General features: G+C 35.0%; 1 protein-coding gene and 1 pseudogene across 1 annotated transcript; one reads left to right on the top strand and one right to left on the bottom strand.

Annotated features, from left to right (window-relative positions):
* Positions 1 to 32,568: 32,568 nt before the first annotated feature.
* LOC143591306 (uncharacterized) lies at positions 32,569 to 35,629 on the top strand. The gene is made up of 4 exons (XM_077071550.1): positions 32,569 to 32,903; positions 33,664 to 33,768; positions 33,845 to 33,892; positions 35,123 to 35,629. The coding sequence occupies exons 1-4, from the start codon at positions 32,640 to 32,642 to the stop codon at positions 35,360 to 35,362; spliced, it is 657 nt and encodes a 218-aa protein (XP_076927665.1). The 5' UTR covers positions 32,569 to 32,639; the 3' UTR covers positions 35,363 to 35,629.
* Positions 35,630 to 57,032: 21,403 nt separating this feature from the next.
* LOC143591307 (receptor-like protein EIX2) lies at positions 57,033 to 63,586 on the bottom strand (annotated as a pseudogene).
* Between the last annotated feature and the right edge of the window lie 8,503 nt (positions 63,587 to 72,089).

Here is a 72,089-nt window from a genome sequence, read left to right as displayed (position 1 = left end):
TTTCAAATGGTTTGTATAATAAGTAGAATAGTTGTATTTCTTTTACTAGAAAAACATATTAGGATATATTTTGTAAAATAAGATGCAACTACAATACCACTTTGGTTGGAGTCCAAATGGAAGCCCAGATAAGAAGAAAGGATCACAACAAGAGGTGGACACTTGAAGCACATGGATGCGGAGTCAAGTGGGAGTTCACCATCACATACATTGTGTCATGCTAGTCCCTTAGGAGAGACCTTATGACACACTTGTTTCGGTCAACAAGTGTTGTCAATTTAGATGGCTATGATTATGGACTTGTGATTATTTTTTATGCGTGTATGGTTGATGTATGTTTTGTTTTAACATATTTGGATATGTATGTTAACAATTAAAATCAACAACTTGCATAAAATTGATTCCTTTGAAATTATTAAGTAATAAATTGGTTTTATTAACAATTAATGATTTCATAATAAAATGGGTTTTATTAAAATGAATTGTGAAAACTGATTTTCAACAAAGTACCATACATTTTAATGCATGCAAATGGTAGGTACATAAATATTTTTCAAATCTAGAATTTTGAAAACTTAAATCCCTTTTAAAACAAGTTGAACACCATCCTTTTATACGACACTCGAATCACTTGTGAACTTGATGTGGGATAAAGGTCACCTAACCGCATTAAGAGAACTTGTGAGTTTGAGGTGGTTTTACAATATTTGTGGGATAAAGGTCACCTAACCACTTATATTTGTAAACTCACACGTGTGTGTAAGTAGGACGACTTCATTTGGAAACCATGTGAGTAGTGTCACCGAAGCATGGCGTACAAAGGTGTTAATGGGATTAAACATGCCAACTAAACATATGATGTTAAACCGATCCCATAAAACTAGAAGTTGCAAAGGGTTGCAATTGTCAAACGTTTACTAACTTGTTAATTTGGATAGTATGATAAAGGTAACCTAACTACTATTTGAGTGAAACATTGGGTTCTAGATTTTAATCTTTAATTGTCTTGGAAACACAAAAGGGTATTAACGACTAAAATTTATTAATGATATCGAGAATACTGAATTGAACTTTGTTAAATTTATAGATGGCCGCAAACAACCCATCAAACGCAATTATCCCAGCTGTGCATAATCTATCACTGAGATCCATTCTAGACAAGGATCGTCTGAATTATAACAATTTCATGGATTGGTATCGAAACTTGATAATTGTTCTCAAGAAAGAGAAGAAATCCTATATTTTGGATGATCCTATTCCCGATGAACTTGATGTTAATTACTTAGATGCCTACAATGATTGGTTAAAATACACCGAGGATTCGGTGCAAGTTTCTTGCCTCATGTTGGGAACAATGATTCCCGAAATCCAAAAGGATTTCGAGAAACATGGGGCATATGACATGATCACCCAGCTTAAGGAAATGTTCCTTACTCAAGCTAGGGTGTAACGCTTCGAAACGGTTCGAGCATTTCATGCATGTCGTATGGAAGAAACCCAATCTGTTTCATCTTATGTGCTTAAGATGAAAAGCCACATTGATCGGCTTGAACGGCTTAATTGTCCCTTCTCAAAAAAGTTAGCCACGGATATGATCCTAAATGGATTAACTAAAATGTTTGAGACATTCGTTATGAATTATAACATGAACGGATGGGACAAGAGCATTGGTGAGCTTCACACAATGCTTAAGACAGCCGAAGCCGGAATGTGTAAAAAGGTTTTACCCGTTCTTTCAATCAATGAGGGCGGCTTGAAGAAGAGGCATCATCCAGAACCCAAGGCAAAGGTTTCTAGTGGTAAGGGGAAAGTCAAAGGGAGGTTTAAAGGAAAGGCAAAGATGGAACCAAAACAGAAGAAGCTAAAGGTTAGCGCTGAGGATCCGTGCTTTGGTTGTGGTGAGATAGGCCATTGGATGAGAAATTTTCCAACCTATCTCAAGGAGTTGAAAGCTAAGAGGGATGCGGAGCAAACCTCAGGTACAGCCTTCATGATCCATATTGATCTTAATATTATTTCTTCTAACACATGGGTATTGGATACCGGATGTGGAACTCATATATGCAATTCATTGCAGGAGTTCAAAAGAAGTGATTACAAGAAAGGAGATATAAGTCTCTTCATGGGCAATGGATCAAAGGTTGACGTCCAAGCCCGAGGAGATTATGTTTTGAAGCTTCCAAATGGTTTGGAAGTTATTTTGAAAAACATTTTGTATTCTCCTAGTTTGACTAGGAATATTATCTCTGTTTCTTTGTTAAGACAATTTGGTTATGATTTAAAGTTTGTAAACGATGGTATTTATATATTCATGAATGATATCTTTTATTTTAAAGCGATGCCGTCTAATGGCATTTATGAATTAGTTCATGATAATACATCCATTGATAACTAGTTGTACCAATCTAGCACCAAAAGACTCAAATTGGATTTGAGTGAGACTTTTCTTTGGCATTGTCGCCTTGGTCACATAAACAAGGATCGCATTCATAAACTTCAAAAGAATGGTCTTTTGGAAACAAATGATGATTCATTTGATAAATGTGAGTCTTGTTTATTAGGGAAGATGACCAAGGAGCCCTTTAGTGGAACTAATGAAAGGGTGAAAGAGTTATTAGGCATCATACATTCGGATGTATGTGGTCATTTTAAGACAGTGACAAGGAATGGTGAAAGATACTTCATTACCTTTACCGACGACTATAGTCGTTATGGGTATGTGTTCTTGTTAAGACATAAAGATAAAGCCTTTGAAATGTTCAAAGTCTTCCAAAATGAAGTACAAAATCAACTCAATAAAACAATCAAAGTACTATGTTCCGATTGAGGAGGTGAATACCTCAATGATGTGTTCCTAGATCATCTTAGGAGTTGTGGGATCGTCTCACAACTTACTCCACCCGGAACACCGCAACATAATGGTGTTTCCGAAAGGAGAAATCGAACTCTATTGAATATGGTTCGATCTATGATGGCTAGAAGCACATTACCTCTGTCATTTTGGGGTTTCGCATTGATATCCGCAGCCCGTATTTTGAATATGGCACCGATCAAGAAATTGGATAGGACACCTTTTGAAATATGGCATGGAAGGGTTCCATCGTTATCATATTTAAAGGTATGGGGTTGTGAGGCTTATGTCAATAACAACACCCAAAACAAACTTGAAAGCCGATCCACTAAGTGTATCTTTGTAGAATATCCAAAAGATTCGATGGGATATTATTTCTACAATCCAAACGAGCATAAAGTGCTTATTGCTCGAAAGGCTGAGTTCTTGGAAAGAAGGTTCCTTATGGAAGGAACTAATAGAAATGTGGAACTCGAGGAGGATCGAGAACCACAAGCCGATACACGTTTGGTTGACACTAGCAATCAATAAGAGGTTGTTGAGAATGATCAAATGGTTGATCAAAATACACATAACGTTCGCAAATCTGATAGAATTAGAACCCCACCCGAAAGATATGGATTTTTCATGGATGGATGTTATGTGGTAGATTTGGATGAACCAACCACATACCATGATGCAATGTCACAATCTAATTGTGATAAATGGCATGAAGCCATGAACGTTGAGATGCAATCCATGCATGACAACCAAGTATGGGACTTGGTTACACCACCTCTTAATTCCAAACTGGTTGGAAGTAAGTGGGTTTTCAAGAAGAAAACTGACATGCATGGAAACTTGGATACTTATAAAGCTAGACTTGTAGCAAAATGTTTCACTCAAACTCAATGGGTTGATTATGATTAAACTTTTTCGCCTGTAGCGATGCTAAATATTAGGATATTTTTTGCCATAGCCGCATATTATGACTATGAAATATGGCAAATGGATGTCAAAAATGCTTTTCTAAATGGACACCTTGAGGAAGATGTCTATATGGTTCAGCCTGAAGGTTTTGTCGATCCACAACATCCTAATAAAGTATGCAAGTTAAAGAAGTCAATCTATGGATTGAAACAAGCATCTAGAAGTTGGAATCACTGTTTTGATGATGAAGTTAAGAAATTTGGATTTATCAAAAACGCTGATGAGGGTTGTGTGTATAAGAAAGCTAGTGGGAGCATCATTACCTTTCTGGTATTATATGTCGATGACATACTACTATTTGGAAATGACATTCCAACCATGGAGAGGGTAAAAGCCTGGCTTGGAAGTTTTTTTTTTCATCAAGGATCTTTGTGAAGCCGCCTATATTCTAGGAATAAGGATCTATAGGGATAGATCAAGACATTTGATAGGTTTAAATCAAAGTGCATGCATTGACAAAATCTTGAAAAGGTTCAAGATGGACAACTCTAAGAAAGGTTTGGTACCTATTCAAAGAGGAACAATATTAAGTGCATCTCAATGTCCAAGCTCAAAAGATGAGCAAGACAAAATGAATGGAATCCCATATGCATCTGCTATAGGATTCATCATGTATGCCATGATATGCACTTGACCGGATGTGTTATGCGCTTTGAGCATGACAAGTAGGTACCAACAAAATCCTGGGAACTAGCCATTGGATGGCAGTTAAGAGCATACTGAAATACCTTAGGAGGACTAAGGATATGTTTCTAATATATGGCTCTGGTGAGGAGGAACTCGTTGTAAAAGGTTACACGAATGCGAGTTTCCAAACTGATCGAGATGATTCTCGATCACAATCGGGATATGTTTTCGTTCTAAATGGTGGGGCAGTCTTTTGGAAGAGCGCAAAACAAGATGTGGTAGCATTGTCCACCACTGAATCTGAATACATCACCGCCTCATTGGCAGCTCAAGAAGCTGCATGGATTAGAAAGTTCGTGGCCGATCTAGGGGTAGTCTGTACCATTCAGGACCCTCTAGAAATCTTTTGTGACAACGAGGGTGCGATTACTCAAATCAAGGAACCCCGTGCACATCAAAAGACAAGGCACATTGAGCAGAGATTCAACTACATAAGGGATGAAGTTGAAAAGAGAAAGATATGAATTCCCAAAGTTCACACTGATCAAAACATTGCGGATCCACTCACGAAGCTCCTAGAAAGGCCAAAGCATGAAGGTCATACTTGTGCCTTAGGACTTCGATATTCTAGTGATTGGATTTGATCAAATTTTGTATTTGGATATCGGAACAATTGTTATTTTGACTCAATCATATGATTATGGTTTATGATTATGTTTTTGAGTTATGTTCCATTTTGGCATGTTTAAATCCGTGAATAAGATAATTATTCTAAATGTCCGTAGTCGATCACGTTTGTGGGAACAAATGTGAAGGTAAGACTATTATGAACTTGGATTGGTAGATATTCATGAGGTATGAATATAGCAAGGGTTTGCTGCCAAGGTTCATAGATTTTTATGGGATAGATATTGGACTGACCCGCCCTCAAATTTTACTGCATGGAATCCTTGTGATTTGTGATCACAAGTAAATTTGAGTAAAGGCGAACATCATAGTATCCTCCGACCTGAGATACATATTGGGTCTTGATATTCACCAAATATCATACTTTGACTTAGTTCTTCGAAGCTCTGAAATATGTCAGTACATAAGGCTAAGCTCAAGTATAGTACGAGGTGATAGTGAGAGACGTATGTAGTCAATAGCGGATTTGTCCTTCTTATTCGTTGAGAGTTAAATGTCTAAGGCCTGATGAGTTAAATCAACAGAGAATGATCACTCTGTGTCTTTGAATTTAACATGACATTTGTGGCAAAAGGATAAATGATAGTTTCACCTAAATCATTTCGAGTAAGGGACTTGAAGGGGGTGATGTTATTGAATGGCACTTCGTCATGCGTATTACGGGTAGTAAACCGTTGTTAGGCGGTATTTGCTACTTGCACCAATCTTCTATGTATCTTGTGCAAGTGGAAGATTGTTGGAATCGATCTGCCCAAGACACATATTTGAGTTGATGTGGCTAGTACGTTATGATCCAAGTCGGGCCATACCCAATAACAAGCTAGACAAACACCGAGATATTTATTATTAGATATTATCTAACTGATAATTATCAACACTTATAATATTTGGGAAAATGGTTTTCTAAATATTTTGCACTTGTGTGATAAATAAATTATGTGGATAATTTATATTTTGATGGATGTAATTTATTTGGATAAATAACAAATATGAATAAAAGGAAATAAAACAAAATGGTTTTGGGTTTTGGGGGGGAAAGCCCCATGGGGCCGGCTCCCTCCCACTCTCTCTCTTCTCTTTGTGTTTTCCAATAACATGCAAGAGGAATGGTTGGATGAAAGAACTTCTTGGAGAATTCACGATCTACCTTCTTTCACACACACAAGACTCTCTATTTTCTCTCTTCCCTTCTCGGCCGAAAGGAAGAACAAGGAGATTTGCAAGTGTACAAATCCTAGCAACTTGGTGTTTGTTGATTAGCTTGAACGGGTATACAAGCTTGAGGTCTTCTCATTTGAAGATTCGTCATTCATATTCATCCCTTTCAATATCTGAGAATTAAAGGTATGTAACCTAACACCCTATGGTTGTGTTGATAGTATGTATATCGTATATGGATCCTGGATTGGGTTTTATATAAAACGGGTTTTATATGTATTGGTAAACAAGATTTAAAAACTAATTATTTCCGCTGCGTTTTTCTATATAATGGGTTATATGGACCTTGATAATCTTGTAAAAACCCAACAATGGCATCAAGAGCCGCTTATACGATTACATGCTTCAAAAATGGGATCTAAAGTGTTCGGGTTTCATGGTATTTCTTACCATATTGGCCGAAAACTTTAGGCATATTGGTTACACCTTGGTTTCAAGTTGTACCATACATGCATGTGGTAAATTTGGAAAAATTAGTCATTTGGATGACAGAAATTTTGTTTGGACAAAAATGTGTTCTTTAGCTGTGGCCGAGAACCCCTTCGTTAGAAACCATGGTTCTCGGTCTGGCCGAAAACACGACGAGACCCGTTCTCGGTTGGCCGAGAAATCATGGTTGTGAACCATGGTTCTCTGTTGGCCGAAAACACGTTCTCGGTTGGACCTAGAACTCATGCTTGTGAACCATAGTTCTCGGTTGAACGAAAACCATAAGTTCTCGGTCTTGGCCGAGAACTCATTGTTTTCGGTTGACCGAAGTCTTCTGGCCAAAAACTCTGAAGCTTTGGTCTTCTGGGCGACAACTAGTATGAAAACGACTAATAGATACATCAATGAAAACAAGTAAATAAAAGAAATCATATGAAACAAAATTTGAAATCGAAATTGGAATTCCCATGAGACGTCATGAGTTTTCACATTTCAATAAACGAAAATCTCATAAATTATTGAATACCCATATGGAAAAAGTATTAAACTTAACAATAAATAGTGAAACCGAATTGAAAATCGAGTGTTCATGAACCATCATGACTTTTTAAATTTTCAATTCTAAACATAAGGGTAACTGAATATAGCAATAAGGTAATCGAATTGAAATTCGACCATTCATGTATCACCATGAACTTTCGAATTTTCAATTCTAAAACGTAGTAGTAAGTGGACAAAATAATATAATTATCGAATCGAAATTCAACCATTTATGTATCACCATAACTTTTTGAACTTTCAATTCTAAAATGTAATAGTGAAATAATAAAGTAATCGTATTGAAAATTCGGAAATGAGTCAAAAAAAAAGGAAAAGAGTCACAAATGTTTTCTAAAAAACATAACTATTCCCGTAGAAAAATGTGTAATTAAATCAAACCGAAAGCTGGGTATTGAAAAATGTGTAAAAAAAAAGGAAAAGAGTCACAAATGTTTTCTAAAAAACACGACTTGGCTTACTTTTAGTTAAAACACATTGTAAAATATAGAGAGTCGGACGTCACACGTCGCATACACCATGGAAAACTGAAAATCGAAAATCTGATTATTGAAAATCCTTGAAAGTCTTTACGTTAGACAAAAACCTTGGACTTGTGTGTGACGTTTGTGTACATAAGGCAAAGTATGACAGCATCTGTGTATATGAGGCATAGAAAAATCAATAATAACCAAATAATATGCATTGAACAATCAAATATGGCCCACAAAATTTCTAATCATGTAACCCAAAATAAATAAAAATAAGCTATAACCAACTAGAACACTACGTCTAATGTCATGTCTTATAGTCACGGCTCTAATACCAATCTGTAACACTCCGGCTAAAGCGGAATACGCCCAAGTGTGACGTACAAATTTCTCAAAACACATGTGACAATATTAAGTGACAATATTATCATTAATTTATTTAAACAAGTACACAAGTTTGGAAGTAAGCGAAATACAAGGAAATACACATTTAAGCAATTTGTCCATTTAAGTTGAATATCCTAAGTACTAATGTCTTTGTCGCGGAAACATCCTCTAAATAAAATACTTGTAGCATATATATAAAATAATGTCAACTAAATGAATAGTTGGTGAGTTCACACAAGTTTTGATATAAGTTTATAAAAATCTGCAATTCCATGAACAAGTGTAAATAAGCAAGTAAGATCCTTTCCAGTTGGGATTGTGCACCAGTGTACTCGGATAATAGCGCAAGTAAGTGTCCTTTCCGTTGGTAACAAGCAACGTACTCGGATCAGGGGTCCCTATTCCACTTATAACATCAAGGTCCTGAGTGCATATGGGGGCGTATGATCATACTTAATGAGGAAACCATGAGCACGCAATCTTTGAGCAAGTAAGCAAATAAACACACAAGTCCATGTAACGATTTGTAGTTAGTAAATAATGAATAAACGAAATTGTAATTTGGATAGGATATATATGCTACCCTCAAAAGTATTAAAAGGGGTAAAAAGGGGGTGTGAGAAACTCACCTTGAAGTTGAAGACAAACATGAAATAAAACTGAAAGCGCGTAAAAGAAACCGAAGCAATTGAACTTCACGAACTAGAATTAAAAGTACAAAATAAAATATTAACTAACAACTTATAAAAAGTAGATAACTAGGGTTGTCGTGATTTTGAAGTGTTGAGTGTACATTTTATTATGGAGTTGGATATTATAATATTATTTTATACGTTAACGAATTATTAATAAATTATTAATTTAATATTAGTTTAAATTTAAATTACGAGATTAATATCGAGTTTGATAATTATAACGTTTATGGGATTTTGATGTTAACGGTATATTTTAGTTTGAAGATAACTATGTTAGCGTGTTATAAAGTTTGACGAAAATATAATATTAATCAGGTTTCTAACGAAAACTTAACGGAAACGAAAGTCGGATTTGTAAAAGTTTGGTTTTTGAATGCAAATTCTAAAAATGCGTTGAAACAATTATTACTTAACTTAAAAAGATTTATATTTAATTTTTAACAATTTTTAATAAATTTTATTTGAATTTTATCATTATATAAAGCTTTAAAAAAATAAAGCAAACAACTGTCATGACCCGGGTTCAAACCCAAGTCTTTTGGACCACACACAGATGGTTTAACCACTTGAATAGTTCATTAGTTTGCTAAAAAAATTGAAATCAATTTATATATTTTAACACTCTTATACATCTTCTTTCCCATGCAAACCCTAGATCCAATTCTCCAAATTGAATCCATGTTTGCCCGAGATGTGTTAGGGGATTAATTGGCTTGAAATGCTTCAAATCCATATATTTTTTACCTCGATTGGTGCCGGAATGATAGTGAACGGAGGGTGGCTGGAATACTAACTTTGATGAACAAGACGAGATTACAGAGGGTATATTAGATGAAGATAAATATGTGAGCGAGTTAAGATGAACGAGTAGGTTCTATTTATAGTGTTAATCAGATCCGTTACCCGGATTTGAATTTGTGATTTAAGGTTGTAATAATTGGTAAATTATCTTGATTAGTGATATTAGTTAGTGGAGAAACGTTTTGGATCAAATATTTACTTAAAAAAACGCGGTAAAAAGGGAGAAATGGGGTCGCCGGAAAGTCGTCGGAGATTCGACCGGAAAATCAGGCAAGAAAGGGTGGGCTGGGTGGGATATTATTTTATTATTATAATACTATAATTTGAATAATTTACTCAAATGGTCCTCATGTTTCATATATTATTAAAACATAATTTAAAATATATTTACATAATAAACCTTAAACTTTTGAATGTTATAAAAATGATATAAAAGTTTATATACTTTGGTTTGTTTTCATATTATACCCGGATAGTTCAGACTAATTTAAGTATGCATGTCTGAACTTGGAGTTTTGTTAATGAAAAATACGAAATAGAAAAACCACGAATAACGACTACAACACGTCGTAAATATTATTAAATAAATAAACGATAATTATATATATATAATAAACGAATTATACGAATACATCAAAACATCAAAATGAGTCGGTTGACGAACATAAAAAATACATAAAACAAAACTTGAAATATATTTATTTTAATACATATATTTATAAATAAAGAAAAACCGAAAATTTAAAACTGGTCGGATTTTCGCGTTTGAAAAGTAACAAATGTTACACTTATGATATGGTGTAACATCCCCAAAATTTCGATCCAAATTTGACAACTTAGGAAAGTTGAGGGATCAAAAATAATATCAAGACAAGTCATGAGAAAATATTAAATAAGGAAATATAAGAAAAATAAAAATATTTCCTAAGTTAGGTTTACTTACATGAAAGAAATTCCATACCACATTGAAAGATGTAAGAAAGTGGAAGCATTCCACTAAGGTATAAATAAGAAAGATGAAATCCATTCCACATAGAAAGTGGTAAAGAAATGAAAGCTCTTTATAAGGAAGAGATTTTCCATAGTAATTTTCTTTTATGAATATCATGCACCAAGTTGTCCTAGCGGAGGGTGCATAGCACCCGACACGCACGCACACGCGCTCGCGCTCGGGTGAGGACGAGGACGAGGACGAGGGCGACGGCGAAGGGCGTTGGGCGCAATGTGGCGCTTTGATGGCGCACTTTGGACTTCGAACGCTCGCATCACCGCGAGCCTCTTTCAGAGCCGCCTTAGTATTTTTGGACAACGAGAGTTAGACCATATATGACAAGCTACTAAAGATAAATGACTAAAAGTGAAAAATATTATCCAGGGACACATCGTGCTACGCGATGAGTCCAAGGAAACGGCCATCGCGTACCACGATGGGCCGTGATGAGTCATCAACACGTGTCGCACTCCGGCGACACATGGCAGCGTACCAGGACACGTGGCAGAATGTGTCAGACCACGTGGCGACACGTGGCAGACGTGTCACGCCACGTGGCGAAATCTCAAAGAAAGGAGGCCGTCGCGATACGCGACGGCGTTGAAGAAGAATCCCATCGCGTACCGCGATGGGACCAGAAATTGGCTATAAATAGGAGGGGTTACGGATCATTTCTCACAACCCACAGCCACGCTCTCTCTAGAAATTCATTCTCTCTCTACCTCGATTTGCGTGCCGAGCATCGTTTTGCGTATCACCGACCCGAAAATATCACCTCGTAATCTGTGCCAAATACGCCGTTTCCTTGAAGTGTGTGCCACCCAAATAACCCGACATTCTGTCTCGAAGTACGTGCACGACCCGGCGGCATCTGAACATCGTCTCGATTTGTGTGCCGAGAAGGGTTGATCAAGAATTCCTCGATAAACGTGCATATAGAGCAGAAGTGTTGCCCGTATAAACTTAGAAATATCTAACTCCGAATACCCGTGCGAGGTAGGGGTTCTCCTAAGTTATTATTTTATTATTATAAATGGCTTAGACCATAGTCGGAAGTATAGCCGAACCTTGATTATGATTAAGAGTTATATAACTTTTCTTAAGCAAAGGTTATAGTTAAAATAATATTTCTTTATGATTAAGAAATATAATATTCATATAGAAATAATATAAAGTTAATGTTTCTACTTGAAGAAGAAACATGGTATGTAAATGATAAACAAACAAAGGGACTAAAGGTCCAAATGTTTTGAATAAACAAATGTTTTTATCAAGGTTAAAGCTATACGAAATAGACTAAAGTTCTAAAGCTAGATCGTTGATCTAGTTATTTATACAAAGGTTATTCTCGTACTATAGGTCTGAGGTAACAAAACAAGAAGAAGAAAACAGAAAACAGGAATCAGTATCAGAAACTGATTATAAACAGAAAAGGTGAATACGCCCCAAACCTTTTATAATGAGTCTGAATGTTTGCATAGGATTTACGAATCCTTAAAAACTTTGTATTACAAAAATAAGAAACGGACACTCTGATTAAGAGTATACATGTGTCTAGATCCAAACATACATGGTGACTCGGAGTTCCCCGAGGCCATGCATATCATCAACATGCCTCTGAAGGTTTACGGGGCTGTTCAGAGAAATGATATTGTGTATATAATTAATTGTACATGGTACTTAGGGTAATTTGATCCCAATTTAGTTGGGTGCCTAATGAGTAGTCACAAAGGTATTATTGTTGGTTTCACAAAGGTATTGTAAAGAAGATTTTTAGAGTCAGCGTTATTCACCAGCTTTGTGTTCACGTATTTTCCCACCCATGTTACAGGGAAACAAGAAAGGTTAGAACAGACAAGCAAGAAGAAATAAAAGATTGAAGTTATAGTCATTAGTGTAACGATTCCGACGAAACCAGGTATACCCTAACCGGTAGACGTTAGTTACGTCATATGTAATGTCGGGTACATGAGTTACCATGGTAATTATACGAGAATACATGGTTCATTGTATTGATTGTACGTGAATACATAATTCACTGTATTGAATATGCGATCAATCGATCGATAGTTATTGAAACCCGAATGAATCGAGGGTTCAATTATAGACGAAATATATAATATTTAGGCGATGTTTACAAAGTATTAAAGTTTCGGGATAAGTGAATTAAAGCATAGAAAAAGGATTTCGATTTAATGGTACGTTGGTACGTTAAACGAAACCTTTATTACCAAACCGAGCAAGAGACGATCGATCAAGCCGAAAAAGATGCACAATTATTAATACTATGATGTTTTAAGTTAACAAATGTCATGGTTTAAGTTTTTAAATCGGTTTTATATATATTTCGTTTTTAAGCCGAAAAACGACCGTTTTAACCTTGTTTTAAGCCAAATTTAACATTTAACCGAAAAACAAACTGAACCAGATTATCCAAAACATTATCCGGATATCCGATATCCAAATGAGTGGCCAAGAATGAAGAGGTGGGTCCCACCCCACCACCTCACTACTTCCGGTCGCAACCCCCTCACCCCATTTCATTTTATTTTTCTTTTTTACAAGCAATTCCATGTTCTCCCTTTCCTCTCCACAAGATCATGATCCAAAACCGAGCTTTTGTAGCAAGAAAACAAGGTAAAGAATCGAGTTAATCACGTTTCCATCTTCGTTTCTTGAGTTTATTTGCAAGAAAATGAGGTTTCAAAGATGAAAACCGATTCTTGCATGATCAAGTGATGTATACGGGTTATACAAGGGATCTTGGTCCAAGAAAGGAGTTAAACGAATCAAAAACGAATTTTTACGGTTAAATCTTTGTTTTAGTATCATAACCGTAACCATGAAAGAAATGGCTTGATCGTGAGTGTAACTTGCTTGGTATTGTGGTATGTTGTTTGTAGGCTCTGTGTTTAGTGGTAGATAAGGCGGAAAGACGAGTTTGTAGCTTGTAGTGGCGGAAAACGAAAGGTATATTCGGTTTATGTCGGTGTATGTGTTTTTGGACAGATTGTTGGTCGTTTAGAGTTAGGTCATAAAATTTTTCAGGGATTTTCTACACAAGAAAATAAGAGTTCTGTGAATTTTTGGTAATTTTTGGACAAAGGATGAATATTTGGTGAATTTAATGCTCGGTTTTGGCCAAAAATGGTGAAAAATAGTTAAATATCATGAAAAATTCTGGAAAATTGTAGATAAGCTTTTCATATCATGTATAAGTCACACACAAAATTTGAGGTCCGTTGGAGAAGTCTAAGTAGGCTTTTCGGTTAAACGGGTTCTAGGGATTTCTAGCTCGGTTTTAGTAAAAAGGGCATGTAAAAGAAGATTTTGGTTCTGGGAAAATTTCAGGGGACTATGTGGATGGCAGGGGACATCCAGGAAAAAAATTAGGGATTTTTCTAAGATCGTTTGGTATTTACGACATATTTAGTGTTTAAATGGTGTTTAAAAATAGATAAATAAATTTTAAATATAGAAATTAATTCTGGAAATATTTTTATAAATTTCCCCACGGTCAAAATGTTATTTGTACAAAATTTCAAGATCCGAGGTTAAACGGATAATTATTTGTGCTAATTATCAAACCTTTAAAGTTAAAACGCGTAAACCGGTGAAGTTCGCTTAAGCGAGCTGACTGGTGAATAAAAACCCTAAAAATGGACTATTTTCATATAATTGAGTTAAACAAGTAAAAATGAATCATCCGAAAATAATTCGGATGATTTGGGTATTTTTAACCGATTTAACAGTTTCCGGTACGCCAAAGACGGAAACGGGTCCCGCGGTCAATCGGGGCGTCTAAACCGAGTACTAATTTCACCACTTTAATTAAATTATCAGTCAACAACTATTTTCGGGTCGTGTGTGACCAAACTAATTTTGAAACATAAAATTGGATAACCGTGCTAGGCACGCAAAACGGGGAAAACAAGCTATTAGAAAATTTGACTGTTGAACTCTAAACGACATCACAATCTCAGTCCGGAAAAGTGTTTCTGGGTTAACCTTGCCCCCAGAACGGGTACAGTGTTGGGTTAACAGTGTCCCCAGATGTACCGGTTAACTTGGTTAAAGTTATATTAATAATGAGTGTATAGTAACGATCGTAGGGATCATATTACAGATTGGACGTGTTAACTGATAATGATTGTTGTTATCTGCTTGCATGTGCTAAGGTGAGTTTCATGAGCCCCTTTTTCTGAATTGTTTTCAAATATTTTCCCGGGGCGGAAAGCATGTTACTATTGAAATGTTTAAATACATACTGAACGCATGGATTTGCGTGTATTTATAAATATTTGATTGTACGGGAATCGTACGGAATTGGTACAGGACTGGGTTAACAGTGTCCCCAGATGTCTTTGGAAGTGTTTCCGGGTTAACATTGCCCCCGGAGTGAGTACAGTACTGGGTTAACAGTGTCCCCAGGGGTCCCTAGAAGTGTTTCCGGGTTAACATTGTCCCCGGAGTGTGTACAGTACTGGGTTAACAGTGTCCCCAGGGGTCCCTAGAAGTGTTTCCGGGTTAACATTGTCCCCGGAGTGAGTACAGTACTGGGTTAACAGTGTCCCCAGATAATATTATATTATGATATGGATTTATCATGGTTTACTAAAATTGTGAAACTCACCAACTATTCGTAGTTGACCCGTTTTCTCACATGCTTTTCAGGTACAATTAAGATGAAGTGATTGCTTACGTGCTAAGTGCCTGATGTGTGTAAGATTTGCGTGCAGGATGTTAGGATACATTATAACAAATAGAATTGTGTATCGTATTGTATGATGCGTGTATCACCTAGACGGTAATGGAATACAAGATAATGTAATTTGAAGTATATTAATGCATTCAGTTTTCTTTATAAACAATGTGGTTGATATCAGAGGTGTCTGTCGCATCCCGTTACGTTTCCGCTGCGGTTACGGGGTGTTACAATTAGATGCTATCTGATGGCTCATATATTTTATTTAAAAATATTATAAAAAGAGTTATGTTTTATAAAGAAATGTATTTGAAATATCAAGTGGGTATTTTAACCCGAGATTTTAATAAGTTTTCAATATAATAATATTTTAAAGACTTCCGCTATAAACAGCAACTCTGATATATTTACAAAACATGTAACAATTATTGACCACACGCCTAGGCCCTAAGATCGGGGTGTGACATGTGGTTTCTTGGCCGCCACCATGAGAACCCGTCTTGTAAAATATACCAGCAGGTTTGCCTGCAAGTTGTTGTGTTGTCCAAAGACGACCAGTTGGTTGTTAAATAAAAAAATGTTTTGAAGTGAGCGGCAATAAAACTGAATCATATTGGGTTTGGCGTACCTAGAAATTAAAGTTGAACAAGTTATTTCTGCATCATGCCACATATGGTGTTCAATATAAATAATGCAATTATGTACTTTCCGTATGCATATAAAAACATTTATAAACCTTAAATCTTGCTTTGACTCAAAACGAACCGAAATGACCTATTAAATCTTGCAATGGATCATATTGAAGTTGTAAAAAACTCCAATATTACTAAATACGCCCTTTAGTTTCAACTTGACTACAAATAACCTTTTTTTTATCTTTGTTCTCCTATGGGTTGATTTGAGGGAGAAGATCCTGTTGAGTTCTTAATAATTACAAGATTTTTTATGAGTTCATTGAATAAGTTCTATTTACTCAACAACTCCCCCCCCCCCCCCCCCCCGCCGCTTTATCAAACTGATCTCACACATGAAAACGTTATGTAACTTAAAAACAAATTTAAACTAAACTGAAAAACTGAACTTGCCCGTTTAGTTGTTGAATCGTAATATAATTAACACAATTCACTTTGTTGACCCATAACAGTTTTCTAGAAAAACAGTTGTATTCTTTTGACTCGAAATCGTGTTGGTTTTTAGTTTTTGTTTCGGTTTGATTTCGGTTTTTAGTCTTTGTTTCGTTTTGGTTTACTTTCAGTTGAAATAAATGACATGTTTGGTTCAGTCGGTTCATGTAGAAAGGGCACTCACCCTGTTTTCAGAATGAGCTTCGCGTGTTTATTTCAGTTGTTGCTTCATATACTTAGTGAAGCCAAAAATTAGTTTTAAAACGTAAAATCTCACCAACAAGTCACTTGGAGGCTTAGACTCGTTCTCATCAAATGAAGTTGAATCCCAATAAATGCTATGATCTTTTGCCACAGAATTCAGCACTTTAATTTTGTCAGCAATCAACAGTTTCAAGTGAGCCACAAGATTGTTGAACCTTAAACAAGTCAAATTAAAACATCAAGATAAAAGTAGAACATTTCAAATGTGTCAAAATTCACCTGGTGTAAATTAACTTATCAGGCAAGACTCTTTAAGCATTAAGATCATGATACAAAGCCCGCCATCTGCAATAGTCAAGTTCTTGTGCCAAATAGAAAGCCACAGTTAACCGCGGTGACTATTTCAAAAGTTGACTTTCCCTTTATATAACAACCAGGGTTTCTCGGATTAATATTTTTAGTAAATGCCCGACACACTCTTACGTTCGGGCTATTTATATCGCGTTTATCAAAAAGATTTAATTATTATATTATTATTTAATTTATTTATATAAAACATATTTATAACTTTCATAATTTGGCAAAAATTAACCTAAACTTATACTTTTACCCAATTATGTTTCCACCTTAAATCCTTAGGGTCCAAAATGCAAATATTATATATATTATTATTTTAACTTAATAACCCATGACCCATATTCGTTTACCCAGTGCAACCCATTAACCCAATTCGTAAACCCGTTTATAAATCAATAACTTGGACCTTAATTGACGGAATTGATTTTGGAAATCACTTATTATCATTGAAATCGGTCTTAACCGACACCAATTGTATCATCATTGATCCCTTTTACATTTTTAAACGAACCGACACTCGTTTAATCTTGTTGGACACGAAAACGTTGTTAATAATTCAATTAAACCTACTTATACAATCCTTATAACCTCGCCGACTAAACCCCTATAATTAATTTGAGTATTACGAGCTGCTGCAACATGTTCTTTAATCGCGACTAGCCGGCATTGTTCGTCCGTAATACCCTATTCTTGCGACGCGTTATTAGGTAATTGAAGTTATGGTCCTGCTCGTTTATGATCTGTGATCAAAAACCCTAACTTAATTTTGTTAAACATCAACGGATCTAATCAGATAAGATTGTTAGGGTTTGTTCTTGTTTCCGTTCAGGTTGCGTTTGTTTATAATTAATTGTTTCTAAGTTATAACGCATGAACTGGTTAGCCCAGTTGGTTGGAACCTTGGTTGTGGAGTGGCAGGTCGTGGGTTTGAGTCTCTGCCACCCCGTTTTGTAACTATTTTTAGCTGTTTTAATAAATAATATATATAACAACTAATAAATAAATTATCTTTTTATAAAACCGACAATAATACCTGTATTTTTTCCCGCATCTTTGTTTCGCCCATGTGTATATGTATATGTGTATATAAATATACATATATGTATATATAGGTATAAATAATACCACGTAATTTATATATTGGATTATAAATTTAATATATATTAAAAAGGTAAATTTTTATTCTTATATATTTGGCAAGTTAATTAATTATAAAAGATGTGTTTTACTTTTACACATATTTTTGCATAATAAAATACCATATTAAATATTATAATATAATTTTAAACGCATTTATAAACTAATAATATAATATAACTTAATAAGAATCATAACTATCGAACTCTCATATCGTATCTAGTTCATTAACTTAGCGTATCCGCATTCTATCTTCCTTTTTAGGCTTTGTCATCAACGCATGATTTCTGTGAATAATCATTCCTAATAATTCTCCTTTTACTTTTGTTCGTCTATCGAGGTGAGTACCACATTCCCCTATTTTACTTATTTTTCACGTTTTGGGGACATATGCGTAAATTTTATTTTACTTATACTCAAAACTGCAACTATTGTCTTATGTGTTAACAACTTATTCTTACTTGTTTATGTGCTTATTTGCTTTGTATTCTTCCGCATTCAGAGAGGTCTAACATAATCTCAGTCTAGTATGATCATACGCCAGTCGTTATAGCCTATGTGCCTCTCGACATCTCAGTTATACTTGCTCATTTGGTTAATTTGTTATTCTCATATGACTTGTTGCAGCTACATATTTTGTTATATATACTATATGTACAATTAAACTGGTGTGTTGCTCACCCAACCTTGTGTTGACAAAACTATTCTATTTTCAACGCATATGCAAGTTATCGTGTGACGTGATTATCAAGATTGTTTGAAGCAACTTAGGATGCATGTTAGATAAGAAGATACAAGAATTAGATTTGAATGCTTATTTTACTTGTTTACTTAGGAGTTTGATGTACTTGACTATTTAATAAAATTTAATAGATATTGACACTTTTAATATTGCATATAGTAACCTTTGAAAAGCTGTGAGCAATCATTTTCGCCCGGGCATTTCCGCCGTAGGTTGGGGTGTGACACTTTAAAAAGGTCAAATATTATAAGTTTGTCATCTAGATTTGCAATAAAAATCAATAACTGAATTACTCATAATGAAATAGAAAGTAAATCAGGCTCTCTCGCTTGAGAGAGCCTCATTAGAGTTCAACCCACATCAAGAGTACACACATTACAGCGGAAATCAACTGACAAATCAGAAAATAAAATTATCCAAGACAGGCCCGAACACTCGGAACAAGTGGCTGCAAATATTAATTTGACAAGTCAGCAGACAGACAAAGACAAAAAAACTACGATCAAAATTGATCTGAACAAATGTTTTACCTAAGATGCTCTAGTGTTCTGACCTTCTCTTCCCATTTCAATGTCTTCAAAGTTGATTCGTGGTATCACCTTTATGTTGGCTTACCAACCGGTTCCAAGCCATCATCCATGGCAGATGTGAATATCAGCAGACGTTGCAGCCATTAAATAACTTGAAGGCCTTCAAACAAAGAACCAACATACCAATATTACTCCATACCAGTAATGTCCAAAACACCATTGGCACAATTAAAAAAATCAAATGAGCATTTATTTTATTCATATGTTTACTAACCTTAACATGGATATCATGACATTAAATCACAAAATGTTGTCTCATTCAGTTGTTAACTTTAAAAATTAAAACCCTCCATTTTGTCTACGCAAAATGATAGCGGGTATTACAAACACATACCTAATATCACACATCTGACAAAGTTAATTCTTCCATGACTTAATTGTGAGAACTAAACGATATGGGAAAGAAAAAAGTCAAAGGTAAAATAGATTATAATGACAACAAAATTCACTATTGGAATGTGTCACTTACCTTTAGAAACCGTGGACAGAACTACACACCCATTCATGGAAATAACAACGAACCCTTCAGCATACTAAATTCCATAAACAAACAAACAAACAACCCTAACTACAAACCAAAAAAAAAATTAACGAATATACCTTGAGGTACAACATGAAGATAAATAAGACAACCCTGAAACCATGAGCAATCAATAACAATCATAAGTAAACTATATTACATAAATGAACAACACAAAAGGTGACAAACAAAAAAGGTTCAGAAAAGGAAAAAACGAACCATTTGGCTAGGAAATCGACTTGTAGCCGTCGATTTGTTACCATACACCACCTTCGTTGCCTCCGTTTAACAAATCCACTGCCTATTAACACATACAACCACCACTATAGTCGAACATCAACTAAGCCGCCACCTAAGATTCTCCGTCTTCACTTGCGTAGATTTAAGGTTTGTGAGAACGTGTGGTATGGAGTGATGTGGTGGCTGAAGTAGTTTGATGGGGAGAAATGTGAATGTTTAGGGTTCGAGAAGAACAATAAACCTAGTCTTGGTATGGTTTGAATTTTGAATCTGGTCATCTGAATTCCTTAACCTAATTGTTATACACAATGCATAAGGAGTTGTACAACTCTTAAAATTAAGAGTTTTTGGTAAATTACCATATCGTCCTTCCTATATGTATTATAATATAGTATAGATAGTATAGATTTAGACTAGGATATATCTCGTGTTACACACGGGTGGAAAACATATCAACAAACCATATAAATATAGACAGCATATTCAACCAACACAAATATGTTCCGAGCAAAATGATACTTTTCGGCTGGCAAAAGTAATAAACTAAAATATTTTTCCTTTTTTTTACCTTTTTTTTGGAATATGCTCATATTGAATAATTTCATAAGGAAACATTTCACAAACAAACAAATAATTAAATATGATTTATAAGGAAATATTTAGTAGTTTATGAACTTTATGGTTTAAAGTTTAAATTTTTGTTATTTTGAGAATCCAAAGTTGATATTCGGTTAGATATATATATTTTATTTTTGACATCTAGGAATAAATATATTAATGACTTTAGTTGAAAGTGACATTAAAATCATAATAACTTGAAATAAATGGTTATTAAAAATAATTTTTTTTATTTAAAGCTTGAATATTGAAAAATAATGAAATTGTCAAATTCATTAAAATTCGATTTTTGAATAACTGGTTAAAGTCAAATTATATAACATAGTTTTGTAAACTTCAAATAAATGACGAAAATCTGAATTTGAATGGTGAAATCGGCTTCTAAAATGTCATATTAAATGTGTATTATTTTAAAATATAAAGTACGATAATATTGGAAAGTATAATAATGTTTTAAGTTGTTGACATTGGTGATTTTATTTGCTATGATATTAAATTTCAAATGAATCAAATTTATTAAAATATATTAAATGGACTTTGACTAACAACAATATATGATTGATTATATAAAAATTAAATAAATTTCATGAATTGTGAATAATACATAAATATATGAATAATAACAAAAATATATATCAATATTAAACAAAAAAATAAGAAATTTTATCAACAAATCCTCAATCCATGAAATTAGCAATATCAAGTTGGGGACATAACCTGAAATGGGAAAATTAAATATTAATATTAATATTAATATTAATATTAATATCACATAATAAACAAATTACCAATTATGGAAGATTTGAATTATGTATACAAATATAATATTGATGTTCTAATTGATAACCGGAATATTTGAATCGTGTTACCGGAAAAATGAAATAGGGAAAATCTCCATTGTATCTTCGACTTTGATATGTAAATAAGGGATGAATAATAACTTACATTGTAGAAGTTTGAAAGGAATAAAATTTTATGTGAAATTGGAAAATTGGGAAATCAATTTATTATTTTTAATAATTAAAAACTTTTAAATTTTTAATAAAAAGTCAACATAATAATTGTGATCGAGGAAAATAAGGAAACCTAATTTGAAATTATGAATCAATTAATGAAAATAAATAAAATTTAAATATTAAATAAAGTAATGTGTTAAATATATTAAACTAATATTTTAATTATTATAATTAGTTAGGTTTTTATCCACATATAATAAGATTTTCAAATTTAAATTGATACGTAAACAAAATAAATTGTGTTTGAAAACTTAATATCAAATTGTTTGTATGTTAGAATTGGAAGATGTATATTATGTTTAAAAAATCTGTTAGTTATTACATAATTCAAATATAATACGTTTTTATTATACATTATTGTAAAAATAATGACATTAATATTTTGTGAAACTTAAATAACGATTTATAATAAATGAAATTTTATATAACTTTGAAAAGAGTAAAAAGGCTATTTTGACTTTGAAAATAATTAAAGGTTTAAAAAATATATATTAATGTTCAAATTTACGTAAAACTAAATTAGGTTTAAAGTTAAACGTAATTAATATATTTTTTTATTTTAAATAATTAATATATATATTTTTGAATTATGAAATTTTACTAACAAAATATTTTTAATAATTTTTTATTTTGAATTATTAAATTTTAACTTTAAATCCCGTATATTATTATGTTTAGGTTTTTGGAAAGTTGTTGAAAATTCAAAAACATGTTAAAATTGTATTTAAAACTCTTAAAGTGTGAAAATTTTGTTTAAAATAAAGGTTGTTTTCAAATAATACAAAGATGACATGAATTTGAATTCAAATTAAACAATATCATATCCATTGGTTTTTAATTTTAACAACTTTCCAAATAATAGTTTAGTGCATGTTATATTTTGCTTCATTTTTTTAATCATTTTTATTAACAAAATTTATATGCTACTAACATCATTTACAATATATAGTTTAATGAATAATTACAAATTGCCGTTGAACATCATCATCTTCACCATAAACTTCAACTTCAACATGAACATCCTTAACACCAAAATGCGGGTAAGTACTTGTATGCCTTAACTAAACAATCACAATATAATAAATATGTAAGGATGATATTGAAGTTATCATAAAATGATTATAAAACTATGAGGTTCATTTTATTGATCAAAAATAAGTTAATAACAAAGATAACAAAACTGAAAAGTAAACATATAAAAAGAGTAGAGAATCAATTGGTTAGGTTTTACAGTGACCGATTGCGTTTATAACGTACAACAAAGATTTTGATTAAACTTTCAAACGGTAAGGGTTTGATAACCTATGATTTCAATTAAACTTAAAAAAAACATCGATTAAAAGAATACCTTAGATAGATAGAAGACTGAACTTATGATTGAATAAGAACTGGAGTGGTAATTAGAGTTTTGGATGATGGTAGGGAATGAGAATGATTGTGACTGATAAAGGATATTAAATAATATAATACTTAAAATTCTGGGTTGTTAGGTTAACGGGGCACCCAAAACCCGCGAGAATTAACACTTAAATGGGTAGTCGGGTATTTTAAGTAATAGTTAATGATTAATAAGGAAATGATCTACATGGCATCTAGGTGGCATCCTATATAAATAACATAGTTGATTGCATGTGGACAATTGTAATGCTTTAATAGTATTGTTATATTAATAGTGGTGTTTTGGGGATTTGCTCACTAAATAGTAACCTCTTTTATTTTCTTAAAATTGATCACAAAGGTGTTGTATTTTAAAGTTTGAGCAAAAAGTTTTTTTTAAATTCATAATTTTCTTCTACCTATTCTTTATAGTTGTCATTTATAGTTGAACTAGTATTTGATCCGTGCGTTGTAACTGGATCGTGAAACTGAACAAAGTTGTGCGTTGTTGCAGAGTTAAATCAATCAAAAATTACTAAAATGAATATCGATATCGGTCCCATAATACAAGTTGTGTTGTAAAGGCCAATGACAAATGTTTTACATCAAAAATATCGAAAATCATATATAAGGATAAAAGTGAGCTTCACACGTTGCAAACATAAAAGAAATTGTTTTTATTTGATTCATATTTATATTTATTTTTGTAAAGTTACAAATTATAAAAAATTGAAATGTGTATAAGCAAGGTTATCTTTGAGATAAAATTAAGGAAAAAGTATCGATCCGTCTAAAGTTGTGGCCCCCTTCACCCCTTGAGTGAGAGATGGACAAACTTAAAGAAAAAAAGAGAAACAAGTTGTACAAACTCAAGAACACATAATACAAATAAAACTTGCACAAAAAAAATGAGTGGCCAATCATGTGAGGTAAAGAGTTTTTTTACAATCAATATAGAATAACCTCAAAAAATCCTCATCATCTGTCACTCTTGAGGATTTAGCACTTGAAATGCAAAATGCTTTGCAACATTTTACTAGAGAAAAAACCTCAAAAAAAACGTCCAACAGTTACAACTAGGGCTGTCAATTTCTGACACGACCCGAAAACCGACACGAACCCGACACTAAAAAATATAGATTTTGGGTCGGCTGACACGACCCGTTTTCTTAAATAGGTCAACCCGAACCCGACCCGTAAAAAATATGGGTCAACCCGAACCCGGCCCGTCAAAAAGTGGGTTGACCTATTAACCCATTTAAAAAACTTTAATAAAGTTAATATTTTGATTTTAAATATAAGAAGTGTTAAATTTTAAAGTTAAATAATATGATGTATAATTTTTCATATATTATTAACTTTTAAAAATTAAACTAATTACTTAATAAATATTTTATCCACTCTTCACTTCCAGTATTTGTATTCTATTAATCATAACCGTCTATTCTTTTATTATTTCCATTAGTTTATTCTTATGTTAAGCAAACTATGTGAACCTAAGTTTGTTAAATGGAAATGAGAGATAAACACACAAAAACAATTAGATCTATCACAAAGTTATTAAAATGTTTTATATGAATAAGAGTAATTGATTGTATAGGTTATTAATAAGCCACTAGATATTAATCATATTCGTAAATGAACGTAAAATGGGTTGACCCGAAATACAACCCGAACACGACACGAATTTAAATGGGTCGACACGACACGACACGAATAAATATATGGGTTGGGTTAGGGTTGAAGAATCTCAACACTCCAACCCGCCACTAACCCGATAACCTGCCAACCCGACACGATTGACAACAGTTATTGAATGTTCTGAGAAGTTAAATTTGGTTGGGTTAGAGCCAAAGGACCCTCTATTTTTAGTTGCTTTTCACATTTTTGGAGTGTCCTCATACATGAGAGAGGCGTGGATGGCATTGCCAAGTATTCCCAACGTGTTAAAAGGGTGGATAGAGATGACGGCTAAAAATTTTGGACTTATGAAGTAGTGAAGAACATGGGTTTTGTTGAAAACATAATTTGCTTTTGGTGTATGCTTTTTTTTTTGTTGTTGAAAACATTATTTGTTTTTAGTTATGTTGAAAACATTGTATGCTTTTTTGCTTATGTTGAAAATATTGCATGCTTTTTGGTTATGTTGAACATATTGTATGCTTTTTTTGCTATGTTAATAGTTGTTATTTATGGCTACGTTTAATGGTTGTTTATGTTATGAATGAATCATTATGTGGTGACTTTCCACATACTTAACCTCCATAATTCATTATGTTTGTACTAATGTTTTAGCCCTATAAATAGAGGTTGTATTTTGTATTGTATAGAGCTCAAGGAATAAGAACTTCAACTTTCTCTAATTCTCATTTTCTCTATACACTATGATACTATGCATATTCAATATAGTTAATAGGTGGTTGTTTTACAACACGTTATCAGCACGAATTGCTTTTTGAGTTGGATCGCACATCGTATTGTAAGTCATGTTATCTAGTTTATTAATCGTTGCTTGTTATTCTCTCAAACATAAACTCTATTGTAGTTCATATAATTTTCGGGTTAGTTGAGATTTGTATATATTATTATAATACAACTATAAATAGAGGGTTATTGTATTTGATCTAAAATACTCAATGAAAAGACTTATCTCATCTATCATTCTTTACTATATCTATCTTTATATTATGTTCTTATGTTCTTATTATGTTTATCTACTAGATGTGTGATTCAATTCCACCCATTCCCTGTAGTGAATGAGATGTGATGATATAATGATCGATGTAAAGATCATGAATATGACTAAAGAAATTGTAATGATGTCATCATGAAATTTGTCTTGTTATTAATCCATTCATTGAAGTGAATGTGACGTGATATAATGACTAATGTAAAGTCCATGATCATGATAATTGAAGAAGTTGTTATGATGTCCATTTGAATAATGAGAATAACTATGTTATTGAGGTTATGATTATACAATGATCATTATAAAGGTCATGATCATAGTAAATGAGGGATTGTGATGACCCTCACATTGATAATTAGATCAACCATGTTAATATTAAAAATTGACCACAAGAAGCGGCACTCTAAGGGAGTGATTATACGTGAATAAAATACGGTAAACGTGTTTTAACATGAATGTTTGGAATGATAATACATTATTCTCTCGTATTTTTTGTCGTGTAATAAACAAACACGAGTGAAACTAAAACATGTATGATCACAAAACCAGAAATTTATTGATCATGATTCTTAAATATATTGGCTTGACCGGTTAGACCATTCCAAGTCATTAATGATGTGAAAATATTGAAGAACCAGAAGATTTTTCATAGTAATTAAACATACAATGTTTTCTCTCACCATAACTTAATTATCACCCAACTAATCTGAGTGTAAATCTCTAATATACTATTGAAATGAAAAATGGATATGTGTATCCCGACATGATGCCATTTAGTTTAAAATCGATGCATCGTTTAAATGGTTATCAAATTCGCAACCTGAAGTTTGTGTGACTTGTGACTTAGCTGATAGCGATCACATTATTCTAGACTATTTTGATAAATATGGTGATCTTGATTCACATTTTAGTAATGATTATTGGAATACGTGTTAAACTACATGTGACAAATTTTTGCTTTTGTCGATGACGATGATCTAACGTCTATGATTGATTGCAAAACCAATAATCATGAGAGCAAGAGTTCATATTTGTATGTTGCAGCATATGTTTTTACGTGATGTATTATTAATTCACATATGGCCAATTAGTTATAATAATTCATTCCCATTACAATTGGTTTTCGGTCAGGAACCAAATATTTCCCATTTATAGTTTTAAAAAGTGCATAACACATTGCAATTACTCCACCACAATGCACAAATATGAGACATCTAGGAAGGTTGGGAATATATGTTGGATATGGAAAAGTATTGATAATTATGTATTTAGAGTCATCAACGTGGGATTCTTTTACTACTCAATACTGATTTTTACTTAAACAAAATAATATTTCCAACATGAAGGGGAAATAAGAAGCAGTTGGAAAATTAAAAAAGTTGTAATGAATTATCATTATGCTGATCCTCAAGTTAAAAAGTTCAAACAAGAAGTTAAAAAGATAATTCATTTACAAGAATTTGCGAATTAACTACCAGATGCATTCACTGACCTAAATAGAGTGACTAGCTAAGTCACATATAACAACTGCTAGTGCTCCAATTAATATTATTGAAATGACAACCATACATTGGTGATGAGTCTATGGCACACCTGAAGCGTGATAGATTATTCGGTTTAAAGAATAAAAATCCTCGAAAATGGAGCAATTAATGAAAATGGTCAAGTCGAGGTATAATGAAATATTCTCTTTAAGAGGCGATAGACATGATGGTTCTAGAAGAGAACCTCATGTACCTGAAAACAAAAGAGATCTCAACAAACTATATCATGTCTAGATATATATGGAATCGAAAAAGAAATCGACGTCGTTGATAATTTTTGTATAGCGGTTGAAATAATGAAAACGTTGAGGATCAAGAACTAAGTTCTGCCGATAATGAGATATTAAAATGATTGGCCAACATGAATAGATGCAAATGATGCAGAACTGAATTCTCTCACGAATCTGCTAGTTTTTGGACAAGTGGTCCATACAACTAATTTTTGTAATATATATTAGATATAAAAGAGTCTTTTCTGCGAAAGCGTGATAAGAAAAATAAAATTATGCAAGGTAATGCATAATTAGTGGCATAACGATGAGGAATTATATTCTCTAGTGGTGGATGCAACACAATTTAATCTGGTAATACAAGAGAGAAATAATATGCATCTGATAAATATTATGATGATGAAATTTATCCTTGAAGGATTTAAATTGCCAAAATCATATATAATAAGTTCTCGAGAATGATATGATGGTATTATATAAATTTGGATCCGAGTACATGTTATTCTTATATACATTGATGAATGGAATATATATGGAACTCCTGGTGAGTTACCTAACATGATTTATTGGTTAAAAGTAATCATCTTAAGGATGTAATTCCTATGCATTAATAAGCATATGGTGATATTGAATAAACTATGTACAAGAAATATACAATATGGAATGAAATTAAAATAATTCTTGATGACATCTTTAAATATGACATAGAAAAGAATGTGCTAACCAGATAAAGTTTATGTGTCAAACTCTTGAAGAGTAAATTTGTATACATGATTGGTTAACATAAAAGGAAGTCCATGATGGAATGTAAAACCTTTTGAGTCGTATATTGTATACATGATTGGTTAACATAGAAGGAAGTTCATAACAATTTATGCGTGCATGAAGCATTTAAGCTAAAAACTCAAGAAATTTATTATATGAAATTAACAAATTCTATACGTGAACTCTAAAAGCCGAGTCAGATATGACATAATCAACTCGGTGATTATCTCTTGGAAAAGAGATGTGACTATGATATATTTGATCCATGTATGGAATATTTTAATATTAAATCAATAATATCATGTTGATGATTGCATTGTATCTTATAAATATATGGTATGTGTATAGAGCATTTCTATAATGACATTTTTATCAATCAAACTTCATATATAAAATGTTGGAGCATGAATGAAGTTCATCTAATATAAAACAAATACTCTAATTCTAAATTCAACATCTTGGTCAAGAAGTACTATAGTTTATTGCAACTGATGCGATATTTCTTGCTAGTTATACAAAACTAGATATATTATTTATTTATATTTATTGATATGATATAACTTGTTTCAGTGAAGAAGCTTTTGAAATGAGCTAAAGATAAATATTTTGATACATTCAAGATATGAAAGATATGAGTTTATATTTTACTAACCCGTAAAAAAAAGATTTGGTTAGTTATGTTAATGCAGGGAATGTAATATAGCAAAGTCATAGATGTTGTGGTACTTATTTACAAGATAAGGCAAGTCACTTATATACAAGATGATGTACTATTAGTCATACACGAAGATTTCTCCAAATAATGAAGTGTATGCTACAAGATCAAGCGGTGGATTCTTAACTAATAAGTCTCAAACAAACTTTCCAAGAAAGATTGAAACCACACACTTGAAGGATGTATAAATGAGGGGGGAGTATTATACGCGTTGCACTCTTTTTCCCTTAGCTATGGTTTTGTCCCAACGGGTTTTCCTAGCAAGGTTTTTAATGAGGCAACATAAACAAGCGTATTTAAATGGGATTATATTATTATCTTCATCATGTGGATAGTCAAGGGGGAGTGTTATGAATAAATCGTTATGTGGTGACTTTCCACATACTTAACCTCCATAATTCATTATGTTTGTATTAATGTTTTAGCCCAGTAAATAGAGGTTGTATTTTGTATTGTATAGAGCTCAAGGAATAAGAACTTCAACTTTCTCTAATTCTCATTTTCTCTATACACTATGATACTATGCATATTCAACATAGTTAATAGGTGGTTGTTTTACAACAGTTTATGTTTTATTAACAGGTTCATTATGAATAATGACGAGAAAATATTTTTAGTAGTTCTTATGTACTTGTATGTCCGCTTTTTTTTGGAAGAGGGTTTGAAACGAAAGCGAGACAATGATTCGAAAATGATGGGACATAAATACACGCTAGAGTTATTGCAAGGAAATCCCAGACAATGCGTTGAATTGCTACGTATGTCCCGTGAATCATTTGTCCGACTATGTGCACATTTTAGAACAAATTATCCGTTAAAGGATAGTAAACATGTTTCGGTTGAGGAGAAGATGGTTATGTTTTTTTATGATAATCACCCATAATCAACGTTACGTGGTTATCAAGCCTAGATTTCAACAATCAAAGCAAACAATTCATAAATTTTTTTATAAAGTGTTGGATAAAATGATGCTTTTCGCCAAAGATATGATAGTAGCAATTTCTTTCAATCCGAATCCAAACATTATGGGACATAACAAGAGGCTACGGCGGGTTTTTATAGGAGCGGTTGGTGTACTAGATGGGACCTGGATACATGTTGTTGTTCCTACTAGGCAACAAGATTTATATAGAGGATGGGAAAAGGGGGATTGTTACCAAAACGTATTAACAATTTGTGATTTTAACATGATTTTTACGTTTCTTGTGGCCGGATAGGAAGGGGTAGCACATCATTCTAGAAAATTATCAGTGGCATTATCAGATCCACATGTGTCATTCCCATTTCCACCACCAGGTATGTTTATTGTTTGTTAATTATTTCTATGTTAGTTTAATATTGTAATTAATTGTAAATTTTTACTGAGAAATATTATCTTTGTGATGCCGCGTATGCACACATACGAGGATTTATGGCTCCATATCGTAATGTGAGGTATTGGCTTGGAGATTTTCGTCGGAGACATGCGTGAACCAATGAAGAAAAATTTAATCATGCACATGCAAAACTTCGGAACGTCATTGAACGTGCTTTTGGTGTCTTGAAAGCAAGATTCCCTATATTGAAGAGGATGGCACCATTTCCATTGAAAACACAAAGGAACGTTACCGTTGCATGTTTCGCGCTACATAATTTTATTAGGAAACTGGGTTTGGACGATGAGTTGTTTACACAATACGATCAACCCGATGTGTCGCTTGGAATTAGTCGTGGGCACATTGATGCTGATGAAGACGAGGTTGAAGCACTTGACACTACATCAGATGGGGAATATATGACTCAGTTACGAGATGAAATTGTTGAGCAGTTAATGCAAAGTACAGAACAAATGATTTAAAAAATGTTATTGTGGTTTTATGAATATTATTTCAGTGATGTTGACTATTATTTAAATTTCGATGTTGAAGACATTTTTTTATTTAAGTTTCAGTTTATTTAGATTTTAGTTTATTTTAGCAGCCCGTAGACAATAAAAAACAAACAGTATTGTTGTTGCAGACTGTAGAGGTTTGGTCCACTTCTTCTGCTATGTATGTTGGTCCGCAGATTGCAGACATTTTACCTCTGTAAAAACAAACAACACCTATGAGTAAGTACCTAATGGTACAGATTTTTCCAAAATCTTAGTACCGGTACCAAAAATGTGTGAATAATGATATTCTACCGGTTCGAATGTAAAATTCGAGAAATACCCGAACCATAGTGATCGATTACTAAATCGATAGTTTTGATTGCAAGAACGAATCTTACTATTATTATTATTATTATTATTATTATTATTATTATAACCTGTAGAGATAGATAGGACTGGTGGCTGTACCCATCTTCTCTTCTCTAACTTTCTTTCTTTCTTTCTTTCTCTTTTCGATTGATTGATTCATCAGGTAAGGTAATCAATTAATCAATCAATCAATCCCCACATCTTTTTTTCTTTTCCATCCAATTATTACAGATTAATTTCATGATTCTGTTTATACCAACACTTATGTCTTAATTAATTAATTACTAATATCGTTACGTTGCGTCTTCAATTGTTACATGATGATGCGTACTTTCTGATTATTATTATTTAATTCCGTAGATGCATTTCTTCTATGTCAGTTTCAAAGTACAGATTATTTCATTTTGAATGATAAGTACTATTATTAATTGCTCTGCTTTTTTTTATTTTTTATTATTATCGTATGATTTGATTTCGTAATCAGTAGGGCTGTAAACGAACCCAATGGAATAATCGTGCTTTTTCGTTGAGGAAATGAACTTGTTCGTGAGCGGTTCACAACACAGACAATGTTTTATTGATTTGGCTAACCGAGAACGGCCGGTGTGGTGTTTTTTAGCATTCATATTGATATGTTAATTTACGTATGAACTAATGACTCGTATATTTTTGTCTTATAGTTAATGGTTTTGCTTAAATCTATATGATAAGATTAGAAAAACCATTACAAATATTAAAAATCTTTAATGAACAAACCTTATTGAGCGTAAACGAACACAATTGAACGAACGTGGCCCCTGTTCGTGCTCGTTCATTCAGTTAATCGAACGAAACTCCTTGTTCATGTTTGTTTGTTTATTATAAAACGAGCATAAACGAGCTTCCAGTCGAACCTTTGGTTTGTTTACAGCCCTAGTAATCAGTTTTGTTGCTCTGATATCATTTGGCAAATTAGCAAGTTTAAATGTTTAATAATCTCTAAATCAAATTAAAACCATAATAGTGTGGTGATGCTATTTTACGAATGGTTTATATGGAGTTTAATGAAAATTGTAACTTATATCAATCTCATGTTACTTGTTATAATGTAGGTACATTTGTGCTAATTTCGAGTTTTGAGGTTATTCTTTATAAGTTTTAATAATCTATCAACATTTGGTTAATGGGATCCGAAGGGCCTCCATCGGTAACATTCCACGTGACGGGCTTTAAGAAATTCCATGGAGTTTCAGACAATCCAACCGAGACGATTGTTAGGAATTTGGAAAATTATTTTAAGAAAAACGGTCCACCAAAGGGAGTGAGTATCGGTAGTTGCACGGTTCTCGAGACTGCGGGCCAGGGAGCTGTGGCTCCTTTATATCAGACGTTACAATCCGCTTTGAGCAATGACACACAACAACTGGATTCTAACAAAGTTATTCTGGTCAGTTGCTTCTTTCTTTAATAATCTTAAAATGTTATTAATTTGTTTGTTTTTTTGGTAATTATTTCATATGTTATGGTTCAGATCAATTTGTATACTGTGAAGCTAAATAAAAAACAAGCACACGATTAAATGGTTGTATATTGGATCCTTGAGAATTGTAAATCGTGCTTATTTCCACTAACAGGTTTAAGAATATTGATCATGATGTTGAAATGATGAATGACACAAGTAGAATTTTTTAACGAACTTAGAGCTTATAGCATATCACATTAGAACAATTTGAATTATGCTACTGTATAGAATGTAACAGTATTATGTTGTTTGCTAAAAGATGAATCTATAAATCATTTCTTCAGTGCTATCATTGTTCTGAAACTAGAAATGAGATAACATTTCACAAATCATAATCTAGAAAAAATGATAAAAATCTATAGTAAAGTTCATATTTATGTAGGATGGAGGGATTATAATATGTTTTTTCATCATTGTTTATATTACTATGCATGTCACGGTCTTCAAACCTACGTTAAACTACCAAATTGATGCTCTTTTAAAACGACCTGCTTGACCTGAACGCATTTTGCTCAGAACCCATATTCGAACCTGTTCTAATCTGGGCCCGTTTTAACCCAAGCCCGCCCGACCTGGCTTGTATCCATAGATCAGTTTTTTGTTTTTTTTTTCTTTTGTAATATTGATGTCAGTCTGTAATAGCATCTTTAACAAATTTTATTGCGATTTCAAATCTATGTTGCAGTTACATTTTGGAGTTAATAGTGGGGCCACAAGATTTGCTATTGAGCATCAGGCTTTAAATGAAGCTACTTTTCGGTGTCCTGATGAGATGGGATGGAAGCCTCAGGTCGGTTTTAACTCGTTAAACCATTAATGTACTGCAGTTACATGGTCTGTAAAGCCATCTTTTTTTTTTCTTTCAGAAAGTGCCTATTATTCCTGCAGATGGTGGGATTTTAAGAGCAAGAAAGGTATAATCAGCAGTTTTTTTACCTGAAAGAATTTACCGTCGTGATTTTATTTTAGGGTTTCACGCCCTGCTTGTGGTGCACGCATATAATGTATATATGTGTGAACCCTCGGGTGGGTAAAAGTGAAATTGCACTAATTTTGACGTTATTTTACTAATCTCGTGAAAATAACGTTAAAAGTGATGGAAGGTTAATCAAGCATCATGTGGTGGCGTTGATAGCCGAAAGACAAGGGTGCATGCACCAATCGGTCGGTGTCCCAATGGTTGAGTGTTATGTGTCTTATGTCCAAGGCTTGATGCAAAACTACTATAGAGCCGGGGGTCTCACCGGAAGCAGCCTCTCTATCCCTATGGGGTAGAGGTAAGGCTGTCTACATCTTACCCTCCTCAGACCCTACCATAGCTTTGCTATTGGTGGGATATACTGAGTACGATGATGATGATGATGATGATTTTATTTTAGGGTTTTACCACTCTCGTTGAAATGTTCTGATTTTATTCTTAAAGCATGCTTTTTACTTGTATGTGCATATTATATAGAATCTTGAGATTATAATACCGCATACTATCTGCATTTTTAAGGGAAAACTTCACATAATGGTAACCAAGTTTCGCTTATGTTTCACTAAAGTCGGTCAACCTTTTTTGCCTTTTCAAAGTCACTCAACTTTGATTTATTGTTCCAAATTTGTGCAATAATTGTTGGCTTGATGACATGTCTTTTTCTTTATTTCTTTATAGGATCCAACTTTACAGAATAATAACCAAGTTTCCTATTTTTTCCATTAAAGTGACTCAGCTGTTATTTACTGTTCCAATCTTGCGTGTTTACAAAGTTACCATTTGATGACGTGTCAAGTCACTTTTTTAAAAAAAATTCCTAATACTTATATGGATTATACAAATACTGACATGTATATTCTTTTTATCTTTTCATGCCTATGTCATTTTTTATTTATTAATTCAAAATAATGTGGACTGTGTTTTATTGTTAGCGGGCCAAACATGTAAAATTTGAATTCTTTATTAAGGAAACAGATCAACCGAGTTAAAGTAGCCCGTGGTTTTCATTACAGCCCAATGGTTTGTTTTATTCGGAAAAAATTGGATCATAGTGTTGACGGCCAACACACCCGGCCAGCCCATTCTCTTTTGAAGCTTACATCAAGTTAAATGTGTGAAATTTTAAATAGATGATGCCAACTTATTATTTTAATTATGTATGCAGACATTTCTTCCTGTAGATGAGATAACCAAATCCTTGGCCAAAATGGGTTATGACGTGGCAACCTCTGATGATGCGGGCCGCTTTGTATGCAACTATGTATACTATCATTCCCTTCGATTTGCAGAGCAAAATGGGATTAAGTCTTTGTTTGTACACGTGCCACTCTTCCAAACAATAGACGAGGATACCCAAATGCAGTTTGTTGCGTCCTTGTTGGAGGTACTTGCTTCTTTATGTTAGAAAATATTATCCAATGTTGTCTGTTTGTCTTTGTCTGCCTGTCTCTCTAATTCTCTATATTGTCGTCTCCAAGAGGGAATTCGTGTTTTGTTTAATAATGGTGTTACTATGCGTTTCTGCATAGTTCGGAAGTTGTGAATATTTGTTTTAAGTTGTTGTGGTTCATCCGTGACCTAGTTCGGGTTGTATTTGTATTTATATATGGTCTTTTGGCGTTACACGTGTAATTCATAATCATTCAAGTGATTCTTAAGCCAAAACTTATAATATTGTGTGGATTGAAAATCAAAGAAGAAGCATATCATATTATCATGTCTATGTTTATCTAAAGGGATTCAAATCTTTCCGACATACCCTCTAGATCTTACATCTTAAACAAGTCCCGGTTTGTGATATTGTGACATGAGTGATGAGTTGAAAGTGTGAGAGAGGAGAAACTAGGTGAAAAAAATCATTGGCTAAGTCATGAATTTGTGATATTGGGAGAGTGAGTGAGAGAAAAGGAAAGGAGAGAATGGGTGAGAAGAAAGAGAATAGGCAATGATGGTGATGTCACATGCATTTGAGATGGTCAAGGATTCATTGTAGGTTAGTAAGCAAAAAAAACAGAGAAATATGAAAAAATGCTTATACTTCCATAATGTTATTAAGAAAACCAAAAAAACATGAGTTTGTAACTTATAAGTTAACATTATACATATATTAATTAGCAAATTTTCTTTTCCTGATGTTTTTGAGACTAGACCGGTTCAACAGGTTCAATCGGGATTCGGTCACCTGACCGGTTTGGTTTAATATAATTCGCTCGGTTCTTAAAATCAGCGGGTTCAAAGCGGTCCACCGGTCCAACCGGAGAACTGGACCAGTTGAACCAATTCACTATCGAATTTCATTTTTAAATTTAAAAAGTTTTCAACCTTAACAATCATTTTTGAGATAAAAGTTGATCGGCCGGTCCGACCGTTTCAACCGGTTAAACCGGTAGCGTGTCTGGTTCGCTGTCCGATCCGGTGATTTTTGGTACCCTGTTACAAATATTCTTGTTTTATGTACATGTGTTGAATGCTCTTATTTTATAACACCATCTTCGTCGGTTCTTTAATCTTGGTTCAAACCACCTAAAATATTGGAGTAGTTGGTTCAAACTAAAAACAAAGTTTTGAAGTTTGATTCTTCAAACCATCAAAAACCACCCATTGTAGCCACCAAACATCACATCTTTTCACCCCATATATATATACTAGCTTTTGAACCCGTGATTACACGGGATTTGTCAAATGATCGAAATTTAGGTATTTAATCATATGTAATTTAGGGTTTTTTTTTGAATTTAGAGATTACTTTTAATATTATCACACACTTTAAATGCTACATATTTAAACTATAGATTTTCTTAATATTAAAGTAATGTTTCAGTATGACATAAAATCATGTATTGGTATCTAAATATATTAAAGATGTTTTATATGATCAATACGGATGTAAGTTAAATAATGTTTTACAAATTGTAAGATTATAAATATTGTATTTATTCAACGAAATTTAATGTACACACGTAACTAAATATCTATTATACGATAATGGTTCGTAAATCATTATTTAACTAATTTAATAATTCACTGTTTGATTTTAAACTTATTATATATATTCAATGGTTTATGGTTTATATGTTTTTTTAAAAATTATGGTAAAACTTTATATATCCAGTAGTGAAATTAGATTTAATAGGTTAGTAAAAGTTATTATGATTTACATTAAATACCTTTTCATATAGTTACAACTAATGAGTCATACCAATTATACACATGACTCATGGATAGCTTGAATTAAGGAGAATAAAGATTGAATGTGGTTATGACATGTCATTATTATTATTTTGTTTATTAGTATAGGTAGATATATTAAGAACTTTGAGAATCATTTTGAGTCACAAAAAAACCTCTTAAGAATATTAAAAAGAATTTATAAAACAAAAATTTTTAAAAAGAAAAAAAACCAAAAAAATTTATTTTTCTTCCTGGTTTCATAAAAAAAATAAAAAATTATACACAATATATTTGTATTTAATCTCGATTTACACAATGTACCCATCATTTAACTTAATTGTACATACTTGTATAAAGAATAACATGTATAAAATAATAAAAAAAATAAGTATTATACATATGTGTATAATTTTCCTAAACCAATATATATTTTTAATTTTTTTATGAAACCCAGATGAAAAATAAATTTTTTTGGTTTTTTGTTGTTTTATAATTTTTTTATTTTTATAAAAAGAGTTTTTTTTGTTCTAAAATGGTTCTTAATTTCAAAATAGTTCTCACATGATCCTATATATATATACTAGTTTTTATCCCCGTATTACGGGGGTTGTTTTATATTATTTATTTTTAATATTTATTTATTTTATGAATTTTTATCTTTTTTTATTATATGAAAGTTAATAATATACTTATGGTTTGATGATAAATTGTTTCACAAATAAATGAGATGTTATAACCCGGTTTAAAAGTTATACGGGTTTGATGAAACCAAAGACTCGTTTATTTTTTAAACTACAAATTGGTTTTTTAATTATAAATAATATATATCTTTTTTTAAATAAATCATATATTAATTTTTAGTATATCCCTACTTTATAGGATTATTATATCAAATATTTGGTGAGATAAGTTTTAATTTAATGGGATGTTATAACCCGTTTAAGAAATATATGGGTTTGATAAGACCCATACCCATGAATTCGGGTCAAATGCATGAGAATCTTTCATTTAAAAATCAAGCAAATCTGGTGACTCCAAAAAAAGGGAGAGCGATCACATCGCGACACATAGGATTTTTAGATTTTCGTTTATATATATTATAGATATACTAGATTTAGAGCCCGTGTAATACACGGGATTATACAAATTATAAAATTACATGGAAAATCCCGAATCTTTTGATTATTTCCAAAAATGTTAATAAAAGTAAATTTGAAACCCGAATCATGTTTAAAATTCTAACTTTCACCCGTTTGATAGTTTAAAGTCAACACTTTGACCCCGTAACAAATCTAACGATAAATCTATTTGTATTCTCAAACTTTAAAAAATACTCAGATTTCTCATTTTGACCCGTAACAAATTTTGACACAAATGTATTTAACTTGTATCAAACAATTTATTTACCAACTTTTGATTGTATAAATCAAATTAAAGTTTCACAAAACCCGAAACAATCCTACATAAAAAATCAAGAAATTAAATATGATAAATTTGTTACATATGAAAGTGATTGGTATATATTTAACAAATAACCGAAAAAAATATACCGTTTACTAAATTAACTTAAAAATAAATTGATAGATTTAAAACATATATTTATAATTTATAAACTTATATGACAAATGTATATATAATATAAACATAATGTTAAAGGAAAGTAAATATGACATGCATTAGGGTCAATTAAGATCTTGGTTTTGGAGGGAAAAATGTTATGAGGTTTAACCATAAACTGACATGTGTCACAGTTATTTTCTTTTATTAGAATAGGTATATATATATATATATATAGTAAAGTTATAATAAGAAGTAGATTTTTACTAAAAAGTGTAGAAAGTGTGTTTTCACCATTAGATCTAATAAAACACACCGCACAATAAACACGCTTTTCATATCCACCATTAGATCAATATATCTAACGCACCAGATTACTTCTTACACTTTTTAAACACACTCCACTTCTTATTTTAACCCCGCCCTATATATACGTGTGTGTGTAAGTACAGCCCATGGGCAGGGCAGGTAGGGCTCAGGCCTACAACTTTTATAAGGCCCAACAGTTTTTAAATTTCTTTTATATATATATATAAATATTTTAGGCCCAGTTACATTAAAATGAGGCCCATAACAAAACAAATAACCAGGGTTTGGAAGTTTAAACGTACGTAGGCAGTAACTTGCAAGTTGCAACTTCTAAACCTGCGACCATCTAACTTCTGACGACCTTGAGAGTATTTCTGGCCAGCGGTGATCGGAGTCTGCCTATTACAAGTTTTTAACTTATTTTAAATTTTCTATTTCAAAAATAGCAGATTACGTTGATACATTTATAAATAAAAAAAGTGAAAACCATGTAACAAAAGTGCCGATTGGTTTCTCAATTCTCAGTTTTCATATATGTTGCAACTTGCAAATAAAATAATATTGTAGATCAATAACATTTGAAACATGTCATGTTGACTATTTTGCATGATCAAAAGTGCAGATGGCATATATATATATATATATATATATATATATATATATATATATATATATATATAAGAAGTTTCTAAGAATGGTAAGAACCAACAAAATTTTGACATTGGTATTACAAATGATGGTGAAATAACAATTCTAGGAAACTATGTCGGTTATAATGATAAAAGAGTAATTCTAGGAAACAATGTCGGTTATAGGTAATTTTAAATCTCAACCATTGATTAACATGATTCAATGGCTGTGATTTATTTCTAGTCTTCCTAGGAAACTATTTATTTTTAATATAACCATCCCCTATATACATATACTAGCTTTTGAACCCGTGTATAACATGGGATTTGTCAAATGATAAAAATAAAAAGATCCATTATTTGAAAGAAATGAACAAAATTAAAGGTAAAAATAAAATATATAGTACAAACAATAAGAAGTCTAAAATCTCAAATTTACAAAATTGATTTTTTATATACAATATCTGCATAAATTGTTTTTACCAATTACCCGTGGATAACTATGATGAATGGGATGAAAGATTAGAAAATTAGAATGAAATTATAACCCATTTATCAAAATTGTTTTGTCCCGTGACCTATGGATTGTTAGAATAAATAAGATGAGGAATTAGATAATTAGAAATGAAAATATAACTCATTTGACTAAATTATCTGGACCCATGACCCATGGATTGCTAGGTAGAATTAAATGAGAGATTAAATAATTAGAAAGGAAATTATAACCTATTTGTCAATATGGTTTTACTCCATAACCCATGGATAAGTCAAATGAATGAGAAGAGAGATTAGGCCATGAATGAATGTGAGATTGCCACATCATCTTCATTATTTTCTTTTATTAGTATAGTTATATATATATGATAAATTGCAAATAAATGAGAATGTTTGATCAATTTAGGAAATTAGGTTCAGGGAGGTCTGGGTGTATGTACATGCACTTATCAGTTTATCAAAGGCAAGTTATTATTTCATATTTGCTAATGTTAACTTTAATATTTGTTAGCTTTAATATTTGATACTTGATACTATAATTGAATATTTGATAGTTAATTACTAAATACTAATTAGCTATGTTATTATTTGTTTTTTAGATATTATGCCTCCCAAGTCTAAACACTTATCCGGTTGTCAAAAATGTAAAAAGATAAAATAGAAGAAGAACTAAGAAATACACAAATAAAGAAGAATGCGAAGATACATGCGTTTTTCCAAAAGCAACCTCAAAGTTCTAATGTAAAAGAAAAGGATGTACGTGTCGATGAAGATCATGAAGATTAACATGTTGGTGAAGATGGTTATGGTAATGTTGAAGGGCATGAAACTAATTTCGATATGAATGGAGATGCTCATGATCATGTTAATGGTAATACTAATGTGGATGAAGATGATGTTGATACTAGTGTGGATGAGGATGAAGTTGATGCTAATTTGGATAACGATGATGTTAATGTTAATCCGAAAATTGATATTTTTGATCCTACAACTTGGGATGGACTTAATACTTACTTGGTTAATGTTTTGGTAAAGAAAGATCCAAAACGATATTTGACTATTAAAAAGGGTCCCGCGGATAAATTTGGAAGACGCTTTTCTTCAAGTTTGTATACAAGAAGTCTATCAAATAGAGAGACTTGTGATAGAACATGGCTAGTGTATTCAAAATTGGTTAACAAACTATTTTGCTTTTGTTGTAAACTATTTAGACAAGGTCCACCGAAAGGTTCGTTCGATGGTGATGGTTATGGGGATTTGAAGCATACTAGTGATAGACTTAAAGATCAAGAACTTAGCTTTGAACATATGAGGAATATGCAAATATTGTTTGAAATGCGACAAAGGTTGAATTGTAACCAAACGATTGACAAAGTAGCGCATGACCAATTTAATAAGGAAATAGATTACTGAAAAGAAGTCACTTTTAGAATTATTGCGCTTGTTAAGTTTCCAGCTAAGAATGGTTTAGCTTTTCGCGGTACAAATGAGAAGTTTTATAAAAAAAGTAATGGGATTTTTTTGGGATTGATTGAGATGTTGGAAAAGTTTGACCTAATTATTAAAGAGCATGTGCGGTGTATCATGAATGATGAAGTTCGCGTACATTATCTTGGACACAATATCCAAAACGAGCTAATCTTTTTACTAGTCGACGAAAATCGGAAATCATCAAGAAGATAAAGCAAACAAAGTATTACTCCATTATACTTGATTGCACCCGAGATAAAAGTCACCAAGAACAAATGACTTTAATTGTGAGGTATGTCAATATAAACTCTAATTCTTTAATTGTTAGTTTTATTATATTGCTATGTTATTTATACTATTACAAATGTATTTAATTATTAGGTATGTGAATTTAAACGCCAAACCTTTTACTATTGATGAATCTTTTCTTGGTTTTTTGATTGCTAATGATACAACGGGTAAAGGACTCTTTGATGTTATGCGTGAGGAATTAAAGTCTCTTGGTCTTGATATCGATGATATGTGCGGCCAAGGCTATGATAATGGAGCCAACATGAAAGAAAAACATCAAGGGGTTCAAAGGAGATTCCTAGATATGAATCCTAAGCTTTTTATACCACATGTGGTTGTCATAGTCTTAATCTAGTATTATGTGACATGGATACCACTTGTACTAAAGCTGTATATTTTTTTGGAAACATACAACGGATTTACAATATCTTTTCCAATTCTACAAAGAGGTGGCAAAATTTAAAAGACAATGTTAAAGGATTGACTGTTAAGCCTTTGTCTGCGACTCGTTGGGAAAGTCGGGTTAAGAGTGTGAAACCTATTAGATCTCAACTATCATATGTAAGAGAAGATTTGCTTGAGGTTAGGGACACCGAGGGTGGTGATCCTAAGACAACAAGTGATGATAATTCATTAACAAAGAATGAATTTAGTGATTTTTGAATATATAGTATCAATCATTATTTGGTATGAAGTATTATCAAACGTGAATGTGGTGAGTCAAAAGTTTCAATCTAAGGATATGATAATTGATTAGCTATTGATCAAGTGAAAAAGTTGATTAATGTCTTCAAGAAATATAGAGAAGTGGAGTTGTCTAAGGCGATCAATGAAGCTAAGGAAATTGCAATTGAATTGAGTGTTGATCCAATATTCAATCAAAGGCGTCCGATTCAAAGGAAAAAATAATTTGAGGAGACTTCAAATGGAGAAGATGTTTTATTTTCAGCGGAGGAGGATTTTAGAGTCAATTACTTTTTATGTATCGTTGATCAAGAGATTTCATCTCTTGAAAAAATATTTGAATAATACCCAACAATATGAAAAACTATTTGGTTTTTTGTTTCCTAAAAAGTTGAGGGAACTTGGAGAAAAAGATCTTAAATCGCGTTGTCATTGTCTTCAAGATGCATTGAAGAATGGTGAAGAATCTAATATCGATGCTGAAGAACTCTATAGAGAGTTGAAGTTGTTTGAGACCTTGTTACATTGTGATGCTATAAGTCCTTTAGATGTTTTAAACAATCTGAAACGGGTCCGTTTATACAAATGCGTTATTTTATTATTTTTTTTACCTTGTCAAATTATTAATTCTTTTGATACTTTAAACAATATGAAACAGGTGGATTCTTATCCTAATGCATTAGTTGCATATAGAGTGTTATTGACTATTCCGGTAACAGTGGCATCGGCGGAACGAAGTTTTTCAAAGTTGAAGTTGTTGAAGACCTATTTACGATCATCAATGTCCCAATAAAGGATTAATGGATTGGTGATTATTGCTATTGAAAACGATGTTTTAGATACCATAGATTACAAAGATTTAATCGAGGGCTTTGCTTCCCAAAATGCCAAAGGAGCATCACGATTCATTTAAGTACTTTTGTTAGTTCATTTTGCTAAAAAAACCCTTTTGTTTTGTATTTTAGGGCCTTTTGTATTTCATGTCCCAGGCCTTGGTTTTTTTTTGTATTCTCGGAGACGGCCCTGTGTGATATATATATATATATACACACACCAGATTTTATCCCCCATCTTACGAGAGTTGTATTATATTATTCATTTATAATATTTATTTTAATTTTATTTATTGTAAGAAAGTTAATAATATGCTTAAGGTTTGATGATGAAACGTTTTAAAAAAAATGAAATGTTATAACTCGGTTTAAAAAATATTTGGGTTTGGTGAGACCCATGACCTACTTATTTTTTTTACTATAAAATTGTTTCTTAATTATAAATAATATATATATTTTTAAAAAAGGATATTAAATTGGAAGAAATTGAGGTTTAATTTGTTGAATGGTTTGATTTAGTGTTCAGTTTGGGGAATAAGAACCTACTTGCTAAGGTGTTTCATTTGTTATGATGATTTTATAATAATGAAAGATATATGGAAAAAAGGGGTGGAGGGGATCCGTATATGTTGTTCAAGTCGATTACGGTGGTTGTTTTTTATTATTCGTTTCTAATATTTATATATTTTTTGAATTTTAATTTTATTTGTTGTATGAAAGTTAATAATATACTTAGGGTTTGATGATAAAAGGTTTCACAAATAAATGAGTTGTTATAACCCGGTTTAAAAGATACCAGGGTTTGGTGAGACTCAAAACCCACTTAATTTTTTATCATAAAATTGTTTTTTAATTATAAATAATATCTTTTTAAAAAGATCATATATTAATTTTTAGCATATCATATTTTATAGGATTTTCATATCAAATACTTGATGAGATTAATTTTTAATTTAATGAGATGTTATAACCCGTTTAAGGACTATCTAGGTTTTGTGAGACCCATACCGTGAATTCGGGTCAAATGCATGAGAAGCCTCCATTTACAAATAATGCAATCTGGTGGCTTGAGAGAATTTATGGAGTAACCAGAGAGCTTTTAAAGGTTTCGTGTGTGTGTGTGTGTGTGTGTGTGTGTGTGTGTGTGTATATACTAGTTTTTATCCCCCATATTACGGGGGTTGTTTTATATTATTTGTTTATATTATTTATTTAATTTTTGAATTTTTTTTATTGTATGAAAGTTAATAATATACTTATGGTTTAATGATAAATTATTTCACAAATAAATGAGATGTTATAACCCGATTTAAAAACTATATGGGTTTGATGAGACCCAAGACCCGTTTTTTATTTTTTTACTATAGAATTGGTTTTTTATTTATACATAATATATATCTTTTTTTAAATAAATAATAAATTAATTTTTAGTATATCCCTACTTTATAGGATTTTTATATCAAATATTTGGTGAGATTAATTTTTAATTTCATGGGATGTTATAATCCGTTTAAGAAATATCTAGGTTTGATAATACCCATACCCGTTAATTCGGGTCAAATGCATGAGAAGCCTCCATTTAAAAATCAAGCAAATCTGGTGACTACAAAAAAAGAGGGAGCAACACATCGCGACACATAAGATTTTATGGTTTCGTTCATATATATATATATATATATGGTTGAGTTAATTGGGTAACTCCAAAAAAGTGGGGAACTGGATAACACCCTTCCCAACCTTTGATCTTTTCCCCACATCCTTATAGTACACCATCAATCACCTACATCACATCATTGTTCTAAATGAGAAAAACCCCCTCAAAAAATAATTAAAAAAATTATAAAATAAAAAAAAGAAAAAGTAAAAAACCAAAATATTTATCTAGCACCCCTGTTCTTGAAAAATAAAATTCTCGGTTTAGCCTTCAAAAAATAATTAAAAAAACATATAAAATAAAATAAAGTAAAAAAAAAATCAAAATGTTTATCTAGCATCCCCGTTTCAAAAAAAATCTCCATTTAGCCTTCAGGTTTAGTTTAACATTTAAGGATAAGTTTTTTTTGGAGGTTTAGGTTTTCCGGGTTGAGGGTTAGGTTTCTTTAGGTGTGGGGTGTAACACCCCGACCAAAGGCGGATTATACATCGGGGCGCCACATATTGTTTCATTACTCGTGACACTATTGGGTGTCAATATTTAATAAATACATTCATTCGCGCACGCGCAAAGTAAACACAAGATAACATAAATCAATATATTATAAGGCAAAATGTTAGAACAAATAACTTGTCTTGATACATTTTAATCTAGGTCCAAAATAAAGAAAACTTCCTATGTGTCCACAAGCTCCAAAACAGCTACTGCAAACCTGAACATGTGTTAAAATAAACGTCAAACACTTGCGTGTTGGTGAGAAATCAAGTTTAATACAATACATAGATAACAATAAATCTGCGCGCAACACGTGTATGTCTGGTGTTTAACAAGGGTGCAATCAGATTGTGATCAAGCCTAAATAGATCATAGCTCATAGTTCATAGTTCAATCCGTGCTCCCAATTGAGCACAAAAACGAGAAAACATCTGTGCAAGTGTAAACAAAGAAAACCGTAAACGATAGGTCTCCCGTGTTCATCTAATGGATCCATGAAAACTGCGGAATAGGCCGAACAAAGCGGTTAATGATACACACATACAAATAAACAGCCAAGTAAACGTCCTCAACACATGGGATACTGCGCGACTAAAGCTCATAAAAAAGTTTAAGACTCTAAGTTTGTATGAACACATGAACATCCCAAAACATTAAAAGCAAAAAGGGATTAGGTACGAGATTACTCACTTGATAAACGATGCGGTGTAAGATAAAGCAAGAACCAACTTTAAACAAGCACAAGTTAACCTATAAATAAGATTGTTGTTTTAATGATCTGTTTTAAGTCTTGATTATAAGTTAGCATAATTAATAAGTAAATTATTATATATTATATATATATATTACCGGAAAAGCAGGACGGAACAGGGAGGAAGACGGAGGCAGAGAGGAAGACGGCATAGAGAGCAAGGGGCAAGAGAACAGGAGAGATTAAGTGTTTTGTGTGTGTAGTGTTTATGAAAATATTACTATTATTTATAGAGAAACCCTAGGAGACATGAATCCAGAAAAAGGGGAAAAGATTCCAAGACAAATAAAACAAGACAAAACAAAAGATATCAAAAGATATGGCAGCTGCAGGGGGGCAAAATAAAGCTGACAGGGAACAGTAAAAAGCATGGGCGAGTCAGATAAAGGTACTGGTCAAGCATGGCAAAAGCAGATCTCAAAAGATAATGTCAGTCACTTTTTCTGACAACCAATGGGGTTGGTGCGCATGCTGCGCCAAAAGTGGCTTTTCAGACATAAAGCAGATTAGGTCAACAGCACAAAAGATAAGACAACACAAAAGCAAACGGCTAGATTAAACAGAAGAAAACTCAAAGGGTTTAGCGCGAGAAAGCTCGAGCGCGAAGGCAGACACAGAAGGTCAAGAGAGCGCGAGCGCGAAGGCAGACAGAACCAACCTTAACGCGTCGCGGAAAGAACTTCATTTCTAAGCGCGCCGCGGGAAGAACCGCGGGAGGAACTAAAATTCCTAGCGCGCCGCGGGAAGAACTATAATTCTTCGCGCGTCGAGGGATGAACTACGATACTTAGCGCGCTGCGAGAAGAACTACAATCCTTAGCGCGTTGCGGGAAGAACTACCGTTCTTAGCGCGCTGCGAGAAGAATTACAATTCTTAGCGCGCTGCGAGAAGAGTTCGTCTCGCGTATCGCAGGAACAGATGGTCTTCACGCAGGATTTCTTGTAAGGGAGTCTGGCGCGTGGAGCTGCGCAGACAACCTTAGGCGGGAAGGAACAAAGGACAAGCAAAGAGTTAGAAGAAAAAGAGGGAAACAAGGCGTAAGGGCGGGACGGCGACAAGAGGGAAAAGAAGGCGGAAAGAGAGAAGGAGAGGGACGGGACGGCGGAAAGAAAGAGAGAGAGAGGCGGGAAGGAAAATATATATTATTATTAAAAGTAAAATATAAGCATAAATAAATATTAAATCATAAAAGAAAGAGATCGGGTCAGAGAAACGGGTACCTGGGTCGGGTCGGAACGGGGCAGATGTTACAGTCTCCCCTACTTTAAGAAATTTCGTCCCGAAATTTATCTCGAAGTAGGTTGCGCAGAGAACAGGTGCGGGTACTTGATCTTCATTTGATCTTCATTTGATCTTCCCTTTCCCATGTAAACTCGGCTCCGCGCTTGGACTCCCAACGAACTTTCACGATAGGGATACGACTGCGCTTGGTTTGCTTTACCTCGCGATCCATAATCTCAACAGGCTTCTCAACGAAATGCATAGTTTCATCAACTTGAACTTCATCAAGTGGAATGTGAAGGTTCTCGTCAGCTAAACACTTCTTGAGATTGGATACATGGAACGTTGGATGCACATTACTGAGCGCTGGCGGCAGGTCAAGTCTGTAGGCAACTTTTCCTACACGCGCGAGAATCTTAAATGGTCCAACATATCGAGGAGCAAGCTTACCTTTCTTCCCAAAGCGGACAACACCCTTCCAGGGCGACACTTTGAGGAGAACAAGATCACCAACTTGAAATTCGAGAGGCTTCCGCCTACGATCTGCGTAACTCTTCTGTCGGCTGCGGGCAGTCAGCAGATGATCACGGATCTTGGCGATTTTATCGGTTGTCTCTTGAACAAGTTCGGGTCCTGTGATTTGAGTTTCACCCACTTCGCTCCAACAAATCGGGGAGCGGCATTTACGACCGTAAAGTGCTTCAAATGGGGCCATACCGATACTGGAATGATAGCTGTTATTATAAGAGAACTCAATCAAAGGCAGGTGTGAATCCCAATTACCTCCAAAATCAAGAACACAAGATCGAAGCATATCCTCAAGAGTCTGAATAGTTCGCTCAGACTGACCGTCAGTCTGGGGATGATATGCCGTACTCATGTCCAAGCGAGTTCCTAGCGCAGATTGGAGAGATTTCTAAAAGCGAGATATAAAACGGCCATCGCGATCGGATATGATGCTCAAAGGAGTACCATGGCGGCAGACAATTTCCTTGACATAAAGCTGCGCGAGATGCTCAACACGGTAGTTTTCACGAATGGGCAGAAAGTGAGCAGACTTAGTCAAACGATCCACTATTACCCAAATGCTATCATGTTTGCTTGCTGTCAAAGGTAACTTGGTAATGAAGTCCATCGCTACACATTCCCATTTCCACGTAGGAATTTCTGGTTGTTCGAGCAAACCAGATGGGCGTTGGTGTTCAGCTTTCACTTTAGAACAAGTCAGACATTTAGCTACGAACACAGCAATATCCTTCTTCATACCGGGCCACCAATAAGTAATGCGCAAATCCTTGTACATCTTATTAGCGCCGGGATGAATAGAATACCGAGATTTATGCGCTTCACTCAGGATATCAGCGCGAAGATTCTCATCAAAGGGAATCCAGATGCGATTGAGATAGCAGAGAATTCCACTCAGATTGGGCACAAAATGCGCTTCTGCGCCACATGCTAACTCGGCGCGAAGGCTACCATTACTGATGGATGCGCGCTGCGCGTCACGAATGCGCGATTCAAGGTTGCTTTGGATCGGCGCGAAGTGAAGCTGCGTGCGCGGCAAGATACAGTTAAGCTGGCAGGGTTTTCGGCTGAGCGCATCGGCTACCACATTAGCCTTACCAGGATGATACCGGATCTCACAATCGTAATCGCTGATGAGTTCGTTCCATCGGCGTTGCCTCATGTTGAGTTCCTTTTGATCAAAGATATGCTGAAGGCTTTTATGGTCAGTGTAAAGGATACACTTAGTACCATAAAGGTAGTGTCTCCAGATCTTTAAGGCAAAAACAACTGCACCAAGTTCGAGATCGTGAGTCGTATAATTCTTTTCGTGAACCTTAAGTTGCCTTGACGCGTAAGCGATAACCTTGCCTCGTTGCATAAGAACACAACCGAGACCTTGGTTGGAGGCATCGCAGTACACGACAAAATCATCATTACCCTCAGGTAGCGCAAGGACAGGAGCTTCACACAACAAACGCTTGAGCGTTAGAAAGGCTTCTTCTTGCTTCGAGCCCCAAATATACGGTTTACCTTTGTGCGTTAAAGCTGTTAAAGGCAAAGCGATCTTCGAGAAATTCGAAAGGATGCGCCGGTAATAACCAGCTAAGCCCAAGAAGGATCGGATCTCAGAAGGAGATGATGGCGTAATCCAGTTCTTGATTGCTTCAATCTTGGATGGGTCGACATGAATACCCATCTTGTTTACAACATGACCAAGAAACTGTACTTCATCCGACCAGAATTCACACTTGGAAAGCTTAGCGTAGAGTTGCTCAGCTCTAAGCTTTTGCAATACCAATCGGAGATGTTGCTCATGTTCGGCCTTGGTCTTAGAATAAATCAGAACGTCATCGATAAACACAATCACGAATTTATCCAAGAAAGGCCTACACACCCGATTCATTAGATCCATGAAAACGGCGGGTGCGTTGGTTAAACCGAAGGACATGACCAAGAATTCAAAATGGCCATAACGAGTTCGAAAAGCAGTCTTCGGAACATCTTCATCGCGGATGCGCAACTGGTGATAGCCAGAGCGGAGATCGATCTTCGAGAAACAAGAGGCACCTTGGAGTTGATCAAAGAGGTCGTCAATACGCGGTAAGGGATACCGGTTTTTAATGGTGAGTTTGTTCAACTCGCGGTAATCGATACACATGCGAAACGAACCATCTTTCTTTTTAACGAACAACACCGGAGCACCCCAGGGCGAAGAGCTAGGGCGGATGAATCCTTTAGCAGTCAACTCTTGAAGTTGGCTTGCCAATTCTTGCATCTCAGCGGGCGCAAGACGGTAAGGAGACTTAGCTACGGGGGAAGCACCAGGGACAAGATCAATACGGAACTCGACTTCACGAGCGGGAGGGATACCAGGAAGATCATCAGGAAAAACTTCAGGGAAATCACGCACAACAGGGATATCGCGAAGCTTCTTCTTTCCTTCATCAGGTTTGACCACATGGGCTAGAAATGCAATACACTTCTTCCGCATGAGTCTTCGGGCTTCGGCGCAAGACATAAGTTTAAGACCGCGGGAGGGTTTTTCGCCGTAGATGTGAAGATCACCATTTTCTCGAGGAATGCGAATCATCTTCTTGGCGCAAATAACTTCGGCGCGATTATGCGTAAGCCAGTCCATACCAATGATAACATCAAAGCTTCCAAGAGGCATGGGGATGAGGTCGATTAGAAAATCGTTTTCGTTAAGGTTAAGCGTGCAATCTTTAATCACAGAGTTAATTAAAACAGTTTCGCCGTTAGCCAATTCAACTGAAAAATTTTCTTTTAAATCGTTGCGCGGTCGCGCAAGCTTCTGCTCTAACGCGCGAGAAATAAAACTTCGATCGGCGCCAGTATCAAAAAGTACAGAAGCATAAAATCCGTTAAGCAAAAATGTACCATTAACTACGTCATTATTCGCTTGCGCTTGGTGCGCGGTTATGTTAAAAGCTCGTCCGCGTGTCACTTGGTTCGAAATCTGGTTCACCGGATTCGCTTGCGTAATCTGAACTTGTAGTCTCGGGCACGCGTTCCGGAAATGACTGGGATCGCCGCAGTTAAAGCACGTTCTGGGTCGTGGGTTTTGGTAGGTTGGTTGTGGGTTCTGCGGGTAGACTGGTGGTATTGGATTGGCGGGAGGGACTCTACAGTATTCGGTTGAGTGACCAACGCGGCCACATCGGTTACATTGTCGACACGGGGTCTGAGTTGGGTGGTGAAGTCTACAGGTTGGGCAAAGGGGTTGGTTTCCTGTGTAAGGTTTCTTAGGAGGCGGGGCAGGGAGTGCGGGATTGGTTAAGGCATAGTTGTGGACTACAGGAGGTGTTGGGTAGGCTGACAGTGGGTTAGGCGTGTAAACTGGAGGTTGGTAGGTGGGTTGCTGGACTATGGGCGGGCTGGTAAGCGCATAGGCTTTGCGCCTGCGCTTGAGGTTGTTACGGTTTGAGGGTTCGGGTTTGGTTTCTGTTGGTTCAGGGGCAGTCTTGGTGGGTTTAGTCTTCTCAGCTCCCCGCAGGAACAGGGTTCCTGCTCTGACATGGTTGTCGCTGAGCACAGCGGCCAACTCAATGGCGTCAGAGAGGGTTGCTGGGTTTCTGGCCCATACAGAATCTTGAATTTCCATGGGGAGACCCCCAAGGAATTTCTCGATGGCTCGGCGGGAAGGGGTAACAAGGTGAGGGACAAGCAGGCTTAGTTCATGGAAACGCGTCGCGTACTCGCGCGCTTCGCCACTGTACTGTTTAAGATTCCAAAATTCTTCTTCCAGGCGCTTAACTTCGTTGGGAGGGCAGAATTCTCGCGTCAGAACTTCTTTGAATTCCTCCCAGGGCATGCTAGAAGCAGCTTCTGCGCCACGCGCATGAGCTACTCCATTCCACCATGTAAGCGCTCTAGATTCCAGGACACTGGAAGCATATAGGGTTCGTCTGTCTGAGGGGCATTGGGTGTGGAGGAAAGTGTTTTCTATTTTCTCAAGCCACTGGAGCATCACGGTGGCTCCTTCAAGACCTGTGAACTTTGGAGGGTTACCCGCGTTAAAGGATTTAATGTTGTAACCAGAGGTGTTGGTATTGTTTTGGCTCAAAGCTTGGGCTATTGCGGCGGCCATTTCCTGGGAACGTTGCAGCGAACGTCTGCGCGCGGCTTCTTTCTTCTTGAGATGGCGAGCTGATAGCGGAGGCATTCTATAAAAGTTTTAATTTTAGTTAATATCTTGGTTTTAACGCAAAGTATAACCTCGAAAAGCTTGGTTTCACGGAGTCAGTTACTGTCAAAAGTTAAAGTAAAATAAATGACCCTAAATGCAGACTTAATAAAGGTAACAAATTCGAATCAAGAATCGACAATTCATGTATCACCATGACCTTCCGAATTCCCAATTTAAAATATACGAGCAAACGAGTATTGGAGATTGACGATTCATGTATCACCATGACTTTTCAATCTTCAATATAAAACATACAAGAAAATGAGTATTGGAGAGTGACAATTCATGTATCACCATGACTTTTCAAGTCTCCAACCTCAGAACATAATCGTAAATGGGAATTGAAAATCAACTATTCATGTATCACCATGACTTTTCGGATTTTCAAACCCAACAAACGAATATGTAAGAAAAATCAATAAAAATCGAAATTCAACAAAAATCGAAATATCGCGGAATAAAACATAAAATCATATACTGCGCAGGTGCGAGCATATTCATAAATAACGAGTAATTAACAATAAGCGCGCAAACATGAGATTTCTCTCATGCGCGAGAAGGGACTCTTAGGTATTCTAGGCCGTTATGTCTAACCACCTATCCTAAAGTCAACGAGCTCTGATACCAATCTGTAACACCCCGACCAAAGGCGGATTATACATCGGGGCGCCACATATTGTTTCATTACTCGTGACACTATTGGGTGTCAATATTTAATAAATACATTCATTCGCGCACGCGCAAAGTAAACACAAGATAACATAAATCAATATATTATAAGGCAAAATGTTAGAACAAATAACTTGTCTTGATACATTTTAATCTAGGTCCAAAATAAAGAAAACTTCCTATGTGTCCACAAGCTCCAAAACAGCTACTGCAAACCTGAACATGTGTTAAAATAAACGTCAAACACTTGCGTGTTGGTGAGAAATCAAGTTTAATACAATACATAGATAACAATAAATCTGCGCGCAACACGTGTATGTCTGGTGTTTAACAAGGGTGCAATCAGATTGTGATCAAGCCTAAATAGATCATAGCTCATAGTTCATAGTTCAATCCGTGCTCCCAATTGAGCACAAAAACGAGAAAACATCTGTGCAAGTGTAAACAAAGAAAACCGTAAACGATAGGTCTCCCGTGTTCATCTAATGGATCCATGAAAACTGCGGAATAGGCCGAACAAAGCGGTTAATGATACACACATACAAATAAACAGCCAAGTAAACGTCCTCAACACATGGGATACTGCGCGACTAAAGCTCATAAACAAGTTTAAGACTCTAAGTTTGTATGAACACATGAACATCCCAAAACATTAAAAGCAAAAAGGGATTAGGTACGAGATTACTCACTTGATAAACGATGCGGTGTAAGATAAAGCAAGAACCAACTTTAAACAAGCACAAGTTAACCTATAAATAAGATTGTTGTTTTAATGATCTGTTTTAAGTCTTGATTATAAGTTAGCATAATTAATAAGTAAATTATTATATATTATATATATATATTACCGGAAAAGCAGGACGGAACAGGGAAGAAGACGGAGGCAGAGAGGAAGACGGCAGAGAGAGCAAGGGGCAAGAGAACAGGAGAGATTAAGTGTTTTGTGTGTGTAGTGTTTATGAAAATATTACTATTATTTATAGAGAAACCCTAGGAGACATGAATCCAGAAAAAGGGGAAAAGATTCCAAGACAAATAAAACAAGACAAAACAAAAGATAACAAAAGATATCAAAAGATATGGCAGCTGCAGGGGGGCAAGATAAAGCTGACAGGGAACAGTAAAAAGCATGGGCGGGTCAGATAAAGGTACTGGTCAAGCATGGCAAAAGCAGATCTCAAAAGATAATGTCAGTCACTTTTTCTGACAACCAATGGGGTTGGTGCGCATGCTGCGCCAAAAGTGGCTTTTCAGACATAAAGCAGATTAGGTCAACAGCACAAAAGATAAGACAACACAAAAGCAAACGGCTAGATTAAACAGAAGAAAACTCAAAGGGTTTAGCGCGAGAAAGCTCGAGCGCGAAGGCAGACACAGAAGGTCAAGAGAGCGCGAGCGCGAAGGCAGACAGAACCAACCTTAACGCGCCGCGGAAAGAACTTCATTTCTAAGCGCGCCGCGGGAAGAATCACATTTCTTAGCGCGCCGCGGGAGGAACTAAAATTCCTAGCGCGCCGCGGGAAGAACTATAATTCTTCGCGCGTCGAGGGATGAACTACGATACTTAGTGCGCTGCGAGAAGAACTACAATCCTTAGCGCGTTGCGGGAAGAACTACCGTTCTTAGCGCGCTGCGAGAAGAATTACAATTCTTAGCGCGCTGCGAGAAGAGTTCGTCTCGCGTATCGCAGGAACAGATGGTCTTCACGCAGGATTCCTTGTAAGGGAGTCTGGCGCGTGGAGCTGCGCAGACAACCTTAGGCGGGAAGGAACAAAGGACAAGCAAAGAGTTAGAAGAAAAAGAGGGAAACAAGGCGTAAGGGCGGGACGGCGACAAGAGGGAAAAGAAGGCGGAAAGAGAGAAGGAGAGGGACGGGACGGCGGAAAGAAAGAGAGAGAGAGGCGGGAAGGAAAATATATATTATTATTAAAAGTAAAATATAAGCATAAATAAATATTAAATCATAAAAGAAAGAGATCGGGTCAGAGAAACGGGTACCTGGGTCGGGTCGGATCGGGGCAGATGTTACATGGGGGGGGGGCTTTTCTTGCACGTGACGGTGGAAAGATAACAGGAAAAGAAAAATGCATAAATATAGTGTAACCATCACATTAAAACTTGCATTGTCTTGTACACGCGTAAAAACATAACTTGTTACTTTTCATGAACATTAAATTCCATGAGATAACCGTTGGTTTGTTTATAGTATATATATATATATATATATATATATATATATATATATATATATAAGTATTGAATTTACATTAAAATTATAACGAAACGTGTTGTTTTACATGTAAAATCTTAAAGAATTGTTATTTACATGTAAAATGTTAATGAGATTTGTTATTTTACGTGTAAAATGTAAATGAAAAGTGTTATTTTACATGTAAAATACTAATTTTTACATGTAGATTCTAAAATAACTGTTGTTTTACATATAAAATGTTAATGAGATTTGTTACTTTACGTATAACATGTTAATAAAAAGTGTTAACGAAAATTGTTATTTTAAATGTAAAGTCTTAAAGAACAGTTGTTTTACATGTAAAATGTTAATGAGATTTGTTGTTTTACGTATAAAATGTTAATGAAAATTGTTATTTTACATGTAAAATTAAAAAAAAAACTGTTGTTTCACATGTAAAATGTTAATGAGATTTGTTGTTTACGTATAAAATGTTAATGAAAATTGTTATTTACATGTAAACTTTTAAAAAACTATTGTTTTACATGTAAAATGTTAATGAGATTTGTTATTTACGTGTAAAATGTTAATGGAAATTGTTATTTTACATGTAAACTTTTAAAACACTGTTGTTCAACATGTAAAATGTTAATGAGATTTGTTGTTTACGTGTAAAATGTTAATGAAAATTGTTATTTTGCCCCCCCCCCCCCCCCCAACACACCCCACAAGCTAAAAAAAACCTAAACCCCATAAAAGCTAAACTAAACCCGAAGGCTAAAGCAAGATTTTTTTTAACAGGTGATGCTAGATAAACATTTTAGTTTTTTTACTTTTGTATTTTTTCTTGTTGTTTTTGGTTTTAAAGTTTTTTAAATTATTTTTCAAAGGTTAAAACGAGTTTTTTTAATAGAACGGGGATGATAGATAAACATTTTCGTTTTTTTACTTTTCAATTTTTTCGTAATTTTTGTTTTATAATTTAATTTAATTATTTATCGAATGCTAAACCGAGAATTTTTTTTTGAACGGGGATGCTAGATAAACATTTCGCTTTTATTTTTCATTTATTTTTGTCTTATAATTTTTTAATTATTTTTTTGGTTATTTTTTAGAGGTTTTTTTCCTTTACAAAGAATGAGGTGATGTAGGTGATTGAGGGTGTACCATAAAAATGTATAAAAATGTGAAAAAATGATCTTAAAGTTAGGAAGGGTGTTCCCCATTTTTTTGGAGTTCCCTGTGTAGCTTGTTGTATGCGATATGTGCACAATACCATTTTTTTAGCAAGCAATTAGCTAGGTCAGGGGTGGCGGGGTGGTCGATAGCCACATGCCTGATTTTTTTTTAAATTTATTTATTTTTATTAAAAACAATTTTTAAATTCAATTACATGACCACTAGTTTTGTCTAGTGGCAAAAAGATATTACTCTCAACCAAAAGGTTATGGGTTCTAGTCTCATTTGAAACATGTTTAATCTTATTTTTATACAAAAGTTTTTTACACAACCCAAACTATAACCAAGTAAACTCATATAAAAACTTTATTGTTTAAACCAACAAAATACTCCTTTTTAATTAAGGCCCAAAAAAAATTTCGCCTTCGGCTCAGTTTTTTTTTTGCTTTCTCGGAGCCGGGCTGAGCTAGGTGAGCAGGTATATGATGATTCATGATCCAAGAAAGTAAATTTGGGATGCTGCTAAGTGGATTCTATACGGTAGATGCTTAGTATATAACATGTGTTGGATTGGTATTAAACATGAAGATAGTCAATGGTTCAGTAGTTTGTCAAGGTGATCACAATACAGTTTGCAAAGATCCAAGTTTATCACATGAGAAAAATTGTTAGCGGTATATTAGAAGAAGCCGACAAGAGAAGGTCCAAACATGTAACTTTATTAAAAGAAGTGGTAACTATTTTGCAAAGCATAACCGAAATCACCAAGAAAGAAGGTTACCACAGTACTTATGAACAACATTACAAAACATACATCTCAGATGATCAAAGAAACGGAAATATGCAATCCTCCATGTGGTGTTAACTATCAACGGAGCCAACAACAGCCAGAAACCAGCAATGAATCCAGACATTGAACTAATAATCAAGCCCCAGTCTGCTTCTGCTCCATCTGATTCATCGTCTTCGTCTTGGTCTCTGTTAGGTGCCTGATATATTGAACAAGTTCCGGCAAGTGGAAGTCCACAAAGTTTGTTGCCCGAGAAGCAGGACTCACTGAAGCTCTGAAGTTGGGTACTCAATGGGATTCTTCCCGTCAAATTGTTGTAGGACACATTGAAACTACTCAAGAAATTCAAGGTTGACAAGCTATTAGGAAGCTCCCCCGAAAGCCGATTAATTGATACTGTAGGGGTATGGTACTAAACCCGGTTTTACGACCCTAAATTTATTATGTTTGGCTTATTTTATTATATGGACTAATACAATGTTATTGGGCTGAGGGGGTTTTGTGGAGGTAACCCTAACTGGGCTAGGCCCATTAGGGTACCATGATGGTGGCCATGAGGCTCTCTATATAAGGAGGTCTCCACCTCCTTATTAAGGGGTCATGCTCAATAAGAGCCACCACCACTTTTTTGTGTCTGTAAACAAGAGATCTTTGAGATTTCTTAGCAGTCACCTCCACACCCCCGAAAAAACCATTGCAGGTCTCAAGCAACCGGAGAAGAAGATCAAGACGTGGTTCGTTCATCTCGAAAATCCGTGGAAACATCGTCATGGATCAGGTCAGATTCATTTCATGCTTCGACAGATACATCAAATGATGAAAGTGATCTCAGATCTCCAATCTTCTAAGGGATCCTCCCTATCAACTGATTTCTTGACAAATTCAAAAATTGTAATGCTTGGAGGGCCATTAGCTCACTTGGGATGCTCCCAGAAAATTTGTTACTTGAAAGGTCCAACATCATCACAAGGCCGAGAATAGTGCTATATGTGTCCTCTCTTCCTTTTATAACCAGTGAAGCACTGCCAATGATCTGTCTGGTATATGAGAAGATAAATCTGTCACTTGGCGTTGCTTCTTTACCAGAGAGTAGAGTGAAATTTTTGAAGCATCTTGGAATATTTCCTGATAGATTATTATGAGCAAGATCCAAGATCTGAATATTGGTAAGATAACAAAGCCCATGAGTAATATTTCCCTGCAAATTGTTTGATCGGAGGTTAAGAATTCTCAAACTCCTGAGTTCTGCTCCAAACCATTCCGGAATTTGTCCTACAAGTTCGTTTCTAGCAAGTTGAAAGATCACTAAATTGCTTAAGCTCTTTAAAGAAGTCGGTAATCCTCCAGAGAGCTTGTTGTTCCGGATATTTAAAAATTGCAGGGAAGACAATGATCCCAAAGTTCTTGGAATCTCACCACACAACTTGTTGTTTTCCAAGTTTAAGAACAACAAACTCGGCCACTTCACCCAACAATCAGGAATGTCACCTGATGGATTATTGTTCGCCAAATTAAGAATTTCTAGAGTTTTCTCACTATAAGGACACACAAAAGGACGTAATGATCCCACAAAGGAATTATTTGACAAATCTAGAATCGTTGTTAGTGAGTTATTATCTGAGAATATAGGTAATTGCCCGCTAAGTTTGTTAGAACTCAAGTCAAGCATTTGAAGTGATGTAGGGATACCAAATAACCTTCCTCGAATTTGATTTCGTGACATATTTAGATATTGTAGATTGGACCACGATCTCCAAAATGACTCAGGAATAACTGTTGAAATCTTTGTGTTACTCATCTCCAATTCTACTAAATCTCTCTGCAGTTACAGCCACAATGGAATTTGAGGCCCTAAATCCCACAAACTTAAACGCAGGAACTGCATCTTGAAAGAGGGAACCCAGTTGGCAGAGCGCGGCCTTAGAGATAGGTAGTTACCTACACCATCTAGGTATACCAATCTGGCCATTTTGTCGAAATGAGCATCTGTCACGATATCGGTTAAAGAGTTGTACGGAAAAACTAAGTAAGTAATATTCGAAAGTTGACCGAGGCTATCAGGAAGGCTTCCATTGAGTCGGTTATTTGAGAGATCTAGCACCTCGATCGAGGTAAGTCCTCCAACTGAGTATGGAACTGAACCTGAGATAAGATTATTTGCAAGAGATAGTGACTTCAGGTGAGACAATCTTCCAATTGATTCAGGAATAATACCAACGATATGGTTATTTTGAAGTTGGAGGTTCTTCAGGCATACAAGTTGTCCAAGTTGATTTGGAAGATGACTTGAAAGTCCTGTAGACGCAAGGGATAATGACTCCAATCTAGGTGATTTGCACTCGAAAAAGCTTTCAAGAAGGCTTGTAAAGCTGATATCAGGAAAAGAGTTACCATCTAGTCCAATTTGTCTCAAATTGCAAAGATTACCTAATGATGTAGGTATCGTGTTGTTGAGTACATTATGTGAAAGTTCAAGGCTAAGCAAGGAAGTCAAGTTGTGAAGAGCACCAAGAACTGAACTTGAAATACCACAAGAACTAATATCTAATGAAATGAGATTACCACCTACACTAGACAACCCTTTTAGTACTAATGAAGAACTCATGAAATCATTCCCATGAACGTGAAGCAACTTGAGAGAAGTCAAGTTACGAAAACTTTCAACGCTACTAGGAATTGGGCCATGAAGACCACATCCACTTAAATCTACTGAACGCAGACTAGTTTTACTAAAAATCCACCAAAGCGTGTAACTGTTATTAAAATCGTTTCCAGAAAGATCAAGAAATGAAAGAATTGAGACGTTGAGATTAGCAACATAAGGATTTATATGAAACAGTTGACTATGTGACAAACGTAGTTTGACCAAAGAAGTAAGGGTGTCGATCACCTCAAGCCAATTTGTTGCTTTACTAAGGTCCATGCCACTTAAATCCAGGTGACACAACAAACGGAGACTTGACAACCACTGCATGTTGGTGATGCTAGTAGATTCATATTCATCAGAGTCTTCATAAAAACTTCCAAGACTTAGGACGCGCAATTTTGTCAGGTTCCCTAGTTGAGGAGGGATTAATCCGCCAAACATGGAAGACGAGAGGCTAAGATATCTCAAGTTTCCAAGGGAACCCATAAAGCTTGGAACTTCCATTTCACCAAAGTTATTGCAGCTCAAGTCTAAATGCTTCAGTTGTTTTAGATTCAGAAGTGATGAACTTATATCCCCACTTAATTTTTGCTTCCAGAATTCTTCATATTCTTCGATTTTGTTGTATTCATACATACTACAATTACCTGGAAGATGAATCCTGTGAACATTGCCAGTAAACTTATCGCAAACGATCCCAGTCCAACTGCAACAGTCGTTCTTCTCACCAACCCAAGAAGCAAGCCGGTCTCCTTTATCTATGAAGCCATGCTTGAATTCAGGAAGTGCTTCTCGCTCATCATCCTTGCATAGGACATTACGTTTGTTATTATCAGATAAGCATAAACGAATTAAGGCTACAATTAAAAGCAAGCGAAAGTAGCAAGAACGGGAATAAGAAAAGGAAACGCCAACCCTAATATTGATGATTATGTAGTAAATTACAGTCACTTATGCGCAAAGTATAAATATAAAAATGTGAATATATATGTATGCAACGACCATGCATTTTCTAAATATATTATTCAACATCATACAGTCCGTCAAAAGTTATCAATCACGGATATAAAATTCAAAGGTTTCACATCTTTCTGAAATTATTATTGGAAATGAGATTGACATAATTGTAGTTTAATATGTGTACGGAAAGATATTGTTTCCAACGCCTAAGAAACAAATTTGCATGTACGGAAAGATATTGTTTCCAACGCCTAAGAAACACATTGAAATTTCCAACTCGAATTAATTATACGTGAAAAGTCTTGAGGGAAAGTTTCTCCCAAATTGAACAAAATAACATGTGCCAAGCCAAAGTCCACTCCAATCCAGAGAGGACAAATAGTAAAATGGTCATTCACACTATGGATATTTTAAAGGTGTTAAATTATGACAACGGCTTTAATGCAACTGGTTACTGGGGGATGAAAGCTCACCACCCACATACAACCCACCTTACTCGAGTTCAAATGTTAAAACAGTGATGTTCTCCCATAATTAATATATGGTGTACACTTGTTAAATATTATCTTGTACTTGTTTTCAATTGTTATTTAGATATCCGATATTCGAGTTACATTGATTGCAAAAATATACATATTGACTTCAAAATTATAAATACATGCAATTTAACACAAGATGTAAAGGCGGGTCAACCATGTTTAACGCAAATCCGCAATGGTTTTTTCAAAAAGTCAATAAGTTAAAAAGGAATGTTTGGCAATCACAAAGCTCTTTTATTTTAGCTTTTTGATTAGGTTAAAATGTAGTTTCTAAAAACCACAAATCCTAGCTTTTTCAAATACATTTTAGAAAATACCAATGTCAAAAATACAAATTGTAGTTTCAACCGAATCTGATATGACTATGACTAATCAAGGTCAGTTTCTCCCCTTTTATTTTCAAATTGTGTAATGTTCATGAAGATTGATCGTTAGTATATGATGTTCAATTTTATATGCTTATGTAAAATTATGTGTTTAGACTTGCAATTGTGCTAGTTTACATCATTATCATTATATTTTTATGTGTAATGTGTTTACACTTTTCTGGATGCTATTAAGCTAAGTAATTAAGTCGGTTTTTTTTTTGTTGTTGAAATTGTGATAATTGGCGACTTTAAAAAAATGACCCATTTTGATTATTCATCTTCAAATACAACTACTAAAAAAATGTTACTCTTTTTAAAAGGGGCAATGATTGAAGATGTAATGAATTCAAAACATGCAAACCAGTGGCCGGGAACAATCATATATGTATTTTTTTTATTTCAATTAACTTTGTATTTTATTAAATGTTGACGTTGTATTTTTGTTATGATATTCATTTTTTATTACGTGACCCGACCTGACTAGAGAAGTTTAACAATATAGTATAAATCAGAGGGCATCTCATAGAAAAAAAGTTATGAGTCCGTCACTAAAAACCTAATATTTAATAACAATAATGTTTTTTTAGTAAACATGTCGAAATTGACATCTGTGTACTTTGGGGGATCTTCGGGTAGTTTTCTCGGGTTTTGAGTTATTTGGGTTCGGGTTGTTAAAGATAATTGACGCAAGAACGACCCGTTTACCAGTGGGTTGTTCAGGTTTTGGGTAAAAAGGGTCGGGTTTGGTCGGGTGGGATGAAAATATTTTTGGCGTTGAGCAAAATTAGCTATAGTTTCTTCCCTTTGTGTATATTGTATATCATCGATAACAAGATATCAGAACACGTTTGAAATAGAGGTCAAACAAATTTAGAGCATACATTGTCGGTTATTTTAAATTGTTATTTGAAGATTAGTTTAATGTTTGAAGTTGTATATATTACCTTTTTAGGGTTAGAGAGATTTTGATGGGAACCTTTTGTAATAAGTAAACACTTAAGAATTCAAAAGAGAGACAAGAACACTTTGGAACAATTTTCTAATATTTTTTCAAACCAACCTACAAGAAATAAATATGCAATATAATGCGGCCATGATCGTTATTTATTGGAGACATGTATGCAATAACTACCTACCATGATCTACTAACTACATGCACCACTACTTATAATTGAAACAATCAACATAACATGTGCTGCTACAGCCTGTAAGTAGGCAAAACTCCAAGAAAAACAAGATTAAGAAGAGATCCAATTTTGAGTCAATTTTATGTGTTTTTCATTGAATGCAAAAGAAACTATAAATAACAAATTTGGGAGTACATGTCCACCATGCCATGAATGCATGTTCACCATGTCATGTCCCTTATTTTTATCCATGCAACCTACCCACTACTTCTATTTTAACATGTGAAAGAGACTAAATCAAATGCAACAATGAAGTAAAAAATAAAACACATTTAGAATTAAACTAATTGCTACTCCAACAACTTCTTGGGCTTCTTCAGGTTTCTCTTGGTCTGTTTCAGTGGGCCAGTTGCTATTGGGTCCGTATCAACTGCCTTCCCCTTCTGAATGAGCCCGTCCTCGAGCTCGACGTTGAAATCCGGAAAACGGCTGCAAAAGTCTTCATATCCTTCCCAAGTCGCTTCAGCTAAGTTACAATCTTTCCAAGCAACTAAGAGTTCCCGTTTCCCCATAACAACCCGTTGATCCATGATCTGGCTCGGCTCTATTTTTAATTCGTTTCCTGCATAAAACTCTCGCAGTGAGATTGGATCCGGCTCCCCTTTCGCTTCACGTAATAGAGACACATGAAAGACCGGATGTATTTTTGGTAACTGCAGTTTATATGAGACCTTTCCAATTCTTTCAATCACTTTAAAAGACCCGAAAAATCTTTTTGATAGCTTCTTAGCACCCCCGGTATTCAACAGACTTCTGTCGATAATCTTGGAGTCGTAGAAAAACGATATCTCCCACTTTAAATTCTTTATCCAGCCGATGTGCATTAGCTAATGCTACCATACGTTGTTGAGCCCGCTTTAAATTTTGTTTCAACACCGATCGTAACTGCTGAAGTTCATTAAGTGTGACATCAATGGAAGGATTTTTCGAGGAACCTGGTTTATATCGGACCACGTCCGGAATTTCTTGCCCATATAATGCTTGAAATGGGCTCATATTTATCGCTGAATGGTATGATATGTTGTACCAATATTCCGCCAAGTACATATATTTACTCCAGCTTTTTGGTTCATCGCCTGCAAAAGAACGCAAAAAATTTTGCAAACAACGATTGACCACTTCGGTCTGGCCGTCCGACTGTGGATAATAAGCCGTTGAAAACATGAGCTTTGTTCCAATTTGTTTAAACAGTTCCCTCCAACATGTGCTAAGAAAAATCGGATCTCTATCCGTGACAATGCTCCGGGGCAGCCCATGCAAACGATAGATATTTTGAAGGAAAATGGTAGCGAGCATGATGGCTCCAAAATGGGGGTGGTAACGGAATGAAGTGTGAAAATTTTGTGAAACGGTCTACGATGACCCAAATGGCGGATTTTCCGTGTGAAAGGGGTAAGTTTGTAATGAAATCCATCGAAACGTCTTGCCAAACGTTAGATGGTATAGGTAAGGGTTGTAAAAGACCGTATGGTTTGTGGTTTGGGTATTTGATTTGTTGGCAGATTTGACATTGGCGAATGAAAGTTGTAACGTCCCCCTTTAATTTCGGCCAAGAAAATGCTGCCGCTAAGCGTTTAATAGTTACCCGAATACCCGAATGGCCACCTGCTTGTGAAGCATGGAATTCTTGAAGCAATAAGGATCTCAGTTGTGGATGAAATGGAATAAAAATTTTGGCTAAGTGGTACAAAAGGCCGTCTTTCATTTTGAACTGAGATGTGGACCTAGCCAAACACTTGTTTATTAATGCCTTCCCTTCTGATGTGCCATAATACTCTTTTAATGCCACTACCCATTTAGGCTCAGTTAAAGAAACAGCCATTACTTGAAAAGTGTGTAAACGGCTAAGCACATCTGCCACTCGATTTTCCTTACTTGGCTTGTAGTGGATCTTGAAATCAAACCCAAGTAATTTAGTTGCCCATTTATACTGCTCGGGGGTCTGCACGACTTGAGAAAGTAAATGCTTGAGACTTTGTTGATCCGTGAAAATATTAAATTTTCGGTCAAGTAAATATTGTCTCTATTTTTTTATTGCTTCGGTTACAGCATACAGTTCTCGGACATAAGCTGAAGCTACTTGAAATCTTGCATTCTCGGACACATCTTTTTACTAAAGAATGCAATAGGACGGTCCTCTTGAGAGAGAACGGCGCCGATGGAAACGTTTGAAGCATCGGTGGTCACATCCAAGGGTTTGGTGAAATTTGGAAGTGTAAGTGTGACCAATGAGACCATAGCTTTTTTGAGAGCCGTAAAGGCTGCTTCGTTTTGCTCAGACCAAGTGAATAAACGCTGTTTTAGGCTATCAGTTAAAGGTGAATCTAGTTGAGCAAAGTGTAGGACAAACCAACGGTAGTATCCCGTCAAGCCTAAAAAACCCCGTAAAGCCGTAAAACTGGTAGGGGTCCGCCAAGATTGAATAGCAGCAAGTTTGTAATTTGTCTGGGTCCGCTTCAACACCCTTAGCGGATATTATATGGCCCAAGTACTCGAAAGTATGAACGGCAAATGTGCATTTTGAAGGTTTTGCAAAAAAATTGTGTTGAGAGAGTTTCTCAAACACCTGTCGCAAATGGCCATAGTGTTCCTCTTTTGAGTGGCTATAAATTAGGATGTCGTAAAAAAACGAGAACATACCATCGTAGAACGTCTCGAAACAGATCGTTCATGGTGGCTTGAAAGGTGGACGGCGCATTTGTTAAGCCGAACGGCATAACCAGGAATTCGTAGTGGTCGTCGATTGTACGAAAGGCTGTTTTACAGGTAGCGTCATTAGCAACACGAATCTGGTGATAACCTGCTCTCAAATCAATTTTAGAAAAGACCACTGATCCATGCAATTCATCAAGGAGCTCATCAACGGTAGGAATTGGGAAACGATCTTTGATGGTTATGGAGTTTAATGCGCGATAATCGACACAAAATCTCCATGACCCGTCTTTTTTGCGAACCAAAAGAACAGGTGACGAGAATGGGCTCTGGCTGGGTTTGATAATACCATCTCGTAACATTTCTGCAATGAGGTTAAACATAACCTGCTTTTGATAATAAGGCTTAACATTGGCTGGCTTTGACATTGGCATGGTTGGTATGTGATGATCTTGTGAGCGGCACGGGGGTAATTGGGTTGGCACTTGAAAGAGGTGGTCGTATGTAGTGAGTAATTGTTGGATGATGGGATCATCATGGGTAATTGAAGGTGGGGGATTAGATTGAGTGGAGGTAGTGACGTAAAAAAAAGAGCATGCAGAGATGCCACAAAATTTTTGGATATTAGGGTTTGCAACGACGTGGAAGATACCTGGCCTGTTTGACTCTCCCCATGTAAAGTAATGGCCTTTTGGCCCACATTAAAGGTGAGTTGGGGTATAGAAAAGTCCGCTAAGACGGGGCCCAAGGTGCGTAACCACGCTAGCCCTAAAATAATGTCAGCGCCCTCTACTGGTAATATGAAAACAGGAATTTGGAACGCCGCCTCTTGCAACGTTATGTCCACCGACGGACAAATGCCTGAACACTTGAGGTTCTCGCCATTACCCACCATAACAGAGAATTCCGAAACGTTTTGGGTTAGGAGTTTAAGGAAGGAAACGATACGAGGCTGAATGATATTGTGGGTGCTACCCGAGTCGATCAACACTTGTACGGGTTGGTTATTAATAAAACCTGTAACCCGAAGTGCTTGTGGCGATGACAGCCCAAAGAAGGCAGCGGTTGAAGGGGAGAAGAACTGATTCGGGTTTGTGGGATCAATTTGATCTGTGGTGAGGGAAAGTAAGGTGTTGTCGGGTAAGGGATCAGGTGGTTCACCAGGTTCGTTATCTGCAATCAATAAGAACTGTGGAGGGTTGCATTTATGGCCCGGGAAGTATCATTCCGGTAAACTAAAACATAACCCCTCACTGCGGCGTTTTTGGAGTGCTTCTAGGGATAACTTAGTAATGGTAGTGCTGATTTAGGAATTGAAGGGCTGGTTAGGAGTGGTGGGGTACCGGGTTTTTGTGTAGTGTTAGAAGTGGAGGCTGAAGGTGTAGTGGTGACAGTAGATGAGTTTGGTGTGGTGAATGTTGATGGGTTATAGTTTCGTTGAAAGGGTTTGGGTTTAGAAAGTGTGAGCTTATCCTCGAAACATTTTGAGAGGCCATAAGCTTGGTGTAGGGTGGTTGGTTTAATGATGGTTAACTCAGCTTGAATCTCGGGTTTTAGGACGGATAAATAACAATTTAAGAGGGCCTCGCTAGATAACCTGACAACGCAGTTACAGAGTTTTTCAAACTCGGCTTGGTATGCGGTAACGGTTGTGATTTGGTGAAGTTTGAAGAGAGTGGCTTGATGATTCTCGTAATCCGGTGGGCCAAATCGGAGTTCGAGGGCTCTTGAGAATTCTTGCCAGGTTCCTAACAAGTTATTGTTGTAAAGATACTTATACCAACTCAACGCTTCTCCGGTGAAATAGAAAATGGACAACGAAAGTCGTCGGGTTTCGGGTATGTTGTAGTAAGTAAAGAAGTTTTCAGCTTGGAAAATCCAGTCTAACGGGCTGGATCTGTCAAACACGGGGAGGTTTATTTTTGGTGGGCGGGGATTCGATGGATCTGGTGGATCGTGTTGGGAGACAGACGGTTTATTGATAAGTTTGGGATTGGTGACGAGGGAGGCAAGTAGGCGATTTGTGGTTTCGTTTTGCTGCTGAATTGAAAATTGAAGAGTTTCAAACTGCGCCAACGAACGGGATTCAGTTTGAGCAGAGGTGGTGGTGTAATGGGTGAAAAATTGTGAGAACTGTTCACACAAATTTTGAATAGGGTCATCGGGTTGAGATTGGTCTTTGCGAGGAGGCATGGTAAGGAGATGAAAGCACCAAATGTTGCAGCCTGTAAGTAGGCAAAACTCCAAGAAAAACAAGATTAAGAAGAGATCCAATTTTGGGGCAATTTTCTGTGTTTTTCATTGAATGCAAAAGAAACTATAAATAAAAAACTTGGGAGTACATGTCCACCATGCCACTAATGCATGTTCGCCATGTCATGTCCCTTATTTCTATCCATGCAACCTACCCACTACTTCTATTTTAACATGTGAAAGAGACTAAATCAAATGCAACAATGAAGTAAAAATAAACACATGCAGAATTAAACTAACTACTACTCCAACAACTTCTTGGGCTTCTCTAGATTTCTCTTGGGCCGGTTCAGTGGGCCAGTTTCCATTGGGTCCGTATCATGTGCTAACAGAAAAATAATAATTCAATGCCTTTCCAATGTTGCTCTTCGTTAATAAGAATCAATCCGATTGTCTTTGAGCCTATTGCATATTCTCTTGGACCTATAATCGGGCTCATTCAATGAATTGGCTGTTGGTGCCATGCTTAGGCCTGCCTGAGCAGTAACATCGTGCACCCCTTGTGAACCGATATTGTCTCCAATTAACATTGACACTCTAACCTTTAGACTTCACATATATGTTTAAGTATGACTTAAACATATTTTCAACTAATTACACTACGACCCTTGTACTTTTGAATCCCATGGATTAACTAAATTATTTTCCAACAGTAACATCTCATTTATAAAGGGCTTGAAATAGTGACATGTTAATTGCAGATAGATGGCTTGTATAGTATAAAAATTTAGCCAAATACTAGTAACATTCAGAAGTTTTTGGTGTATAGAAGACGAAACCTCACAAATACATTTCAAGGCACCGGTTCACAAATTCCATCTGACCATTCTCCTGCGGATGATACGCACTCAAGTGCAGCAACTTAGTATCCATTTGTTTAAATATTTCCTTCCAAAATTGGCTAACGAACTAAGGATCATGTTCTGAAATAATTGTTTTAGGTAATCTGTGTAAGCGATAAATTTCCTTCATAAATATTATGGCTAATGATACCACTGTTTATGTGGTCGGTAAGGAAATGAAATGAGCAAATTTGGATAGTCGGTCAATTTCAAAATTACAGTTTTACCCCTCGAGTTTGGTAAGCCTGTAATGAAATCCATGGATACATCGACCCAAGGGTATTTAGGCGTGGGCAATGGTTGTAATAGACTATATGGTTTGTGATTTGGGTCTCTAATGGCTTAACAAACTTAAAAGGTTTTAACGAATTTTGTGAACACTCATTTTAATCCAAGCCAAGTAAACGAGCTTGCAAGTCGTTTAAACGTAGCATTGACACTGGAATGACTGCAAAAAAAGGCAAAAAAAATTATTCTAGAATGGGATGTCTCACATCAGAGATTGGTGGTATTAGAAGCCTTCATTTGATATAAATCAAACAATTTTGGTAACCATGACGAGGAACTGGATTCATGACCCCAATAAGTATCTATAATTATAGTTCTATGCCTTTTTTGGTAAAAAAAAATGCAGGTGCAATATATCAAAGGCTGGTAAACATGGTATTTAAAGGAATATTGGGGGACACCATGGAGGTCTACATTGATGATATAGTGGTAAAGTCAAAGAAAACTGGGGATCATCTCAAGGATTTTCAAGAAGCCTTCGACATCCTCGACAGATACAACATGAAGCTAAGCCCATCCAAATCCCATTTTGGAGAGCAGGCAGAAAAGTTCATGGGATACATGGCCACCAAGAGAAATATAGAAGCAAGCCCAAAACAAATCAAAGCCATCATAAATCTGTAGGAACCTGTCAATGTCAATTAACTAGCAGGATGGCAGCTCTGAACAGATGTATCTCAAGATCCTCAGAAAGATGCAATGAATTCTACAATGTCCTAATGAAAAATAAGAAGTTCGAACGGGGACAAAAGCATCATAAAGCACTTGAATACTTTAAGAAATATCTTTCATCATCACCCTTACTCATGAAGCCCGAAAATAGTGAGCCAATATTCTCATATCTAGCAGTATAATGAGACATAGTGAGTGTCATATGCTATGTAATTAAGAGCATGCTCGATGCTGAAACCATGTATTCTTATTTAGAAAAATTAATATTAGCTTTAATAATAGCCCCTACCAAGTCAACACGTTATTTTGAGACACATACTATTCATGTTAAGACTAATTGTCTTATTAAAATGTTTTGAGAAAAACCGAAATGAATGGTAGAATGTCCAAGTAGTATGTTATATTGAGTGCTTATGATCTTGTTAATAAGCGTAAAACGAAAATTAAATCCCAAGCTTTAGCTGACTTTGTGGTTGATTTCAGTAGTGATATCCAACTACAAGTTGACTAGGAAGTTCAACAACTAGAGCAGGACAAGGATAAATGGATATTATATACTGATGGTGCTTCGATGTCAGAGGGACATGTATGGGTATCATCTTAAAATCACCAGTATGGGACATAATACCTCATGCAATCATATGTGATTTTTAAGCCACCAACAATGAAGCTGAATATGCAATCAGACTGACACATGGCTTTCAGAACTGACATCTTTTTTATGTTATTAGGTAAGTCTCATTCTCTGTTCGAGTCTAAGCATGTAGGATACTTATTTCTCTCGAACTTATGCTTTGATACCAACTTCTAAGGCCCCGGTCCCCTACTTTAGCGTTGGATTTACTCATAAACACAGTTCTAAATATCATAGTGAATTAAAACTTTCCGCGGAATAGATAAATGCCAACCATTCATTACGTAAGTCTTAAAATTTAAATAATATAAAACTTTCTTTTAAGTTCAAACATCATAAATTAAGTCTTCAGATGTCAGCTTCTTTATTCTTCTGCCATATGCCCCTCTTCAAGCCAGCTGTCTCATCCTACTCACCTGCGTGCATACTAAAAGTCAGCTACGCTGAGTGAGTTCTAGTTAATCAGGCAACATACAATGCGTTCACATACTTATATACATACCCGAAGATATATATATCTTATATACATAACCTGTTCACCTTACTCTCATGCTTACATTCATACGTTCATTCTTTCATACTTGCTATAATTTACATGATACATGCATAACTATTGTTACGTTTTAAAGAGCCTTCCGCCTAAAACCTCACAGATATTGTAAGGGTATTTTCCCTAACATCACAAATATAATACGGGTCTGGTCCCGAACATCACATATATTATAAGGGTCTAGTCCTGAACAAACTTGTAACATCCGACGTTTCAAAAATAATAAATAAATAAATATTGTTATCTATTTACGCTTATTTAATTGCCGTTAAACGAGTAATAAAATAATATAAAGGATGGTTGGCTTTAATAGTGATGGCTTAAATAAATAATGGACTAGTGTGCTAATGGCCTAAGGTCCATGAACTTAAGGTGTATATATACACCCACTTAAACCCTAGCCACTTTCCATTATACCAACACGCACTCAAAATACACACACACAAAAACTCCCTCTACCATTTTGGACAAGATCCGAAGAAGAGCCTGAGCTTGTTGGTGTTCAAGCATCTCTACAAGCCAGATAAACGCCAAGATTTGATTGTGTTCGTGAAACCGATCCATCTAAGGTGTTGTTCGTTTAAGTTTGGCTCATTTAGTATTTCTAGATCTAGCTAAACCGGGCTTTAAAATCGATAAAGGTTTGAATTTTATCATAAACGAGCTAGATCTTGGATAAGTGTAATGACGGACATGGTAATACGCTGAATAGAAATAATATTAGAAATAATAGCAATAATAAATAAATAATATAATAACAATGATAACGTAAGCTGCAGCGCAGCAAATGATGATGATGATGATGATGATGATGATGATGATGATGATGATGATGATGATGATGATGATCTAGAGAGTGCTCAACAGCGAGAAAGAAAGAAAAGAAAGTAAAAGATAGAAAAAAAGAAAGAAGAAAAGGGGAAATAAGAAACAGCTGAAATCCATAATAAAAAGGTGTTAGTTGAAGGGGAATAACATCTTGATGATTTAGTAGAGTGGTTAAACCACTATTGCATGGGGGAGAGGACTCGGGTTCAAGTCCCGTCCGCGCATCTCTTTTTGTGAGAAAACTAGTAGGGTCCTCTTGGACGGTTCGAATCGATTGGACTGGTTCGATTCGACTAGACGATTCGATTCGATTAGACGGTTCGATTCAATTGGACTGGTTCGATTCGATTGGACTAGTCTGATTCGATTGGACGGTTCGATTCGATTGTACTGGTTCGATTCGACTAGACGATTTGATTCGATTAGACGGTTCGATTCAATTGGACTGGTTCGATTCGATTGGACTAGTCTGATTCGATTGGACGGTTCAATTCGATTGAAACATGGTTCGATTCGATTGTTCCTGGTGCTATTATAGTCTGTTGGGCCTAATCTAGCCAAGCCCATGAGCTTATAAAGCATATTCTTTAATTAACAAAAGCTAGCCC

This window comes from Bidens hawaiensis, unplaced genomic scaffold, assembly GCF_021521415.1.
Source record: "Bidens hawaiensis isolate Kalapana, Puna unplaced genomic scaffold, B.hawaiensis_p1.1 tig00039544_1, whole genome shotgun sequence".
Lineage (NCBI taxonomy): Eukaryota > Viridiplantae > Streptophyta > Magnoliopsida > Asterales > Asteraceae > Bidens > Bidens hawaiensis.
Note: the sequence above shows the minus strand (reverse complement) of the source record. Positions and strands in the feature narration are given on the sequence as shown.

What these genes read in the sequence shown, in the direction of transcription:
- LOC143591306 (XM_077071550.1), top strand. Translation starts at nt 32,640, where the DNA reads ATGGGATCCGAAGGGCCTCCATCGGTAACATTCCACGTGACGGGCTTT. An exon ending in ATTCTAACAAAGTTATTCTG is followed by an intron (nt 32,904 to 33,663) that starts GTCAGTTGCTTC and finishes TCTATGTTGCAG; the next exon opens with TTACATTTTGGAGTTAATAG. An exon ending in GGATTTTAAGAGCAAGAAAG is followed by an intron (nt 33,893 to 35,122) that starts GTATAATCAGCA and finishes TTATGTATGCAG; the next exon opens with ACATTTCTTCCTGTAGATGA.